This window comes from Carassius auratus, chromosome 37, assembly GCF_003368295.1.
Source record: "Carassius auratus strain Wakin chromosome 37, ASM336829v1, whole genome shotgun sequence".
Taxonomy (NCBI): domain Eukaryota; kingdom Metazoa; phylum Chordata; class Actinopteri; order Cypriniformes; family Cyprinidae; genus Carassius; species Carassius auratus.
In genome coordinates, this window is record NC_039279.1 from 12854402 (window position 1) to 12915349 (window position 60948).

At 38.8% G+C, this 60948-nt stretch overlaps 1 protein-coding gene across 2 annotated transcripts; it reads left to right on the plus strand.

The window, feature by feature from the left end:
• Positions 1-23467: 23467 nt before the first annotated feature.
• LOC113056259 (inactive rhomboid protein 1-like) lies at positions 23468-60004 on the plus strand. 2 transcript variants are annotated; one of them, XM_026222886.1, is made up of 19 exons: positions 23468-23499; positions 23623-23691; positions 39092-39225; positions 39336-39478; positions 46972-47185; positions 47421-47627; positions 48494-48616; positions 51235-51398; positions 51512-51763; positions 51894-52005; positions 52090-52164; positions 52631-52792; positions 52877-52977; positions 53063-53126; positions 53234-53328; positions 56622-56697; positions 56909-57009; positions 57161-57314; positions 58853-60003. In XM_026222886.1, the coding sequence occupies exons 3-19, from the start codon at positions 39106-39108 to the stop codon at positions 59270-59272; spliced, it is 2583 nt and encodes an 860-aa protein (XP_026078671.1). In that variant the 5' UTR covers positions 23468-23499; positions 23623-23691; positions 39092-39105; the 3' UTR covers positions 59273-60003. The 2 variants fall into 2 exon arrangements, with proteins under 2 accessions (XP_026078671.1, XP_026078672.1); XM_026222887.1 differs by lacking the exons at positions 23468-23499; positions 23623-23691; positions 39092-39225; positions 39336-39478 and adding an exon at positions 42967-43306 and having other exon boundaries at positions 58853-60004.
• Positions 60005-60948: the final 944 nt, after the last annotated feature.

Sequence of the window (60948 nt, forward strand, 5' to 3'; positions counted from 1 at the left end):
AAAATACAATGTTAAATATATACATAACAACGCATAAAAAAATACTAGTAAGAACTGTATCAAAAGTGATTCATACATTCTGTAAAAGTGTATTCAAGGGGGCCTTTTACCCCAATATGTGCTATAACAACTAGCAAATATGTATATTTATTTATATCTCATATCTAAACATGTTTTACTTTAAAATAAAATTCTCATCATTCTTAAGGGGGCATCTTTCCTTCTATAAGATGTATGTTGATAACATTGATTTGATATCAACGCAGACGATTATGAAAATGTATTTCTATTGAATAATTAGTGTTAGAGTTAGTGTTTTTTTTTTATCACAAACAGACTACTCAAATTAAATGAACAGTAAACAGTTTTCAAAAGAATATAAATATGTAGCAACATCTGCTGTCTCTGGGATTTTACCACACATAAATGCCAAATGTGTCACAAACGTAAAAAGAAAACGGCAATGTAAAACTGTGGAGTGCATACTTATTTATGATATTGAATGACATTGACTCTCATCTTTAATGGCTATGAGCCTGCACTTCTGTGATAGGGAGGGCTCAAGGCATTGAATGTGATAAAGCCTTATGGCTGTTCATATCAGTGGCTCAAGCTGGGGGCTGAAAGTGGGTGGAAGCTGAAGAGCAGCGTAATCACCCACCTCACTCCTGCCCTGCCCTCCTGTTGGGAACAAACCCTGGCAGCATGAACTACCCATGACTCAGCTAAACTGAATCTGCATCCTTTTGCATTTAGTGAAATGTGCAGTATGACAGGTAGTGCATGACGGTGCTCAGGTCTGTTCTTTGTTCTCTGTGTGTGGGTGTTTTTTGTTAAGCTGATGGAGAGTTAAAGCTTCATTGCATATTCTGTTTTCGTCTAATGGTTATATGTTTTGTTGTTGTTGTTGTTTTTATAATCATTTATTATGCTTCAAATCCTTTATGTGTTTAAATTTTGTGTCTGTTTCGATCGGAAACAACATATCCAAGTGACATATCATTATTATAGTTATATATGATAATGTAAAGTATTTTGTCAAATAAACACAAATCGACAAAAAGGTCTGGCCACTTTAAAACAAAAATAAAAGTTTGTATTACTTTTTGTGTACTTTGTTTGTACTTTATTTGCTTTATTATGAAAGTTTGAATAAGTCAAGACGAGAATATTGAATTATTAATATTTTAATATGACAAGGTTTCTTTATTATTTAAATATTCACCTGTAAAAAAAAAAAAAGAGGGAGAGAGAAAAGAGATAGTATTGTATTCAGCTGTAATACAGTCCCAAGAAGAGTAGAACAACAATGGATGTTTATGAAAAAATCATTAGTGGGAATTGATGAGGTTGACAGAAAAACAAAAACTCTTTTTAAATTTGAAAAACAGCTCTGCAGGATCTGAAAACACTGTCCCCTGGATAACCTTGTGTCCTGAAAAGCTCAAATGAAAGTGTAATCTCGAAAAATATTATTTGTAATTAATATTTCAAGAGTGTATAATTTCTTATTATTATTTTATATACAATGCAGTCTATAGATAAAAAAGGCATTAATACTTATATTTGTCAAGGATGCATTAAATTGATCAAAAGTGCCAGTAAAGACATGTACAACATTTTAAATTATATATATATAATTATATATATCTAAGCTTTATTCTTTACTTTCTATTCACCATAAAGAATTATCAGCAAGAAAAACAACAACAACAACGTAGCAAAACTATTTTCAGGAATGTTTATTGAGCAATCTTACCAACCTAAAATTTTGAATGGTTGTGCAATTGTTTGTTTTGTAACAAATATAGGTTCTTAAATTAAAACCCCTGCCTACCAATTGTTTAAAACTGTTGTTGATCTTACTGTCCACTAGGTGGCAACAACGCACCATAAGCAAATATATCGTATGAAAACAATAAACATACTTTTAAGGCTAGGCATTGGGAAAAATTGCATTTGTATGACATATATATACCATCCATTTTATTGAAAGCTCTGCTTTCCAAACAATTGCAATGAATACAACATGCAAATCAAAAGCATGTATTGAAGTATTTTGCATACTAGGTGAACAAAATTAATTTTGAATAAGTGCCAATTTAGCTAAATAAAGAAGCCCATGGTTCGCACAAGAGGGAAATGTCTGTCATCTTTTCAAAAGACACTAAATACAGCAAACAGGATCACATATGAATTATTTTCCTCTTCTTTAATCCTATGTATTGTTTGCTTGAGCACTCATTAGATCACACATGACATCCACACTGTCTAGTCTCAGCCTGCCAAATACTCAGGCTGCCAAATACTCAGATGTGTTATATTGTGACTGGATGGCACACTAATGGATTATAACTGCAGTTTACATTAGATTAGCGTATTTAGGAAGCCTTTGAGTTCTTATGAGGGCTGTAATAATGGTGAAAGGAGAGAGGAAAGTACTGCGAAACATCAATAGCTCATTTAATCTTGACTGTTCTGCACATGAAACAAAATATGTGAGTGGTTCTGTGAAATCTTGCCAAACAGAGGCCATAAATCATGTGCACATCTTTCAACATGACCATGTGCTCACCTCTTAGGCCATGTCATGTCTCCCCATCCTGTGAATGCCCCCATGAGGGCCTTTAAACATCTATCATTCCATAACAGTTAATCCTCCTTTCCAGGACAAAAAAGTCTCAAGCGTTTAAACAGTGCCACAGACAGCCATTGTGCTTTGGAGCTTGGTGGAGGATATCTGTAAGCTTATCTATGAGAAGCATGCATCTTGCTGATATGTGAAAAACATGAGCATGCATCTCGATCAAAACAAGAAGTGTGCAGAAAATATATCATATGCAAAAATTTATAAATGTAAATACTACAGTACATCTTTCTTTTTCTTTCTTTTTTTTTTTTTTTGAATAAAATATTCAGAACACTTTTATTCAGTAAGGAAGATTTAAACTGGTCAAACATAACAATACAAATATTTATGATCTTACAAAATATTTGAATAAATAACAATAACAATAAATGTTGTTCTTTTGAAGTTTCCATTCATAAAAGTATCCCGGGAAAAGTATCACCGTTTCCATAAAAACTTTAGGCAACTCTTTGAAACTGTGGAGTTCTCCTTCTCACAGTCACACTTGATCTTTGCATTCAAAAAGTTCAGTGTTCAATGAAAAGCCATTTGCTCTTAGCTACACAAAAGGGAGGAGGCTTTTGGATTTCCTGCACGTATTAGAAGCTGAAAAGGAAGGGGAAAAATGCACCTTTTCAATGAGAAAGTTAAATTGCAAACTTTTGAGGCACAAGTGAATTTTTCAATGGTTAAATTAAGTCCTCTGGGCTGGCAAGAACAAAGAGTGTCCACATATGCACTGAATTGCTCTTACTGTAATTTTTCTAATAGACATATATGCAGATGATGATTTGTTTGCTAAAGTGGGATGCATCGCTTCAATTCAGATTAGACTGCATTTTGTGACCACATACACATACTCTTATCCTCATGCTCCAGACTATCTAAAATGATGACGAACGACCTCAGCAATAAATACTGTAAGTCACCAGGGATCTTCCCTGAGCTATATGTCAATGTTTAGTTAAAGACAAGCAGTTGATTTACTGTCTGGCGCTGCTGTTTAGATAAAAACATCAGCAGCAGCCCTGTCTCTCTCAACCCGGAGGAAAAAGAAAGAGCTCTTGTTTCTGGCTGTTCATGTCTGTTCATGGTCAGTGATTTACAGGAGATCCTCCTGCCTTTGCTCTTAGTTGCAAATGAGTAATGGAATAACTGAGTGACTCACATGTTACTAAAAGGAACCAATTTGTGGTTGCTTTTTATATTATACTATTATACAAAGCCATATAGCTACTGTGTTGGAAACAAGCAGATCTCACAGTTAGGTTCTCGGAGGGAGTTTTGACATGTCGTAAAGTGGAGAACTAGTACTCCCTTCTGGCCCACATAAACTAGAAGGCCAAAGGGGAACAGAAGAGAGCAGAAGCAAACCTTCCAGTGCTCCTGTGAACAGCTGCCAGCTGCACTTCCTGCTCTGGGTCTCTACAGGGGGACAGAAACCTTTGAAGTGGTCATGGCATGTACAGTAGTGAGCCACAGGCAGGGTTAAGAAGCTGTAGAGAGGAAGTACTAGAGTGTGTGACAACAAGGTTCATACAGTGGTCTGCTCTCTAAACTAATTATAATGCAATTTAAGATGTGACATAATTTAGAAAACAGTTTGAAAGTATCAGTGAATCAGCTGTAGACATGAAGTTGCAAAATTGATATTTAGACATCATGAGTGTAATTATACAACATTTGTTAATATTTAGCAACTTACATTTTACAATATTGGCTATTAATTTGTATGTTTTTGCTTTGTCAGTGAAAACCGTTCCAAACAAAGTAAAAGAATATGCTGATTTTAGAGACACATACTAGCATCTCACTATTTCTGCCATATATTTAATTCAGTCATGGAACTCTACATGGCACAGGCTGACAGGTTCTTTACAAACAACCTGCTAGCAATCGCATAATATACTACATGGCACAAGCTGATCGGCAGCCAATGAGATTGTTTGATCAATATTTGAATAGTCTGGCTCAGTGTTCGCTGTAAGCAGGTCCTGAAGCATGCTATCAGAGTTCCTCTGAAACCCGCCACCTCCCCCAGCTCCACCTGTCCCCACCTCCACCTCCCCCAGCTCCATTTATGCATGCCTATTCATGCTACAGCAGTATCTTACATGCTCACTGCAGCATGTCTGTATATCACAATAATACTATAAAAAACATACTTAGATATTTATATATATACACATTTATATATATATATATATATATATATATATATATATATATATATATATATATATATATATATATATATATATATATATATATATATATATATATTTCACATTAATAATCTTTTAAAAAGCCAAACTTCAGGATGGAATATATCTATAATATATATATTTCTGTTATCTCTTTTTTTTTTTTTTTTTTTATCTCAATCCATTAAAGGGATAATTATAACCAAACACCACATAGTGTATCCGGGATTACACGGTCCACCCAAAGGAACCATGATATCTGAGGAAATAGAAAAGCTGGGATCTTGCTCACAGGCTCATGCTGTCACGACTGATCTGATGATGAAGATGAGGAGCAAGAGCATAAAGCAGATATTGCTCTAAAGAATTCCAGAGCAGGAACGAGCTTCAAAATCAAGGCGAAATATACATAATATACATTTATACATTTTTGTTCTTCTGTTTCCTGCTATATTGCAATATCTTATGATGATTTAACAATATCACCTTATACTAAACTAATATTACATTATAGAGAACATTTTATGAAAGGAAATATGGGTTTTGAGATCCAGTCAATAAGTGGGTCACAAGAGACCATGCCTTGTGTACCTAAGGCTTTTGTAGTGACTGTTCAGTTATATACATTGCACACAATTCACAATCTGTCTGTGAATTTGCAATGCAATAGCCCTGTCCATGCGTCATTATAATATACAATACAGTGTTTAAAAGGAATCTGCCATCAGCTGTGGTTAACTCTTGGGATTCCCCTCACCTCGACTTCCTAGTTCACAGGGTCAATTTCCAAGCATTAAATCTTGATAAACACTTCCTCTACTCAGCTTACACCAACTTTATCTTTGAGCACCTTTGAATTGCCAGAGGGATGATTCTGAAAAAAAAACCTTCCCATCCCATAGTCTGGAAACTCCCAGTGATCTAAGAGTTTTCCCAAATCAAGGGTTAGAATTAGTTAGTTGTATTTAATTGAATCTTTAATCAGTTAAACTCCAGTGAAGAACTTTAACAAAATAATGATTGTATTTTTATAGGATCAGTGTAAGATTATCATATCTTTGGTTGCACTTTATTTTACAGTACGTATACTAACATGTACTTATAGTGTACTTACAGTGTATTGATCTAAGAAAGTTCTGGTAACACAAGGTAACTATGGGGTAAGGTTAGGTTTAGGGGTAGGTTCAGGGTTAGTACCTAGTTATTACATATTACATATTACTAGTTATTTTAATTACTATAATAAGTACATAGTATGTACTTGAGGAACAGGACTGTAATACAAAGTGTTGCTTTTATCCCTCTGTAGCCTTCTGTGGAGTTTCACTTTCCAAAAGTGTCTCTGAACAGTTTATGGTCCCAATTAAGTTAATGAACGAGAGGTTTATGAAACATAATCTTGGTGCCCCTGAACTACTACGAGTTTAACAGCAGTGTTTAGGTCCCCAGCTGTCTTCATTTGCTGCTAATGAACAGAGTTTGTGGGGAGCTATGGAAGCATCTACTCATCTGAAGTGTAATTATTTCCATTCTCTTTTCTAATTTAGCCTGGAGAACTGATGCAGTATTGGTTAGTGGGGATGCAGACACAGAAACCACGAAAACAACATTTAACCTCAAATCCCTAATATACTGTGACAGGTGACTGATGATATAGGAACAGACTCAATGGCTTTTGTATAAGATTTTGAAGTGTCACATGAAGAACTGAGGCACATGTGCCTGATGAGTCAGTTCTGAAAACAAGTTTCACATTTACTCTGAGTATAGACACATTTGGAAGACACTAGATATCGTCATACAACAATTTATCCATTGTTTCTGTGCTTTCCAGTGTTGTTTTAATTTCCATTTGATACTATTTCTAAAAGTTCACAGAATATCTGCTGTCACTACATTTCTTTTATACCACAGACGTTGCATGTTATATCTAATATGAAATGAGTCAAATTAAAGCTTTTTTTAATGTGCCTCTGATATCTATGGTAAGATACAGATGACTAAATTCTGTTTAAGTCAGATTCACAAAATCTCAATTTAACTTAACTTTAACTTAACAATTGAAATGTTTCCTGATAAAGTAATGTTTTCTCTCAGTTGTTCGGGATCAGGACTAGCAATGACAGATTGCAAATCTCTCATTTGATCTAATTGTTCAGTTCAATTAATTCAAACATTTTCAACACTCAAGCATTGAATTGTTTCCAGCAGTTTCTCACAAAAAGAGCCCTTGAGGTGGATATTTACATACATTCCATTAAACAAAACCTGCAGATGTCTTCTATCATTTGTCAGGGAGGGTTGGGGGGATCTGTGCACCATTACTAAAGAAGGCTATAAATGACTCGGGTATGTTTCATTTGTAATGTCCATTTTGCTTACATCGTCTTGCATTAGAAATGTAAAGATAAAACTGTTCTTGCTGCTAATACTGTTACATAAATTTCACAGAACAGTGTTTCAGATCAAAAAAGTTAATTATGACTTATATACTATATATATATATATATATATATATATATATATATATATATATATATATATATATATATATATATATATATATATATATATTAGGACATAACACCACGTATCAGTGTGAACCATAAAGAAAGAAAGCACACAGGGTTCAGACAGGGTTAAATCTCAGGTCAGCACACAATGTCTTCCATATGTTGATAGAGTTAATGACATGTATGCACTCTCGTATTTCTACCTGCATTCCTCCATCAACACAGAACACTAAATCTCTGATAGCTCCCCCATGCAGGGGGTTGATTCATTGCAAGGGTGATCTTTTTTTAGATATTTGTGCCTTTTCTCTGCTTCCTTTGTGTAGCAAATGTGCCCTTATGTGGAGCAGCATATCTGATTTGTTCTGCTTTCAGTTGAGGGCTGAGTTTGTTGCCTAAGCAGTCAAATCAATGTGTGGAATCAAAGCTCTCCACACCTCATGACAAAAGTTTGAGATTGAGTGGAAAGGAGCAACTGCAGCACTCAATAACAGAACAGAGGTCTTCCATTGCACTTTAGAAGTGTGTATTTGCCATACACTAAACAAGCGTTTTGTCATTGTTCCAGAGTTCCTAATATTTTTGAGAAATCAGTAAGGAAAGGATGTGTAAGAAATTCAATAAACAGAAATAAAAAAATATAAGGCTAAAATGTAATGTTTCGGGCTCAAGCTAAGCACTGGAAAATCCCGGTCGGAAGTTTGTCCATCCTGCAGGAGGAATGCTGTTCATTTTCAGGAAGGGGAAGAGGATGCATCCACATGCAGATCCAATCAACACAGGGATTAGAATTGTCTGGTTCTTTAGGGACAATACTAGGGTCCTCTGTTTACTTTTGTTTCCTCTCATCAAATGTCTCATAGATGTTTTCTCTACCAGGAGGAACAGTATATCTTCAGGAATTAAAGACATGCACCACTGCCTGAAAATAAAAATCATATCTATCCTGATGTTATGTCCAAGAAACATGTGTTCACGTTTTCTTGCCAAATAAAGTTTGATCAATCAATCAATCAATCACCTTTATTTATATAGTGCTTTAAACAAAATACATTGCGCCAAAGCACTGAACAACATTCATTTGGAAAACAGTGTCTCAATAATGCAAAATGATAGTTAAAGGCAGTTCATCATTTAATTCATTGATGTCATCTCTGTTCAGTTGAAATAGTGTCTGTTTTAATTTGCAATCAAGTCAACGATATCGCTGTAGATGAAGTGACCCCAACTAAGCAAGCCAGAGGCGACAGCGGCAAGGAGCCGAAACTCCATCGGTGACAGAATGGAGAAAAAAACCTTGGGAGAAACCAGGCTCAGTTGGGGGGTCAGTTCTCCTCTGACCAGACGAAACCAGTAGTTCAATTCCAGGCTGCAGCAAAGTCAGATTGTGCAGAAGAATCATCTGTTTCCTGTGGTCTTGTCCTGGTGCTCCTCTGAGACAAGGTCTTTACAGGGGATCTGTATCTGGGGCTCTAGTTGTCCTGGTCTCCGCTGTCTTTCAGGTCAGTAGAGGTCCTTTCTAGGTACTGATCCACCATCTGGTCTGAATACGTACTGGATCTGGGTGACTGCAGTGACCCTCTGGTCTGGATACAGACTGGATCTGGTGGCCACGGTGACCTCGGAACAAGAGAGAAACAGACAAATATTAGCGTAGATGCCATTCTTCTAATGATGTAGAAAGTACGGTGTTATGTGAAGTGTTCCGGTTCCAGTTTACCTAATTAATGCAGCCTAAAAATCCTTTAACGGATTTGGATATTAAAAGCATATTAGTATGTTATGTGTATGCCAGGTTAAAGAGATGGGTCTTTAATCTAGATTTAAACTGCAAGAGTGTGTCTGCCTCCCGAACAATGTTAGGTAGGTTATTCCAGAGTTTAGGCGACAAATAGGAAAAGGATCTGCCGCCCGCAGTTGATTTTGATATTCTAGGTATTATCAAATTGCCTGAGTTTTGAGAACGTAGCGGACGTAGAGGAGTATAATGTAAAAGGAGCTCATTCAAATACTGAGGTGCTAAACCATTCAGGGCTTTATAAGTAATAAGCAATATTTTAAAATCTATACGATGTTTGATAGGGAGCCAGTGCAGTGTGGACAGGACCGGGCTAATATGGTCATACTTCCTGGTTCTAGTAAGAACTCTTGCTGCTGCATTTTGGACTAGCTGTAGTTTGTTTACCAAGCGTGCAGAACAACCACCCAATAAAGCATTACAGTAGTCTAACCTTGAAGTCATAAATGCATGGATTAACATTTCTGCATTTGACATTGAGAGCATAGGCCGTAATTTAGATATATTTTTGAGATGGAAAAATGCAGTTTTACAAATGCTAGAAACGTGGCTTTCTAAGGAAAGATTGCGATCAAGTAGCACACCTAGGTTCCTAACTGATGACAGAGAATTGACAGAGCAACCATCAAGTCTTAGACAGTGTTCTAGGTTATTACAAGTAGAGTTTTTAGGCCCTATGATTAACACCTCTGTTTTTTCTGAATTTAGCAGTAAGAAATTACTCGTCATCCAATTTTTTATATCGACTATGCATTCCATTAGTTTTTCAAATTGGTGTGTTTCACCGGGCTGTGAGGAAATATAGAGCTGCGTATCATCAGCATAACAGTGAAAGCTAACACCATGTTTCCTGATGATATCTCCCAAGGGTAACATATAAAGCGTGAAGAGTAGCGGCCCTAGAACTGAGCCTTGAGGTACTCCATACTGCACTTGTGATCGATATGATACATCTTCATTCACTGCTACGAACTGATGGCGGTCATATAAGTACGATTTAAACCATGCTAATGCACTTCCACTGATGCCAACAAAGTGTTCAAGTCTATGCAAAAGAATGTTGTGGTCAATTGTGTCAAACGCAGCACTAAGATCCAATAAAACTAATAGAGAGATACACCCACGATCAGATGATAAGAGCAGATCATTTGTAACTCTAAGGAGAGCAGTTTCAGTACTATGATACGGTCTAAATCCTGACTGGAAATCCTCACATATACCATTTTTCTCTAAGAAGGAATATAATTGTGAGGATACCACCTTTTCTAGTATCTTGGACAGAAAAGGGAGATTCGAGATTGGTCTATAATTAACTAGTTCTCTGGGGTCAAGTTGTGGCTTTTTTATGAGAGGCTTAATAACAGCCAGTTTGAAGGTTTTGGGGACATGTCCTAATAACAATGAGGAATTAATAATAGTCAGAAGAGGACCTATGACTTCTGGAAGCACCTCTTTTAAGAGCTTAGATGGTATAGGGTCTAACATACATGTTGTAAGTTTAGATGATTTAACAAGTTTATACAATTCTTCCTCTCCTATAGTAGAGAATGAGTGGAACTGTTCCTCAGGGGGTCTATAGTGCACTGTCTGATGCGAAACTGTAGCTGACGGCTGGTTGCAATTTTATCTCTAATAGTATCAATTTTAGAAGTAAAGTAGTTCATAAAGTCATTGCTGCTGTGGTGTTGGGAAATGTCAACACTTGTTGAGGCTTTATTTTTCGTTAATTTAGCCACTGTATTGAATAAATACCTGGGGTTATGTTTGTTTTCTTCTAAAAGAGAAGAAAAGTAATCAGATCTAGCAGTTTTTAATGCTTTTCGGTAGGATATGCTACTTTCCCGCCAAGCAATACGAAATACCTCTAGTTTTGTTTTCCTCCAGCTGCGCTCCATTTTTCGGGCTGCTCTCTTTAGGGTGCGAGTATGCTCATTATACCATGGTGTCAAACTGTTTTCCTTAACCTTTCTTAAGCGTAAAGGAGCAACTGTATTTAAAGTGCTAGAAAAGAGAGAGTCCATAGTTTCTGTTACATCATCAAGTTGTTCTGAGGTTTTGGATATGCTAAGGAATTCGGATACATCAGGAAGATAACTTAAAAAGCTGTCTTTTGTGGTAGAAGTGATGGTTCTTCGATACTTGTAACAAGAAGTAGAATTTACAATTTTGGCTATATGAAGTTTACACAGAACTAAATAATGATCTGAGATATCATCACTTGGCTGAATAATTTCAACACTATCAACATCAATTCCATGTGACAGTATTAAATCTAGAGTATGATTTCGACAATGAGTAGGTCCTGAAACGTGTTGTCTAACACCAATAGAGTTCAGAATGTCTATAAATGCTGATCCCAATACATCTTTTTCATTATCGACATGGATATTAAAATCACCAACTATTAAGACTTTATCTGCAGCCAGAACTAACTCGGATGTAAAATCACCAAACTCTTTAATAAAGTCTGTATGGTGCCCTGGTGGCCTGTATACAGTAGCCAGTACAAACATAACAGGGGATTTATCATTAACATTGGTTTCTCTGGATAATGTTATATGAAGCACCATTACTTCAAACGAGTTATACTTGAAGCCTGCCCTCTGAGAAATCCTGAAAACGTTATTATAAATTGAAGCAACACCTCCCCCTTTGCCTTTTAGACGCGGCTCGTGTTTATAACAATAATCTTGGGGGGTGGACTCATTTAAAATAATGTAATCATCAGGTTTTAGCCAGGTTTCTGTCAAGCAGAGCACATCTATATTATGATCAGTTATCATATTATTTACAAAAAGTGTTTTCGTAGAAATGGATCTGATATTCAATAAGCCAATCTTTATCATTTGTTTATCCATATTGCATTTGTTTTTTATTTGTTGAACCTCAATTAAATTGTTAACCTTAACTTGGTTTGGACGTTTTTTGTATTTTCTAGTTCGTGGAACAGACACAGTCTCTATAGTGTGATATCTAGGTGAAAGAGTCTCTATGTGCTGAGAATTAACTGACCTCTGTGACGGGAGGCAGCTAGCAGACGGTCGGTTTAGCCAGTCTGTCTGCTTCCTGACCTGGGCCCCAGTTAGTCAAGTATAAACACTAAGACTATTTGCCATATTTCTAGACAGAAGAGTGGCGCCACCCCAGGAGGGATGAAGACCATCTCTTTTAAACAGGTCAGGTCTGCCCCAAAAGCTCGTCCAATTGTCTATATAACCTATGTTATTCTGTGGGCACCACTTAGACATCCAGCCATTGAGTGATGACAATCTGCTATGCATCTCATCACCACGGTAAGCAGGGAGGGGACCAGAGCATATTACAGTGTCTGACATCGTGCTTGCAAGTTCACACACCTCTTTAAAGTTATTTTTAGTGATCTCCGACTGGCGAAGTCGAACATCATTAGCGCCGGCATGAATAACAATCTTACTGTATTTACGTTTAGCATTAGCCAGCACTTTTAAATTTGCCAAGATGTCAGGCGCTCTGGCTCCCGGTAAACATTTGACTATGGTGGCTGGTGTCTCTATATTCACGTTCCGTACAATAGAATCACCAATAACTAGAGCACTTTCATCAGGTTTCTCAGTGGGTGCATCACTGAGTGGGGAGAACCTGTTTAATGTTTTGATCGGAACAGAAGAGCGGTGTTTTGACCCACGACTACGCTGCCTCACCGTCACCCAGTTGACCTGCTGCAGGGGCTCTGCTGGAACCGGACAATGTACAGGAATCCCTGAGCTAGACGCATCCAAAGCCATATCTAGAGCCCTAACATTCTTACTGTCCTCAATTAAAGTTTGGATGCGTGTCTCTAATTCTGAAATCTTCTCTGTCAGCCTAACTGTTTCCCTGCATTTATCACATGTGAATCCCTCATCAGCGACAGAGATAGATAAACTGTACATGTGGCAAGAGGTGCAAATAACAATTGTAGGAGAAGCCATTACTCACCGTGCTTGATGAAATATTCTTACTGCGGTTGTTTGATGAACTTGTGGAAAACTGCAGCGTGAGAGAGGAGAGGAGAGGAGAAAAGAAAACGCTAATGACAAGCTAACGAGTGTTAACGCTTTGCAGGTGTGCAGCAGTCACGGAAGAGTGAACGATCAAAGTTAATCTGATAAGATTGATCGGTAATATCAGAAATATGGTGTGAATTAAGTTATATTTTACAAAAAAAACAAAACAAACAGACAGTGATAGTAAGAAAGATTATAGAGAAAAAATATAAAATAAAAACAGCTACATGGAGCTATGATTAGCTACAGAAGGCCAACAGGAAGTAGAGAAAACACTGTCCAACAGCGACACCAACAGCTGTTGGTGGTGTTGAAATTATGCAGCCAAGTGATGATATCTCATATCATTATTTAGTTTTGTGCAAACTTCATATAGCCAAAATTTTTAATTCTACTTCTTGTTACAAGTATGGTAGAACCATCACTTCTACCACAAAAGACTGCATTTTAAGTTATCTTCCTGATGTATCCAAATTCCTTTGCATATCCAAAACCCCAGAACAACTTGATTATGAAACAAAAACCATGGACTCTGCACCCTAAAAAGAGCAGCCCAAAAAATGGAGCGCACCTGGAGGAAAACAAAACTAGAGGTATTTCATTTTGCTTGGCGGGAAAGTAACCTATCCTACAGAAAAGCATTAAAAACTGCTAGATCTGATTACTTTTCTTTTCTTTTAGAAGAAAACAAACATAACCCCAGGTATTTATTCAATACAGTGGCTAAATTAACGAAAAATAAAGCCTCAACAAGTGTTGACATTTCCCAACATCACAGCAGTAATTACTTTATGAACTACTTTACTTCTAAAATAAATACTATAAGATATAAAATTGTAACCATTCAGCCGACAGCTACAGTATCGCATCAGACAGTGCACTATAGACCCCCTGAGGAACAGTTCCACTCATTCTCTAATATAGGAGAGGAAGAATTGTATAAACTTGTTAAATCATCTAAACCAACAACATGTATGTTAGACCCTATACCACCTAAGCTCCTAGAGGTGCTTCCAGAAGTCATAGATCCTCTTCTGACCATTATTAATTCCTCATTGTCATTAGAATATGCCCCAAAACCTTCAAACTGGCTGTTATTAAGCCTCTCACCAAAAAACCACAACTTGACCCCAAAGAACTAGTTCATTATAGACCGATCTCGAATCTCCCTTTTCTGTCCAAGATAATAGAAAAAGTAGTATCCTCACAATTATATTCCTTCTTCGAGAAAAAATTGTATCTGTGAGGATTTCCAGTCAGGATTTAGACCGTATCATAGTACTGAGACTACTCTCCTTAGAGTTACAAATGACCTGCACTTATCACCTGATCGTGCTTGTATGTATCTCTCTATTAATTCTATTGGATCTTAGTGCTGCATTTGACACTATTGAACACAACATTCTTTTGCATAGACTTGAACATTTTGTTGGCATTAATGGAAGTGCATTAGCATGGTTAAAATCGTACTTATATGGCCGCCATCAATTCGTAGCAGTGAATCATATCGATCACAAGTGCAGTATGGAGTACCTCAAGGCTCAGTACTAGGGCCGCTAATCTTTATGCATTATATGTTACCCTTGGGAGATATCGTCAGGAAACATGGTGTTAGCTTTCACTGTTATGCTGATGATACTCAGCTCTATAATTTTTTGCGGCCCGGTGAAACACACCAATTTGAAAAACTAATGGAATGCATAGTCGATATAAAAAACTGGATGACAAATAATTTCTTACTGCTAAATTCTGAAAAAAACAGGTGTTAATTATAGGACCTGAAAACTCTGCATGTATTAACATAGAACACTGTCTATGAGTTGATGGTTGAAAGCCATGTTTCTAGCATTTGTAAAACTGCATGTTTCCACCTCAAAAATATATCTAAATTACGGCCTATGCTCTCAATGTCAAATGCAGAAATGTAAATCCATGCATTTATGACCTCAAGGTTAGATTATTGTAATGCCTTATTGGGTGGTTGTTCTGCATGCTTAGTGAGCAAACTACAGCTAGTCCAAAATGCAGCAGCAAGAGTTCTTACTAGAACCAGGAAGTATGACCATATTAGCCCGGACCTGTTAACACTGCACTGGCTCATTATCAAACATTATATAGATTTTAAAATATTGCTTATTACCTATAAAACCCTGAATGGTTTAGCACCTCAGTATTTGAATGAGCTCCTGTTAGATTATAATCCTCCACGTCCGCTGTGTTCTCAAAACTCAGGTAATTAAAAGTCATATAAGAATATCAAAGTCAACTGCGGGAGGCAGATCCTTTTCCTATTTGGCGCCTAAACTCTGGAATAACCTACCTAACTGTGACGAGTGGGGCGGGGCAGAGAGCCGTGGGAACGAGTGAGGCCGGTGGAGTGATTGGAAATCAGCGACACCTGCAACACTCACCGGTCTCGTGTCCCACGGAGGAGATGGAAGGATATAAAACAGGAGCAATGTCAGGGAAGGACGAGAGAGGACCAGGCCTGGGTTTTAGTTGTGTTTGGTTTTTATTTGTGTTTTGTCTTTATTTTGATTATTAAAATATCATTTGATTGTCCACCGGTTCCCACCTCCTTCTTCCCACGAAAGAACTGTGTTACACTAACATTGTTTGGGAGGCAGACACACTCTTGCAGTTTAAATCTAGATTAAAGACCCATCTCTTTAACCTGGCTTACACATAACATACTAATATGCTTCTAATTTCCAAATACGTTTTTTAAGCAGCATTAATTAGGTAAACCAGAACCGGGAACACTTCCCATAACAACCAATGTACTTGCTACATCATTAGAAGAATGGCATCTACGCTAATATTAGTCTGTTTCGCTCTTATTCCACCAGATCCAGTCTGTATCCAGATCAGAGGGTCACTGCAGTCACCCGGATCCAGTACGTATCCAGACCAGATGGTGGATCAGCACCTAGAAAGGACATCTACAGCCCTGAAAGACAGCGGAGACCAGGACAACTAGAGCCCCAGATACAGATCCCCTGTAAAGACCTTGTCTCAGACGACCACCAGGACAAGACCACAGGAAACAGATGATTCTTCTGTAACATCTGACTTTGCTGCAGCCTGGAATTGGAGGAAAACTGGCCCCCCAACTGAGCCTGGCTTCTCCCAAGGTATTTTTCTCCATTCTGACACCGATGGAGTTTCGGTTCCTTGCCGCTGTCGCCTCTGACTTGCTTAGTTGGGGTCACTTCTTCTACAGCGATATCGTTCATTTTATTGCAAATGAATGCACAGACACTATTTAAACTGAACAGAGATGACATCACTGAATTCTGAATTCACTGAAATGTATTTTGTTTAAAGCGCTATACAAATAAAGGTGACTTGCCTAAAGATTGGCTCTGTCTTTCCTATAACAGTATCAGACTCTGAAGCTTCTGAATGTGTGTGAATTCCTGCTGGATAGCTGGCATTTTCTTTTTAGATTTCCACCACTATCCTCATTATCCTCTATGGCACAATCCTAATTAACGCTACTACTGTCATGATCTCAGTGGGGGCTGAGGCCTTTTCTGTCCTGGAGCACATGATTTGGGTTTTGCTGGCTCTCCAGGTGTTTCACTATTCCCGCTATGTTTTCTCCGCCCCTCTTGTTATCCCTGTTAACGTTTTCTCCCTCACCTGCACCCTGTCTTACTCTGATTATCTTCCCTTTATCTTACCCTTGTGTTTGCTATCTTGTGTCAGTCCGTAAGCGTTGCTAGAGTAAGCTTCTAGTTGCTTGTCTTAGTTTGCCTGACTTCGGTTTTTGTATCTTTTCTCTATCTAGTCGGCCTGCTGTTTTTTTGTTTCCCCCCCCCCCCCCCCGCTTGCCTTTCGTACTCAGTAGTCCTCATCAACCAGGCGGCTGTCTCGACTTACCTGTGCATTGCCTTCGGACGCTTCGGCTCTCCAGCGCTGATCTGCCACCTGTTCCTCCCTGCTGTGCGGCGGTCGCCGTAGGGATCTTCGAGCTGGCTGTACATGCAGAGCGCTGACTCTCTCATGCTCCAATGGATTAAGTCCTCTGAGTAACTCAATAAAACGCCTCATTCATTCTACCGCAGTTGGGTCCTGTTCCTTTCCCTGACAGTACGGACTGACCAGAAATGGACCCAGCGGGTGAAGAGTTCGTTCGATCGGCTATCGCTCATCAAGGCGCTCTCCTCGGCCACCAAGCCAGCCAGCTTTCGTCCACCGCTCAGGAGGTAGAGACACTCACTACCCAAATGGCCGAATTAAGTGATCGCTTCCGTGAACTACAAAGTGTTCTGTCATCCGCCGCCCCGATGGGTTCCCAGCCTCTCGCTCAGCTCGAGCCCGAGCCGCACGCTGATAATCCGCCCTTGTATGACGGAGATCCGAATTCATGTCGGGCTTTCCTGTCTCAATGCGCGTTGGTGTTCGCGCTGCAACCGCGCCGTTACGCTACAGAGCGTTTGAAGATCGCTTATGTCATCACACTGCTGACGGGAAAATCTCGCGACTGGGGAACGGCTGTTTGGGACGCGAGGGCCCATTTTTGTTCAAACTTTGAAGATTTTCGCTGTGAAATGATGAAGCTGTTTGATCGCTCCGTGAAGGGGGATGAGGCTGCTTCCCGACTCGCACGGCTCCGTCAAGGTGGGCGTTCTGTTATGGAGTACGCCATCCAGTTTAAGACTCTAGCGGCCTCTTGTGGTTGGAATGAGGAGGCGCTGCGGGCTATGTTTCGGGAGGGCCTGAGCTTTGACATTCAGGACGAGATAGCTACACACGAGCTGCCCAAGACCCTGGAGGGTTTTATTGACTTGGCCATTCGAGTCGAGAGTCGTCTTCATCTACGTCAACGATGTTTGACTTCCCGTCCATCTTGGGGGCTAGAAGATACCCAGCCATTCAAGCCCCAACAACCGCCTCTATCACCCCAGATGGATTCTGAACCCATGCAGCTGGGGCGACTGCATTTGTCGGCCCAGGAGAGACAACATCGGCTGGTGAAGGGCCTCTGCCTGTATTGTGGAGGGTCAGGTCATTTTGTTCAGTCATGTCCATTAAAAGCCAGAGCCCACTAGTCAACCGGGGAGTCCTAGTGGGCGTTTCTCCCCTCATCTCCCCTCAGTCACGTACCCAACTGTCTGCCACCATCAAGTACCAGGGCTCAGATCACTCCTGCAAGGCTCTTATTGATTCTGGCGCTGAAGCCAGTTTCCTGGACTATTGCACTGCAAAGAATTGGGGCATTCCAGCCGTCTCTCTTCCTTCTCCTATCACAGTCTGGGGTCTTTCTGGTCAGCCGGTCGCCACCATCACTCACACCACTCCTCGTGTAAGTCTTGTTGTTTCGGGCAATCACCATGAGTCCGTTGTGCTGTACCTTCTGAAGTACCCTCATGCCAGACTTGTTTTGGGACATCCTTGGTTGGCTCAGCACAGCCCTCATGTGGATTGGTCCCGCAGTCAAATTGTTTCATGGAGTCAGTCGTGTCATGCATGTTGCCTTGGTTCTGCCTCTCCTCCTGTGTCTGTGCCTCCTGTTTTTCAGGTGGAGCCTGCTGACCTCACTGGGGTACCGGCGGAGTACTTCGATCTGCGGCTGGTTTTCAGCAAGTCTCGAGCCACCTCGCTCCCTCCTCATCGACCGTTTGATTGTGCCATCGATCTCCTTCCAGGCACTTCTCCGCCCCGGGGGCGCCTTTTTTCCCTGTCAGGTCCTGAACGAGAGGCCATGGACTCATACATTCAGGAATCCTTAAGGGCCGGACTCATCCGCCACTCATCCTCCCCTGCTGGTGCTGGGTTCTTCTTCGTTAAGAAGAAGGATGGCTCTCTGCGACCTTGCATTGATTATCGAGGGTTAAATGACATAACTATAAAGAACCGGTACCCCTTGCCGTTAATGTCATCTGCCTTTGAACTTTTGCAGGGAGCCAAGGTCTTCACTAAATTAGACCTCCGCAACGCCTATCACCTCATCCGTATTCGTGAGGGCGATGAGTGGAAGACAGCCTTCAATACCCCCACGGGACACTATGAATACCTGGTCCTTCCGTTTGGGCTTACTAATGCTCCGGCTGTCTTCCAGGGCATGGTCAATAACGTGTTGGGAGACATGATTAATAGGTTTGTCTTTGTGTACCTTGATGATATTCTCATCTTTTCTCCCTCCCCTCAGGTACACACTCAGCATGTGCGCCAGGTCCTCCAACGGCTTCTTGAGAACCAGCTATATGTCAAAGCGGAAAAGTGCGAGTTCCACGCCAAGTCCGTTTCGTTCCTGGGGTTTATAGTCTCAGAAGGGGAGATCAAGCCTGATCAGGCCAAGGTCAAGGCTGTCGCCAAGTGGCCAGTCCCCAACTCCAGGAGGGCTCTGCAGCGGTTCTTGGGCTTTGCCAACTTTTATCGGCGATTCATCAGGAATTTTGGCCAGGTAGCTGCACCCCTAACGGCGCTCACCTCCATTAAGGTACCTTTTACCTGGAGTACTCAGGCTCAGGAGGCCTTTGATAATTTAAAGTCCCGGTTTATCTCTGCTCCTGTTCTCTCTGTTCCAGATCCTGAACGACAATTCATTGTTGAGGTGGACGCGTCGGAGGTTGGGGTAGGCGCGGTCTTGTCCCAGCGCTCCAGTAAGGATGGGAAGATGCACCCTTGTGCATATTTTTCCCATCGCCTTAACCCGGCTGAACGAAACTACGACATAGGTAATCGTGAGCTGCTGGCGGTGAGGTTGGCCTTGGGTGAGTGGCGCCACTGGTTGGAGGGGTCGGCGCTGCCCTTCTTGGTCTGGACGGATCATAAGAACCTAGAATACATCCGTTCGGCCAAGAGGTTGAGTCCGCGCCAGGCCCGCTGGGCACCCTTCTTTGACCGTTTTAACTTCACCCTTTCGTACTGGCCTGGGGCTAAGAACGTCAAACCTGATACTCTATCCCGTCAGTTCGAGCGCCCGGGGGAGGAGGTGCCTACCGAGACCATACTCCCGGATGGAGTGGTGGTGGGGGTGCTCTCCTGGGACGTCGAGCGGCGGGTGGAGGAGGCCGGACGAGGGGTGGAAGTACCAGTTGAGTGTCCAGGGGGTCGGTTGTTCGTGCCGGCAGTGTTACGCCCCGAGGTCCTTCAGTGGGGGCATGAATCTAAATCTCCTGCCATCCAGGAATCAGGAGGTCTCTGGCTGCCATCCGTCAGCGATTTTGGTGGCCCTCAATGGGCCAGGATGTCAGGCAGTTTGTATTGGCTTGTTCAGTTTGTGCCCAAAACAAGGTCTCTAACCGTCCCTACATTGGCCAACTTCAACCCTTGCCCATTCCTTCTCGCCCCTGGTCACACATTGCCTTAGATTTTGTCTCTGGCTTGCCTGTCTCAAATGGTAACACTGTTATTCTCACAGTGGTGGATCGCTTTTCTAAGGCGGTTCATTTTGTGCCCCTCCCCAAACTCCCCTCTGCCAAGGAGACCGCCCAACTGGTAATTGACCACGTCTTCCGTATCCATGGGCTTCCGGTGGACGTAGTCTCTGACAGGGGTCCCCAGTTTGTCTCCCGGTTTTGGCAAGAATTTTGTCGACAGATTGGGGCCTCTACAAGTCTGTCATCAGGATTTCACCCCCAGACCAACGGTCAGTGTGAACGAGCCAATCAGGATCTCGAGCGAGTTCTCCGCTGCCTGGCATTCCGTAACCCTGCCTCCTGGAGCCAACAGCTCACGTGGATTGAGTATTCCCATAATACTCTTCCAGTAGCATCCACAGGTATGTCACCCTTTGAATGTTCTGTTGGTTACTCCCCTCCCTTATTTCCCTCTCAGGAACCCGATGCTGCAGTTCCGTCTGCCCTAGCCTTTGTTCGAAGATGTCGCCGCATCTGGAGGAAGGCTAGGAAGGCCCTGGCCCAGGCCTCTAGGCGGACCAAGGCAGCGGCTGATCGCCACCGGACCCCAGCACCCCGTTATGTCTGTGGTCAGAAGGTATGGCTGTCTTCCAAGGACCTGCCTCTCAGGGCTGTCTCTCGCAAACTGGCACCCAGGTTCATTGGCCCATACCAGATCACCAAGGTCATTAATCCGGCTGCGATACGGCTCAAGTTGCCCTCCTCTCTTGGTCGGGTTCACCCTGTTTTCCATGTATCCAGGGTTAAACCAGTTTTAAGATCCCCTCTTAATACCAACAGTTTCTCCCCTGCCCCCCATCCCCCTCGTCTAGTGGATGGTTCTCCTGTCTATGCTGTTAGGAGATTACTAGATGTTCGTCGTCGTGGCAGGGGCTTTCAATACCTGGTGGACTGGGAGGGTTACGGCCCGGAGGAGAGGAGTTGGGTCCCAGCTCGGGACATTCTGGATCGGTCGCTGATCGACGACTTCCGCCGCAAACATGGTAAGCCCCTTCCTTAGGTCGCCTGGTGGCGTTCCTGGGGGAGGGGGTACTGTCATGATCTCAGTGGGGGCTGAGGCCTTTTCTGTCCTGGAGCACATGATTTGGGTTTTGCTGGCTCTCCAGGTGTTTCACTATTCCCGCTATGTTTTCTCCGCCCCTCTTGTTATCCCTGTTAACGTTTTCTCCCTCACCTGCACCCTGTCTTACTCTGATTATCTTCCCTTTATCTTACCCTTGTGTTTGCTATCTTGTGTCAGTCCGTAAGCGTTGCTAGAGTAAGCTTCTAGTTGCTTGTCTTAGTTTGCCTGACTTCGGTTTTTGTATCTTTTCTCTATCTAGTCGGCCTGCTGTTTTTTTGTTCCCCCCCCCCCCCTGCTTGCCTTTCGTACTCAGTAGTCCTCATCAACCAGGCGGCTGTCTCAACTCACCTGTGCATTGCCTTCGGACGCTTCGGCTCTCCAGCGCTGATCTGCCACCTGTTCCTCCCTGCTGTGCGGCGGTCGCCGTAGGGATCTTCGAGCTGGCTGTACATGCAGAGCGCTGACTCTCTCATGCTCCAATGGATTAAGTCCTCTGAGTAACTCAATAAAACGCCTCATTCATTCTACCGCAGTTGGGTCCTGTTCCTTTCCCTGACAACTACAGTATCTAAATTCAATAGAGAATACACCGAGCTTGGTCTCTATTCTGAAAAGCAATCATTGTAACTTTGAATTAAACAGTTTAGTTTGATGCACAGATGAGAGATCATATTGTATATATCATTACAGTATAATTTAGTCTATGGTGGCACAATAACACTAACATGAGTAGCTGTCAGTTTGAGTTATTTCACTTTCCCTCATGCGCGACTGCAAGTGCTATGATTTCTACATTAATATTTCCACACAGTAAGGCAAATGGGAAAATGTGTCCAGAGAAAGAGTGTGCAAGTCATATATATAATAACATAATTCTTTCTTTATGGCTGATGTCTTGCACAGCTCAATGCTTATATGTTTCCAAAATGTAGGCTAATACACAAGCATCAATGTAATTTCTAACAGATTATTTCCAGTGTATCTGTGGTACCACAGGACCCTTCAGTGCAAGCTGAACACTTTCAAAAATACATATTATGTTCAAGAATACATGGAGTAAGTGCATTAGCCGTTCAGGTCCTAAAACATAAAAGATTATTAGCTGGAGGTTTACAAATTACTTGATGATATTTCACATAAGTTATAGTCACACTTCAAATGTAAATTCTGATATATATATATATATATATATATATATATATATATATATATATATATATATATATATATATATATATATATATATATATACACACTGTTTTTTTTAACAGTGGCTTTAGAATTCATGTTTGATTTATAATTATTTATAAAGTATGGTGTAGAACATAGCTTCATTAAGTAATGTTAACCAGAGACCTTATTTTACTCTTAAACAAAACCACTATTTTAAAAACCCATTGGAAATGATCAAGGAAATTATTAATGACCCACAAACTGACATCATGACTGAATAGCTCTATTAAAAATCCATAAACAGTACACTTTGTTATAGATAAGATTATATTGTGGTTGAATTATATTAGAGGTTCAAATGAATACCCAGATTATATTACGAGCACATAATGAGTAAAATATGTTCTAAAATATAGGGATGTATCGTAATTTTATCTCGACAATATATGTTTGTTCTAATGGAGCTTAGTACTTGGTGTTTCTTGCCATAAATGACGCACAACAGCGGCTGCTGCATCCTTTTGCGGTTAAACGAGAAGACATCAGTAGTCTTCTGCGACACGCCCATAACTGGCGCTGATTGGTTAGTGACATCTGCACGTCTTTGAAGTCTCCGCCCACTCTGTTTCTTTCAGCGCGTGTGGGCGTATTTTCAGCTTGAAACTGAGCTACAGACTCAGTATCTCGCCACCCTGTGATGGGCTTCAGTGAGGGAAATCACGGGGTGAGCAGCATGATTTTAATCTGCAGCGTTGTCACAAACTTTGGATTTAGGATTTGACTATGTAAAAACACATTGCTTCCGTACTGTTTAGTTATGCATTGACATTATATTTCCTCTGCGAAGAAGGTGCATCACACTAAACGCCGTTTAATGAACAAACCCAGCTGCTAAGATCTGAAAGTCCATCAGAAGGTATGGCTTTATTTCAATGAGTCTCTTGACGTTTGAAGTTTTAAAGTTGTACCCATGGCAACAGAGGAAGCAACTTGTTTGTTTGAGAGTAGGATGTGTGTCAACTCACGTGCAGCTAAATTCTTTGTTTTCATAGGGAACAGCATATTGAGCGTGTGGCGTTATGTATATAAAAATAAATGCCACATTAATTTCTGAAATTCTGACTGTGTTTTAAAAACTAGTGAGCTGCCTACCTACCTAGACATAACACCACGTACGTGTGCTGACCCCGAAACGTACTGTGATGGTCAAAAAGTAGTCTAGGTAGGGAGCTCATGAGGTTTTTGTACACAGGCCATTAAATATGTGCTTGTGTTAAACGGTTTTGCAAAGCAATTGGATGAATCTGTAATCTGGCTGCATGATAATCTGCAGTTGGATTAAGTGTATGGAGCGTCACTGATTTAGCCCCTTAATGGACATGGATTCTCCTCAGTTAAGGGCTTTTCTCCACGTTTTAGAAGAATAGACTACAGAAGAACTTAATGTCAACCAATATGAACAATGTATGTTTTATATTTTTACATGTTTTATATTTTAAACAGTATTTTGTCATCTGTCATGATATGAAAAACAGGAATATTGCCCATAAAGGTGTGACTGGGGCAAGATGTCAAATGTTTTTTTTTTTTTTTTTAATGATAATAATACTAATTAAGTAAGTTGACAAATCAATGGTTTGATATTTTTACATTTGTGCTGTTTCATATTTATTTTTATGGTATGTCAGCAATCCTGTTTTTTTTTTCCCCCAGTTATTTTTAGCCGTTGAATTCCTCACCATGAACTATGAATTAACGTAGAACAGAAACTGTCTTCATGTTTATGAAAGTTGGATCAAATTTTTGTGGTTACAGCTGCAGGAATGTGCAAGGTGCACATGCAAAAGTCAATTGAAACATCTGACTTCCCTGAAGCTGATAGTTCTTTCATTTATTTTAGTGTCCACAAATCAAAAGCATACTTCTAAAAATAACATTGGACCAAAAAAAAAAAAAAAATCAGTGGACTTGGAATGCGTATTCCACATGAATTCATTCTCACTTCTATTTGACTGGCTTACCAGCAGCACTGAGTTTTTAGCCCCTATTAAAGTGGTCATGAAGGTGAAAGTGTAGCCCAGGGACTACAGAAACACTTTGCTGAGCCATTAGGACAGGTGCTAAGTTTCTGGTGAAAAGAACAGGTACAATGTCCTTCCCAGTGGACCGTGGTGAAGTTGCTTGCATTTACATTCAGTGTATCTGACTCTGACAATTAAAACGCCTAACAATTATTCAATAGTGGACACACAAAGACAGCATGCTGCGAGCAGATTTTTTGTGAAAGTGAAAGGCCAGCATTCAGCCATTTGGTGACTACAATGCTCACTGAATCTCATTTAATACATCATAGATTTGAATAAATATGGCCATTTACTATATTGAGCTTGGCCATTTTAGTGTTCATGTTCGGCAAAAAAAAAAAGATGGGTTGCTTTCCCATGCATGTTAACAGTTTATACATGTCAGTGGCACTTTTGGCTGCTAAAACATCTGGGGATGTTACCATGTGAGGTAAACTCATCTGTTCTGACCCGAGATAAGGCTGTTGTGTGTGCAATAGTAAGATCCCACTTGTGGATTTATCATAAGCTTGGCTGATTTGGATCCACACACTTTACCTTATCCTAGCATATCTCAATTTGGTAACAGCATTTCACCATCAGTAAACACAGCTATTAACTGTTTCTTGGAATAGGTGTTGTATTATGAAATCACAGCAGACTTTATATAGCTTTGCCCACTTCTTGACAGCATTGACAGAATGGCATCATATACTCTATCTTTCAGAGATTTGGGGTCAGTAAGATTAATTTTTTTAAAGTAATTAATACCTTTATTCAGCAAGGATGCATTATTATGAATGAAAGTGACAGATATATAATGTTATAAGATATTTCCATTTCAAATAAATGCTGTTCTTTTGAAGAAAATAAAAAAGAATCAAAAACCAACAAAAGTATAGTTTCAATTAAAATATTAAGATTAAAGGAAGATTAAAACTTCATTATTAGCGATTCATTTATTTTTAAAGACAGATGACAATTAAATTAATACCCCAAATAAAATAAATACTGTGTGGTTTGATATTTCATTTAATGCATTTGCATTCATACATTTTTAGGTGTACGTGAAGCGTTCAAATACTTTTTTCATGTGTGCAACATAATGTATACATACAAGTATATTGCAAGTTTTCTTGCAGGATTGCTTTCAGGAAGTATAGACTAGTTCAGACCTATCCCAAACTGTTAAAAAAAAAAAAGAGACAAAAGAGCTGTTAGATCACAGGGAGTGCATTCACGTTCAAATTCTTTTTGAGCAAACCATTCAGTAAATTAGATTATTTCTAAATTATATTATTACCAAATTCAGATTTTTACTTTGTCAGAATGAGACAATTTTCCTGTTAGTCAGCCATTTTCAGATATGATCCGTTCTTTTCTGTGAGGTTACGTGAGCACCAGGGTAATGTGTTTAGAAATTAAGAGATGAAAAAAGAGATCGGGGATTTGTTGGATGTTCACCAAAAAGCATTGCCAAGAGAGAATGCCATTCTGACAAAAAGTAATTAAAATAAAAGCAAATTAAATGAAAACTGATGATATAGCTCTGGTGGAGAATCAAATTACCATGATTCGTTATATTTTTTATCTTTATTCTTTCATTTTCTGTTTCCTGGCTGCTGATTTTGGAAGAAAGTGCAGACTGTGGCGAGTAAACCCCATGTGTGGATAACCAGCTCTTTCTCTGCTCCTGTGTGTCTCTTTCAATCCTGCTGGTTCTAGCAGAAAACCACAGACCCCATCCAGCCTCGGTCTGCTGTCATGTTATAGTCACTTTTGAAAGAATGTCACATTTGTATTAATTAGTGCATCTCAACACTTTTTTTTTTTTGCCATCAATACTTTGTTGCAAGTGTGAATGGTAAAGATGACCAGAAGTTCCTTCAAAAGGATGGATGTTTATGTGTTGTTGAGGCCTGAAATCTCACTTGTAAAAAAAAAAATTCTTTATTCAACCTCATGTTGTTCCAAACTTTTTTACTCCTGCGAAACACATGAGGAAATGTTTAGTAGGTTGTCTGAGCTGCTTTTTCCATACATTGAAACTGGATGGGAACCAGGGGCTGTCTTAAAAAGCATCATAATAGCCCTTAGTCACACTCTTAAGTCGTATTATAGCTTTATGTTATTAAGTTGTTATTCATTGTAACTCTTCAGTCTAATTTGAACTCCTCCTGCAGACTCTTTATTAAAAGTTGAAGGATGGATGCAGTTCCCTCAGAGACATTCACAGTGTCTTTTTCCATGAGCATTTGCGTTTTACCTGAGTGGTTGAACTGGAAATGTCTTTTGGAATTGATCTAGTTTTTCCCTCCATAAATATCGTGGTATTAATATTAACGTTTTTTGAAAGCATCCTTTTGGTGTTACTGCCAATAATAAGAATTCTTTGTAGTACGTAGACTTTGTAGGCTTAACAAATATATTCATAGAAAAATCTAATTCGTCTACTGTTTACTAGCAGTAAATATCCAAGAACAAGCAACTGCAATAACACACATAATCATCAAACAGGCTTTTTAGCTCGCTTATGAATGGATACATCAAACTTTAATAAGTTGGGGTCTAATAAATGGAGTCCAGTGTCATTTAAAGCTTTTGACAGCCTGCTGCTTCTTGACTTTCCTGTTCATATAAGGAAGAAATGCTTCAAATTCTTACAGAAATAATCACGTCTTTCTGTTAAAACCCTTGCAAAGTCTTTTGGGCTGAAAGGTTTGGCTTTCATGTGATTTGAGACCTTGTGCGTCTTTATTTGATCTGAACATTTTCATTTTATTGTCTATTTTCTTTTCTAACCCACACGCCATCTGCATACAGTTAACATTTTATTTTCATACAGTGGGATCCAACAGAGGAAGTGTTCATGTCAAATTCACAGCATGAAGATGCCTCATAATGAGCACTATTGTGAAAGCAGACCCTTCTTAGAGAAAGGCGACAAACCACCCGCAGTTCTCAAATAGCCCCTAATACAACACCATTTGCCCATCTGCAGTGCTACAGATTCTCATTAACATTCTTGTGCTTTCCTTTGAAAAGAAATGGTTTTCACTGTATGGTTAGATGTTTTTATATGATCACAAGTCATGTTCTGAAGTGTAATGCTGAAGCAAGGCTTAGCCTGTTTGTGTTACATGTTGTTACTTGTTAATGGAAGCTGCGATTGAGCAGTGTAAAGGAAAGCAACCGCTTAGTTGTCTATTAATTCAGTGTGCTGGACTCACAGGAACTGAAATGTGAACACAGATGGCATTCTTCAAATTATATCCCAAAGACAAGCTCTTGGCAGACAGGAGTTCAGTTAATGGAGCCCAGACAGGTTATTTTTAAGAAATGTAGAGAAGACTATTGCACATGGCATTTCTATGGTTTGTTATAGGTCAAAGACATGTCTAAAAATGTTTAAATAAATGCATTTCATACATGGCATGCCATGTGACCTTTCTTTACGTAGCACTTTATACATATCAGACTTTGTCAAAGCAGCTGTACAGTGTCAAACAGGAAAATAGTTAGTTAATAATACAAGAGTTAACAATAAAAAAAAAGTCAGTTTTTCAGTTAAAGTCAATTCATTGATAATTCAGTGATGTCATCATTTAGTTCAGCCAATTCAACAATATTGCCCAAACTAAGCAAGCCAAAGGTGACAGTGATGACAGAATGTTCCTTTTTGGGTGGGGTATCCCAACCTCTTCTATGATGAGCATGTTTTTAATTTCAGATTTAAAATGCTTATACTTGAAAATAAAACCTTAAGCAGTTTGGCAGTATACACTGGTTATTAATATTCAAAAAACTTTTGTACGCAAATCAAAATCATGATAAATTAAATTTGTAAAATGTCATGTGTTGCACCTCACCAAACCTTTATGATATAAATTAATCAATAACTCATGATACTTTCAATTTTATATTCAAGCTATTAGTAAGGAAGACATTTTATTTTTTGACTTGATGGTTACATCTCATGACATTTGAAGAGTCACTGGATGAAAACCTTTTATTAAAATAGAACATTTTCTAAACCATTTGAAACCAGCATGAATACAAAGAAGGCTTGGCACATGTTTTCTACATAGATTTTCTCTTTTATTTTTATGGACACTCTTGTTTTTGACCCATAAGTACTTGCAAATTAGTTAAAAAGGGAAATGTATATAAAGAATTACTAGGAATTAGAATTCATTACAATTAGGTACCTCAGATTGCAGTAATAACTGTATCAGAATTAATATTACAATCAACTAATCTGTTAATAATAACGTGGCCACAGAAAATAACTTTCTTACAGTAGTGCATTAGAGCATGTAGCTAAAGATCAGATTGTAATAGGAACACTATTCACAAGCGGTGACAGAACCAGAAACTCATGTAAATTGTGCACAACAGTTTTATTAACTAAACAGTAACACATAACTAATCTAGATAAAACAAACATGCAAATCACTCATTCATGTGGAGTGGAAGTGGATGACTGAAATCGTTAGAGAAACCAGAGAATGCAGTTATGGAAAATGAGTCAGTTAACCAACAGTGAAACCATCAGTGCCGTTTCATAATTGGGACTCATTTCATTTCGTTTAGTTAAATGCACTTTACTTGCATTGCCTTAGCCTTGAATGAGTGTCTGGATGCAGTCTCAGATGAAAGTCTTGATGGTCTGGAGGCGTGGTGGTGTATCACACTGCAATCACGTTCTTCCGGGTTTGAAGAGTGATGAACTCCAAAAAGATGTTTGAAGCAGGTCACACCTCAGGATTTCAGTGAGCCAATGAATAATGGTAACTTTGGAGGGAAATTGTATTAACTTTGTCTCTAGTATGGTGTTTTGCATATGAAACTCGATTGGGTGTTCAAGAGAATAATCTTCAGGATTCTTATAATGTGTTGCATAGGTATTAAAATATAATATATCATTTAGATCATGAAAATACACACTCTTAGATACCAAACATGGTATAGTTGAGGTTATATTAACTAGTGATCCATCATAACGCATGCATAAAACAGTATACATTATAAAATACAATATACAAGAACAGTAATGATATACACAATGACCTGAGGATGTGGGTGTTCTAGTGATGTGTCGTTCGTGAACGAATCATTATTTTTGAACTAATCTTTTAGGTGAACGAATCGTTCTCGTTCACGCAATCCACTGACTCATATTTCTCATTCAGTTTCTCATTCAGGAAGTTCCTTCCTCCACAGCAGCGTGGCGCTGTAAGCAGCACAGCTCAGTGAACCGGGTAACAGCCATTTCATCCTGTCAAAGAATTACTCAACCTCGAGCCAATAGCCTTCGAGTATGAGATGTAACTGGGAATGTGATTTGTTGAATGTAGTGAACAAATACGGCCTTCAATTAACGAGTTTCATATGAGTCTTGTTATCGTTCGTGAACAAAATGACAGAACTGGAACACATGTCGTTCTTGAACGAGTTGAATGAACGGATACATGTCGTTCGAAACGAAATGAATGAGAGTAAACTGGGTTAGTTTGCCATTTAGCATGTCAATCTCGCAAAATGCAAAGCGCAGTTACAGGTATTGTGCACAAATGCTTGTTTTGATATTTAGCATACAGAACTCCACGTTTAATCCCCGATTTATGAATGTGAATATATAATATACAAACTGACCAAACAATTAAAATGCTAACTAGGCATGAAAACCTCGTGAATGCGATTATGCACACATTTTAATAAAGCCAGATCAGTTTTTGTAACAAGTGAATGTTCATTGACTTAAGACACAACACATAATACACTCTTTTTTGCCACTTGCTGGCATATTTTGTGTAATATGAAGAAATGATCACTGAACGAATCGTTTTGGTGAACGAACTGAAAATGAGCTAATCTCTTGAAAGAATCATAATTTCCACCACTAGTGTGTTCATTCAAAGAAAGGTTTGTCTAGGTTTGAATTCTCTCAGATAATTACGTAAACAGTCCAATTTTATGGGCATTATGTGTCTTTTCTATGAGTAAAATGAGTGAGAGTTGCTTTGCCTGCATTGCTTTGAGCAATAAAACCAGTGTTATTAGATGATTTGTCTTTGGTTGCCATGGAACCAGAGGTCTGTTTTGCCATTTTGGGTCTATAGACCCTCCTAGTAAGCTTGTTGGTTGGGTGGTGTTAGGGATTATTTGTTGAATATTACAAATAATTATGTGTCTGATTAGTCCACATGCTACAAGTATGAAAGTCGACCAACTATAGTTAGTTTGGCCCTTTTGTGTCCATCTTATGGCTCATTTCCACTGAGCGGTACAGAACAGTACGGTTCAGTACTCTACGATTTGGAATGGGTAACCCTGATCAGGCTTGCGTTTCCATTGCAAATAGTTCCCTTACTTGGTAGGTGTGGTGTATGCCGGAAAGTAGTGATTGACAATGAACCGCGACAATAATCACAACTCTGCCTCTTTTTGTTAAATGACAGTTTTAATGAACAATAAGCAGCATGAGCAATGAGCACCCCATGATTGCCTGGAGCTCCGAAAACAGCATTGCAAATTTTCAAATCGGCGCAATCTTTATAAATAAACTGCATTTTTGACATTTTTTCTGCATTTAAACAATTACATTCTCACCTGAAAAACTCTTTAAACTACATTTTATTACACAATAACTAAATTACGTGGGTTTTTGGGCAATTAAGTTTCACAAGTCCACAAGAACAGACAAGAACGCATATTGAGAAACGACTATTGTCCGTGTGAAAATATGAAAAAAATGTGTGTTTGCGTACTCGGATGTAAATTAGCCCAACACTCATGGACAGCAGAGCAAATGAGTGGAGAAAATGTGTCCACTTTATATCATGCATCAAAAGTGACGGTTCCAGTCAACTAATCAATGTTCCGCGGTGAGATTAGCTCCAACCTTTTGGTACCCTTCACTGTGCTAGGTACCCCAACAGAAGGGTACCAAAAATGTGGGAAACGGGAAATAATTGGAAAATGGAAATAATTGCGTACTGTACTGTACCAAAACCATACTGCTCAGTGGAAACGAGCCATTACTGGTAGAGACTTGGATCCACATGGCTTACAGTATATGTAAATCAGGGACTGGTTTATGCCTGCACACTCTCTCTTACAGGTTTTTGACTGCTGTTTCCTGGCAGTTCCAGGCAAACTACTTTAGCATCAGGTTTTTGTTGTGTGCCATTCATGTGAGAGCCAAGTTTACTCATTTATGACAGTGAGTTTTGGCCTGTTTTAATTCATAGTCTGTTACAGTTGTGTCTACTGTGCCCTTGGAGAAAAACTTAACCCCTTAGATTAACAAAATATTTTGCTGGTTCTGTGAATATGGCTCAAAACTCCCCTACATTTTCAACCATTATTGTGCTGTCACAGCATATTAAGTATAAAATAGTCTGCCAGGCCAGCCACTCTGGTAAAGGTTTGTCTGTTTTTAGAGTCAAGACCTATATTATTCTCAGACAACTTCTGGCAGTTGCAAAGACTGATTCACTTGGGAGTTAAAGCATAATTGAGGGGATTTTCCAGAAGTTATAGAAGTATGGAGCCATTTTCTCCCTCTAAATTAATGACACAGAGCTGCTTTATTAGCACAGATTTGACATTTCCATCAAAAGCCAGCAAGGATTTTTAACAGCTCAAATCAATACAGACAGCCCACACAGCGAGTCCCCTCTAGTGGGAAATGCTCCAGGCGGCCATCACCCTGGAAAGTATTTAAATGGAGATCACATGTTGTTTAGGCATGCACTGCTGAAAGTCCTCTTGGCTGGCGACTGATGCAACGGAGACAAAAAGATGTTTGCTGGCAGGCTGGAAGATGGATCTGATGTCTCCTAGGAGGACCATTCAACACCTCTGCTTCTCCCAGCATGCATTCTGGGGTCAGCACTAGTGCCACTCTGTCAGCACATTGAAATCCAGGGACACTTATTGTGATGTTTCAAAACCGCATCAAGCTGAAGTAAAGCCATTGAGCTTTAATGGACCATTTTGTTAATTTACAGTCTTTAATGAGCCATATGTGTGTTAGTCATTAGCATGGAAAAACAGAGGAGCCCAATTGGCTCTGATTAGATTAGTTTTAATGAGTTTCTGACTGGTTTTGGCTGGATTAAATTTTATAGGTAATCTTACTGGTCCATCAACATAGGGCTTGATGATATGACTCTTTTTTTTTTTAGGGGTATATTCATTAATGAATGCCTTAAAAGCCTCTGTAAGATTTGTCATTTAAGATGTTTTCAAAATAACTGATTTAATTTGACAAAAAAAAAAACAGTACAACAGTAATATTGAGGAATGTTACTTAAAATAACCTTTTTTTTTGTATAATATTTTTTAATTGATCTGAATCCTTCAGAAATCATTTAAACATGCTGATTGTATTATTGACCTGCTATGACTGGCTAACAGTTTCGCTTATTAAAATAACAGATGGACGCTGCTGTGACATACTCTACAAACAACATTGGTCATTTGGTTTAAAAACCAGTAACTACTCGGTTACAGACAATGCAATAGTGGTAAAAGCACATTTGCTCACACTTCTGTGATGCGACATTACTGTTGGATCCACTCTAGATGATGCAGAAAGCACTGGATCATCGTTTACTTTCAGTCTCTGAAAAGCCTGCTTCATTCTGTCTTGTTTAAAAATGAATCCATAGTGAAGGAAAGCAATAAAACAAAATCAATATGGAGCTTTTTGCTAATCTTTGCAAATTTTATGGAACTAGTACATTGACCTGTTATATGTCAAAAATATCAAGGGAAATTTTATTTATCCGTTTATGATTCCTCTTCAATGATTCTTTGATGATTAGAAAGTTCAAAAGAACATCATTGTTCTCATTCCCCATGTGTTCTGTGTGACTTAATTTCTGAATCATGTTGATTGATTATGTTCAAGTGTGTTTTGTCAAATACCCTCATTAAGTTCCCCTTTATAAGTTGCATTCTGTTCAGTGTTTTGTTGTCTGGTCTTAGGGTTAGGGTTAGGATATGTGTTTCTGCCAGCCCTTTATAGAGTACCCCATGAGGATTATTAAAGACTTTGTATCATTATCTTTTACGTGCTTCTCTCCCGCACCCCACCGTGGCAATTTATTTAAAATAGAAATAATTTGTAATATTATAAATGAATGTAGTGTCACTTTTGATCAGTTTAAGGGATCATTGCTAAATAAAAGTGTTTTATCAGAAAAAAAAGCTTAATGACCCCAATTTTTAACAGTAGTGTATATTAAATAAAAATAAAATTCATACACACACTAACTTAAAAACCTATAATCTATAGGATGAGCATGTTTTTATTCATTCTTACATTAAACTAAATTCAATATTAATTTCAATATTTTTTGTCCTTAAATCATTTCCTGATATTTCTCAGGGAGGAAAAACTATGATATTTTAAGATTATTGTAGTTAAAATGCTTTATTGTACACGCCTGCTTTATTTGGTACACCTGTTTAGTTGCTTTGTTATGCAAATTGCTAATCAGCCAATCACATGGCAGCAACTCAATGCATTTAGGCATCTATATGTGGTGAAGACGACTCCCTGAAGTTCAAATCGAGCATCAGAATGGTGAAGAAAGGGGATTTAAGTGACTTTGATGGTTGAGTGGTTGTTGGTGCCAGATGGGATGTCTGAGTATTTCAAAACCTGCTAATCTACTGGGATTTTCACACACAACCATCTCTAGGGGATTACAGAAAATAGCACGAAAAAGAAAAATATCCAGTGAGCAGCAGTTGTGTGGATAAAATGCCTTGTTGATGTCAGAGGTCAGAGGAGAATGGGCAGACTGGTTAGAGATGACAGAAAGGCAACAGTAACTCAAATAACCACTCGTTACAACCGAGGTATACAGAAGACCACACCGTGTGCCGCTCCTGTCAGCTAAGAACAGGAAACGGAGGCTACAATTCGCACAGGTTCACCAAAATTTAACAATAGAAGATTGTAAAAACGTTACCTGGTTTGAGTCTCTGATTTCTGCTGTGACATTCATATGGTAGGGTCAGAATTTGGTGTAGAGAACTTGAAAGCATATTTTCTTGGCACACTTTGGGCCACTTAGTACCTATTGAGCATTTGTTATTGTGCCACAGCCTACTTGAGTATTGAAGCTGACCATGTCCATCCCTATATGACTACAGTGTACCAATCTTCTGATGGATACTTCCAGCAGGATAAAGCACCATTTCACAAAGCTCAAATTAACTCGGACTGGTTTCTTGAACGTGACAATGAGTTCACTTTACTCAAATTGCCTCCACAGTCACCAGATCTCAACCCAATAGAGCATCTTTGGGATGTGGTGGAACGGGAGATTCTCATCATGGATGTGCAGCTGACAAATCTGCAGCAACTGTGTGATGCTATCATGTCAATATGGACCAAGATTGCTGAAAAATGTTTCCAACACCTTGTTGAATCTAAGCCACTATAAATTAAGGCAGCTCTGAAGGCAAAAGGTGGTCTAACCTGGTACTAGCAAGGTGTACCTAATAAAGTGGCCAGTGAGTGTTTGCTTAATTGCCTAATATTTGTATTATATTCTCCATACAATAAGAAGAACTTCATATGATGAGACCTCAGACTCATCATATGATGACAACAACATACGCTGATGACTTTCTGAACAGGTTAACTCTAAAAACAGACTGACCCATCTTGCTGAGGTCAGCTGAGTCACTATAGTGGACTTTATCCAGTCCTAACCTCATTGGCCAACCAAAATAAATGCGATGAAATAGTGCAGAACGGCTCTAGCAGTCTAGTGGAATGTGCAGAATTTCCCAAAATGTGCAGGGAGCGCTCTGCCAGGCAGCATGCCCGGATCAGTGGGATTCATGCCCATCCGCTTGGTTCCTAAAGGCACAGGCAAGTTCTTCAGCATCAGCAGTTTACAGATGGGCCGTTAGAGCTGGGGAGCCATCATTCAGTGAGAACAAGTACATGAATGTTTCTTTACCTTTATTTGTTATCATTGGACATGACTTCAGATATTCAGTTATTAAGACTTTCTCGGTTTCAAATATGAATCTGGAGCACTAACTACAGTAAACATCACAGCAGGCTTTCAGTTATTGGAGTTGAATGAATGTGTCTATTTTGTGAAGGTTCCTATTGATGTCGAAAGGATGAAAAATCCAGATCAGATTCCTGTGGCTTCTGTGTGTCTTTGTCGATCTGTCTTTTCTGAGAGGAACTATTGTGTCTACTGTTGCTCATGAACTGAATTAGACTCAGTTGAGCCAGTGTTTTGAACAAGAACAACGTTTTTTATCTTTTGCAGAGAAATGTGTCCCATGAGTCAGTCAGCTATGGGTTATTGAGTTACTGTTACCATTTTGACCATCCAAATTCATAGATTTACGGTAATTATTCAAAGATTTGGTTGAATCAAAGCATAAGTGAAAATTACAGATAGCATCCACAAATTTGGACATAATGAAAGTTTTGTTGACTCTAGAGCACATCTTTGATAGAAGTGTGTATGTGAAAACAGAGGAAAAGCATCCCTGCTCAGGAAGGAAGTGCTCTCCAAATGAGGTCATTCATCACTGGCCGACAACACACGGACATCTGCCTTCCAGTCCTGTCCACTTCTCAGTGTCCCGCTGCAACATCTGGCCAAAATCAAAACATCACCCATGTCCTTTCCAGCACTGAGCACTGTAGGAGGACCTCAGGAAGGAGAACTACAGATTGTGAAGGGGGACAATTTTAATTGCAGCTTTTAATTATACATCAGAAAATATTCTGAGTTCATAACATGCAAAAAGTGAAAAAGATGAGTCGTTTACAATGGATGTAATTCAGGATAATTGTGAAGCTTTTAATTTATAGAAAGCACTTGAATTCTTCTCTGAAAACCAAAGTTCTCATTTTTGTGGTTGTTTTAAGGTTTATGGCATTATGTTATCATGGGAACCTGGATATAACTTTACACTGAAAAGGCTTCTCATTTGGGTTCTGGTGTACAATGTTTATTATTTCTAATCACATTCTACTCAGTTTTTTTTTCATAAGATTTCATGGTTTGTTTTATTTTTGTTAAAAGCATCTAACAGTGCGTTGTAAATTGTAAATCCAATATAAAACCTCTCATTTGTGGCTAGTTAAGGTGGATTGCGGGTGGCATATGAGTAAGATGCAAGGTTCTATGCTGAATCACCGCATGCTGAACTGTTTAGTCCATCTGAGTCTCAGATAATTAAAGATTTTTGAGGGCGCTGTTGTGTGCTTTTGATCTTATGTATGTTTCTATACACCACAGTTCTGTGGAAGAATTGGTTCATGATGTATTTTGTTGTAATAACAAACTTTACAAACACAACAGCCAACTCATGTGGTCTCCTTACATCACTTGCTCTGTATATGAGGAAAAACTGCACACTTTTGATGATTAAGTTGTTCTAAAGTGGTTCCTAAGTTTGAGTATCAACTATCACATCTGTGCGTAGGAGTCATTAAGAGAGGGAAAATATGCCCTTTATTGTAAGTATCACCATAGTAATTCATAGTTTACATAATTTCTTTCTGATAGTTATTAATATTAATATTATTATTATATATGATTAATATTGTATGTTTGCTGGGATAAGTGTATCAGGTCAGATTCATGCTAGAGCTAGAGTCTTGTTAATTGCAGTTTAACAGCTTTGAGCTGAAAGTCTTTATATGGTACTAGCAATTAGGTTTCTGCATTCAAGTGGATTTCTGGGAAATCTTGGTTCCTCTGATGTCCTGTTGTTGTGGTGGTTTTCAGTCAGTCGCTGTGGTTTTATCAGCTGTTTAGAATGATTTCAGAGCAAACGGCTACCATTTCTTGTTATAAGAGAAAATACAGTATAAATTGTATGAATAAAGAGCTGGTATTTAAAGGTAAAATAATCTGTTACCTAAAATAATAATTTGCCAATTGACACATACTTTGCTGTAGTCTGTGCTTCAAATACAAAATAACGTCTAGAGAAATACAGCGCATTTATGTGTAAGTATAAAGGAAAGCTTATATGTCATTTATAAGGGTCAGTGCTAACCTTTTGCCCAAACCTGAAATTTCTGTAACCACATTTTAATGTTTGTTTGGATAAAAATACAGTCTGCAGTAGGATGTGGCCGGATTTTTATTTATTCAATTTTTTCACCACAGGGTGTTATTTGAAGGATTATGTTTAACTTTCTGTAAAAGTAAGTACCCTTGTTTTCTTAAGCAATTCGTTCGCTGTGTTTCTGCCATGCTTCATGATCCAAGCTGTCTGTAGTCACTGCTGAGAGCGGCTTGTCAAGAGGGGTCAGATAGCACTTTTGGCGGATGTTTCAGGATTTTTGGAGCAAGTCATTTTAAATAAAGTCAGTGGGTTCAGTAATGGTATTACAGTCTTTCTACTTTATTCATCTGTGGACATTTACAAAAAAAAAATAAAAAAAAATTGAAAACTGAATCGAAAGAGGCTTTGTTTTGTCCTGAAAAGTTATATTGTCACTTACAACTGAGCAGTAACCGTTTTCAAATGCTCTAATGACTCTAATACTGTAACTCTGGTGTGCCTGCGGAGAACAAATTCTCTACTTCAGTCATTTGTTGAGAATTGTGCTTTATGTGAGTGAACCTAAATTTACACTGGCGTAATACAATATTGTAATATAAAATAAAAATACAAATACAAATAAAAAACAAAAAACAAATATTGCCCTGCTTTGAAGGGTAAAACATTTTTTTTTTTCATAATAAATGAGAAAGGGGAGTCCCTATAGCATACTACAAACCATTTAAAAAGATTAAACGGTGAAATAAAAGGAGAATTTGCATCCTCTGCTGGAGGAGTAGAGGCAGTGCACTTCTGTCCCAATTCATATTTTTAACTAAACTAAAGCATTCTGTGAGAAGCCACCATGAATTACTGAATGAATGAAAGGTGATTTTAATATCAGTAGCCTATGTGCAAAGAAATATATCCCTGCTGAGCATTAACGGTGTGATTGCCAAGAGCACAAAAGCAGCTGTAATTTTACACTGATGTGACTGATGTGCAGTGTGGATGGAGGACAGCATGCTGCAGTTTCTGCAGTGCACCATCATGTCCAAACAACCAGATGGAAATGCGGATTATCATGGCGTGTGTCTTTATGTAAGGCAGCGCTGTTGTGTGTGTGTGCACTGTTCACCCATATCTGTGTGTTTATGTGTGTTTGAGCTGTTTATTTGACCCTGTCTGATCTTACAGCTGGCTGGCAAGACATGGCCGAAGCTGAGGATGAGAGCAGGAACAGCAGCCTGCGGAGAAAGAAACCACCCTGGCTCAGACTGGACATCCCCATCGCCCCAAACCCTGTGGAGGAACGTAATAACATTCTCCAGGTGGATATTTGTTGATACATTTTTGCTCAAGATATCTTGCATTACTTTGAAACACTTGTGTTTCCATGAAATAAAAAAATATATTAAATAAATATTCACTATTCCTACAGCCCGTCATGCGTAACAGTTTGTACCTCCGGAGTGCCAGCGTCCCTACTGAAAACATGCAGCTCAGATGCCCCCCTGTCGATCCCAACGCCTGCCGCAGACCCTCAGTCCTGCGCAAACCCTCCATCTCCCAGACCATCAAGAGGTAAGAGTACACATCCACAAACACACACTTTGGACTGCCGTCCTTGTTTAGTTTTAAAGAAATTAATTTTTTTTTATTCCACAAGGATGCATAAAATGAGTCAAAAGTGACAGCAGTGATGTGCAGTATATGTTACAAAGGACTGTGAAAATGTATCACAGTTTACACAAAAATATTAAGCAGCACAGATGTTTTCAATGGCTTCTTGGGCAGCAAATCAAAATATGATATATTAAAATTGTTATTTTAAATTGTAATAATATTTCACAATATTACAGTTTTTACTGTATTTTTGATCAAATAATTGCAGCAATGGTGAGTATGAGAGACTATTTTCAAAAATATTAAATAATCTAACCAACCCCAAACTTTTGTACAGTAGTGTATATCTACGGTGAAGTGTATAATTTAACTCATGACACTGAACTATGGCTATGTTTTCACGACAATGATGCACTAAAAATGGAAAAATCTTTCCTTTGCATTTTGAAACCATAAACTGATGTAATTTGAGACAATGTTTTGGCAGCACTGCAAAGGCATAGCTTTTATGTTTTACTGGCTTACTCAAAGTTCGGTGTCGTGGCAGTAGAAAGGTGTTTTAACATAGAAACTTGCTTATTAAAAGTGTTCTTATATTCTTTTGTTTTGTATATGTAGTGTTTTGCATCGTTGTGTTTTGTGTAATGCTGTATTGCGTTGGGTCATTTCAGGGTCTGCTGTGTTCACAAGCTAATTTGCTTGGAGGGATGTAAATAGTTTTCTGAAAAGCCATTTATCTTGTCTCATTAGCAAACAAATACATACACCCATGCAAGTGCACGTATAATCCCAAAGATTTACATTATCATAATTCTAGGTGATCAAGTACAAATGCTGTCTTTAATAATTATTATTTTTGGCTTTTTGGCCTGAAAAATCCATCTTGAGATTGTAACTGTGTTTGTGTTGCAAAAACCTGACCACCTGAATCTGTTATGACTTATGCAGGATGGTCTATTAAGATAAATTACTATATTAGACCAGTGAAAAACTAGCTATCATGTTCTGAAACACTGGGGCCTGATTTTTCATCATATAATGAAATACTTTTATCCTGTGACTGAGCTTAAATGCTAATGCATTATTGACGATAGTATATGTACTTAATAAAAAATAAAGTCAAGAAGGTATTTTGTATCTGTTTTCTTTGCTTATTCTATTGAAATCTCTGACTGATCTCTAAACTCCTGGCCAAGCACTGTTTATCTTAATGGCTTCGGATGTTTTATCTTCCTGATATGGCTGAAGTCCTCCACTGTGAGGAGACACAGCAGTGAATCACGCTAATGTATTTATGTTTGTTTTGACTGTATGTGCGCAGATCTTTTTCAGCATCTGTTCTTGGGCTCATATTTTACAAAACCAGTATGATATAGAGTCTGTCCACTTTGTTAACCTCCTTTCTATTGCTTTTCTTTCACAATTAATATGATCCTGTAAACTTCTTAAAAACAACTTCTTTTTTTCCATCTCTGTTTTCTTCTGTAACTAAACTGGTTGCATTTCTATCCTTTCTCTTTTTCCCCTGTTTTCTCATCTGCCTCTCCTCATCCTCCTCACCTCGTCCCCCACCAGTCCCACTGGGAAGAGGGTACGCTTTGAGCAGATGAGCACAGTCCTGGTTAAAGGCCAGTGTTTCTCACGTCTGGAACCCCCCAGACGTCAGTCACTGCCCCAAATTGTCCTCAGGTACAGTGGAACCAATATACACTCACTGAAGTCAAAATTCATACAGTATGCAGTCAGATTAAACACTTGATTCTGAAGAGAGAATGTTTTCCATTTTAATTTCACACAAAACGCATTTTTATAAAACTGTTTCACCTATATTTTATATAAACAGCCACATCATGTTAAATGTTATTCCACTGTCTTCTTGTTAAGGATATAATGGCATGAAATACTCATAAATACATTGAGTATATATATATATGATGCTGACCCTTATGGCTACTACATCATATTTTACTTTATTAATTTACCTAATTTTTTTATTTAGTTTTAGGTAACAACACGGGTGAACATATTCTTATATATTTAGGCAACCTGTTTTTGCACATAGTTTAAATTAATTATCATTTTGGATGTAGTTTGAAGGCATTTGTTGTTGTTGTTGTCTTTTAACGAACTCTTTATTAAAAATAAAAAAGAATTGTGGTTTTCGTCAATATATGGAAACATTCAAAGACTTTTTAATCTGGCTGCCCACGTTTAGTTTAAGATGAATTATTCAAAATAACAGCTATTTGCTGCTCCCTGATCGTTCATAATACTTCATTTGGCTTAGAAAGAATGTCAGAACAAACACAGACTCCTACACAAACTTCAAAAAGAGCTCCTTTCTTCCTCTGCACAAAAACAGGAGTGCATCAAAGCCTCCACATCTGCGTCTATGGGTTTGGCTGTGTTTTAAGATAATCGACTGATAGCATATTGGCTCTCGAGTCCACCATTTGTCAAACCATCAAAGGAATATCTGAGCTGTGGGAGAAGATCATGTCACGGCAGAAAGTGTTATTCACAATGCTGAAGAAAACTGCTGTCTTGGCCTTTTTTGGCTATTTTCAATTCTGCCTCTGGTTGTGACTAATGCTTTATTAATGTAAACTTTGTTCTGCATAGGTTTGATGCAGTAAAAAAAAATAAACAAAAAAATGTTATGGTGAATGTTACTATTTAAATAACTTAATTGGTTCTTAAACAATTAGTATTATTCTCCATATTGTGAAACACAAAATCATAATACGTTTTTTTTTCTGAATTCTTTGATGAACGAAAAGTTCAAAAGAACAACTTTAATTTGGGATATAAGTCTTTGGTATCATTATAAATGTATTTACTGCCAGACATACTGTTAACAGTAAGCATACTTTTAGTAACTTTATAAATTCTTTAAAAACATTGCATGAAAACAGTTATGTAATTTAGAAAACATCTTATCTTTAGAAAATTATTCATTTTATCTAACACAGTTGGTCCTTGAACATGAAGATATATAGCTTCCTATATTTTATTAAGGGGGTTCATCGTTTTTAGGGGTCCTGGGTATCACCATCAAAAAAACCCTGCACATCTCCCCTTTTAAAAATCCAGGACTCCACCTTTCTGTCACTGACAAAACTATCCACAAGTTCAATGATTCACTGTCCAGACTAATAACTGTTAAAGACCACTGATGTGCACAGAGCTTGTTGGGAAATGCTTGTCAAATTGTGAAGGGTGCTGAATGATGTTTAATTTCCTGCACAAGGGTATTTGATAGACAGAAGAATTTGCAATGGACTGTTATAGAGGAGATTGTGTTATTGTTTGAGGTGTGTGACTGTATGTGTGAGCATGTGTGTTCTCGTTATTGAATTGTGCAAACTCAGTCCTCAAGTCCCAGTTCTCACACTTACCTCATGTTTCGGCACGTTTCCTACCCCCTCTCTATCTGTTTCTGTCTGTTCTCTGTTCCTCTCTTTTAGTCAGATGAGCTGGTATTTTACTGGGTGTTTACACACACTCCTCAAACACTGTTTGAGTGGGCAGAAAGAGTTAAATGGAGCTGTTGTCGGGATATGAATCACTGCTGTATGGTCTCAGACACATTAAGCATTACTTGGATTATAGCAGGTTTTCTGCCTGAACTCTGGCATCAGGGAAATGTCTTGTTTGCCTGTCTGACATTATGTGATGTAAGGGGTTGGAAGGAAGGGCAAGCTTATATTTCACCCGGTGTGAAGGCTTCGGTTCCCCCTCTCCCTCAGACATGACCTTCCATGCCTCCTGGGATGAGTTTGACAGGTAGGTCAGTGGAGTGTTTTAATGATTCACGGCATCTTTGTGAGTGAGGAGCATCTTATTGTGGATTTGATCATTTATTTATTTAGTTTTGTGAATGCATATACTTGATTTTGGAAACTGTGGAAAATGTTCATATTTTTTTTAGTAGGTTTGTGAATTGGTGTGGTTTATGGTCTTGTTTGGTTTACAGATTATCTCAATGCGTCTGGTTTATTGGTTGGTAAATTATTTGGGATTACACACCGATGTGGAAAACTTGATTTTGTTTGGTCAGTTGCTGGATGTTGTATATTTGATCACTGTCAGGATTAGGTTTGATAGTTTTCCCTTTATTAATTTATTATTATCAATATTATTCTCACTAAATTTTGTTCGCTTTTTCCAAAAACATATCATTATCATATGCCATTATTTATTTCATTTGACATCTAAAGTAAATAAATCTTGTTTAAGAATTTTCTTAATTATTTATTGAGTGGTAGTTCTATGCTTAGTAGTGGATGAGACTACTACTTTTTCCATCAGTATATTCAGTGTTTTCAGTTAAGGAGTTGTTTAGTTGTTCATTGGATAGCAGAACAGTTCATTGGATAGCAGAACAGTTTGAGTTATTTTCTTGGTTGATGTGACTGAAAATGTTCTTTCCAAAATCATTCCTCTAAAAAGAGAATGACATTAAGTTTGTGACTCCCCCTGTGCTGCCTTAAAAGGCCTCCCCTCCACTGGCCTCCTTTGTAATGATGCACAGACGTCTTTGTTATTACTATGTGTCCTTTACTCTAAACACTCACTGCACTACCAGCGTTTACTCACACTTCAAACACTTACAGAAAAAAGACTTACAGACTCTGTCCAGGATTGTGTTTTAGAGGAGGTACACACAATTGTATTTTTGCCTTATTTTCCAGCAAAGTATTTAAGCATCCTTAAAATAAGATGTGCATAAGATATTAAGAGGTCATTATATCCTCGAATGAACTGTGTTATTTTAACCCAGGGGCTTCCGAGCATTTTTGTCAGCTGAACCCCTTAAATTCTCAGTGGGAAATTTTACATTTTAGTCAATATTTCAGTCTTTTAAATATATTCTCATATGTTTTTTGTTTTTTTTTGTTTGGTGTTGGTTAATGCTCACATGACCTGCAAGTGAACAGATAAAATGTTTAATATTTATCATTGTTATTATTATTATACTCTGTTTTAACTCCAATTATCAAAATGAAGATGCAAATGTATTTGTATCCTGTTTTGGTGTGTTTTCCTTCCCCATGTGCTATCCATGACCCATTTTCTCCCTCTCGTTTTGGTTATTCTGCCCGTGTTCTAAGTTTGTTCATTAAACTAAGTGATGCACCTCCTTGCCTTCACCTTCCTTCCTGAATTACCATGACAGATGACCGGGCCGAATAATGCAAACTGGCCTGTGGCCGGGTGGTTGGCCTTTGGAGAGGTATGTAGAGGAATTCCTAGAGCTGTCTTACCAGTTGAGCTGGCAAGAAACTGCACTCAGTGCTTGTTTTCACTTGGGTCTGGATGAGGAAATGATCCGTTGTGATCTTTCTACGAATTATTTTCCCTTGGTCGAGTTGATTAATCTCATCCTTTATTCAAATGTTTGCAATTTTGAAGTAGAAGATATTAAGGGATTTGTGAACCGTCTTTATCCAGCCCCCACTGAAACACACAGTGCCTCTCATCTCACATCGGGACCCTCAACATGCCTAACCATTGGTTCTGGCCACCCATTTCCAAAGTTGCGGACCCTGCATTCTGATCTGTTTGATCAGCGATAAAATCTACATCCCTTCTGCTGTCTCCAGTTCCAAGAGCTGTTCCAGTCCTCAGGCCAGAAACGCCGGCTGCTCCCCTGTCAAGTTTGCCGGCCGCTCCACTGCCAAGCCCGCCATCCAGTTCACTCCCAAGCCCTATGATAACAGCAGCTATCTCCTTAACCCCAGCCCAAAAAAAGAGAATGAGGAGGAAAGGACTGTTGGCCCTAGCCCCTGTCCAGAGACGAGAGATCGCTCTAGCCCCTGACCCGAGTGGAAAGAGTCCACTCCAGGATGCTCTCCAGAGTCTGCTCCAAAATGCTCCCCAGAGCTCAACAGGAAGCCCACTCAATTCACAGAGCTCAACAAGACATCCAATCCTCCTTCATCTCCTGAGCCTCTGCTGTTCCCGTCCAGCCCTCCTTTGTCTCCTGTTCCCACGTCTAGTCCAAAGAGGCTCCTGTACCCATGTCCAGCCCAGGGAGGGCCTCAGATCCTGAGTCTAGCGCACAGAGGCTCCTGTTCCAACGTTCAGCCCAGAGAAGGCTCCTGTTCCTGAAAGCAGCCCGGAATGGACTTCTGAGCCCAGCCCAGAGCCGGTCCCAGCCAGGGGACCTGGAGTCTCCCCCAATACATTTTTTTGGGGGGGCTATATGTCTCCAGCTATTGTGGCCAAGCTGAGGCCCATGACCAAAGCCACAGAGGCCGTACAGCGATGGCCTCCTGGACTACCTGCTCCGCCATGGCCTCTTGAACTCTGTGCTTCGACATTGCCTCCTGGTCTGCCTGCTCCACTATGGTTCCCTGAACTGATACAACCCTAGATGCCTCCCATCCTGTACAATCCTGTCCCTTGAGGCCTCCAGAATGCCCCCCCCCCCCATCTGAAAGTTAAATGGCGTGAGGACACGCCCTCTGGGAGGGGGAGATAATGTTATAATTAATGTCATACTCGTGCTCCTGTTTTGTTTTTGTTTTCCTTCCCCATGTGCTCCCCATGACCCAGTTTTTTCCCTCTTGTTTTGATTAATCATTTGGTTCAGGTGTGTCCTGTTAATTACCCTTGTTTGTCTATGGATTTAAGCCCCAGCTTGTTCAGTCTTTGGTTGTCCAGTCACTGTTATATTATGCTGTGTTTTCCCTCACCATTCTGTCCATGTTCTAAGTTTGTTCTTTAAAGTTTAAAGTGAGTTTGAACTGCTCATTCTGTCTTCGCATTCCTTCTTTCATCACCGTGACAGTATTATTGTTTACACTTTTACACTTGTCTTGTAAAATAAAATAAATTAAAAAAATACTTATGATAACATAATTATGGACCCTAATTTAATAAAATTACTGCCCTGGAGTTGTTAAAAGTGCTAAGCTCTAAGTGCCAATCATGATTTCAGTTTTATTTTGATTAATTGTCCTGCCTCATTTTACTTATTTTAATTTTACACTCAATGGAATAACACTTTTCATACATTTTATTATTGCCGATTTGGAAAACCCTTAACCCATTGGTAAATAAATTTAGTGAGGGAAAAAGTTAATTAATTCAAAATATATTTTCTGTAAAAGAAACAATTGCATCAAAAGTGAATTTATTGTCTCTTGTTTTTATTGTACTTTAAAACAAAACAAAAATTAATAAAGCAAAAAAAAAATGTAGTATGATTTTATCATTTTTAAAAGTAGCTTTATCCATTAATGTTAGATATTTATGAATGCTTGCAGGACATTCACTCGAAAAGAGTGAATTCACTTGGTTGCAGTTGAACACGGATGTTTTGGAGATCTCATTAGCATGGTTTTGACTCTTGGATTTGACCATGTTTTTCCATTCTATCACTTTGTACACATGGTATGGTAAAACTGTTGTATTACTGCAATAAACACGAAATGTGACTGCAGGGGCACAGCAGACTGGTTTGGGGTCAGCAATGATGTGGATACCACCCAGAAATGGCAGCGGAAGAGTCTGCGGCACTGTACCCAGCGCTATGGCAAACTGAAGCCTCAAGTGATACGCGAAATGGACCTGCCTAGTCAAGACAATCTCTCCATGACCAGTACAGAGACCCCTCCTCCTCTATACCTCCCCCCGGCACAGCATGGCATGCAGAGGGTAAGCTGGACACACACAGATCCCTTTATAATGGTACGATCCAAGATGGCTCAAACTGTTCTATTTGAAACAAGAGAAACAACTTTGTTTCTATATAACACTGGACTTCCATTAATATTTCCCCTTAGCATTTGCTAAGCTGTTGCACACTATGAAGAGCTGATGGTTTATGATGCACACTATGAAGAGCTGACCATGACTCACTATTTAGGCTTTTTGTGGTTGGTTTCTGCAGATAGTAGACCCGCTGGCTCGGGGTCGAGCGTTTCGTAATGTAGAGGAAGTTGATGGTCTGAGTATACCTCAGACCCCCATCACCCCCTGCGCCGCTTCCCTGTGCTCCTTCACCAGTTCCCGCTCTGGCTTCAACCGACCTCCCCGCAGACGAAAGCGTGAGTCTGTTGCCAAAATGGGCTTCAGAGCGGCCGCTGCTCTGGTAAAGGTAAGAGCCGCTAGTTAGAATGCAATGTAAAGCATGTTCGTCAGCATTATGTTAGATTTATAACAGTGGTTCTCAATAAGGGAGCCTTGGCAAACTCCCAGTTGCTGCTAAAACAGATTTCCTTTCTGGGATTTCCAGGGAAATCATGCTTTGGTTTTATTATCATCCCCCAGACATGAACACAACAAGTTCCTTGAGAGGAGCAAACCACAGGATAAAGCGACAGAGTCCATTTCTGACATTTGCTAGAAAGAATAAAAATCACCTTTGGATTTGAGTCAGTAATCATTTCTTAATATTCGGAAATCTCCTTTGAGCTTGTGTGCCCCTAATGTCAAAGTGACGTGAATGCAAATAAACACCAAGCATTGGGCATCCAATAAACCCTGCTGTGCTGATTATCATAGATTACTGAAAAGATTGCAATAAACGAATATTATGCCCCCTCCCCCTTTCCCCCTAGTAATCAGTTATGTAAAAGTTGATCTCTGGCTTGACTTGTTGGCCCTGGATTTGGCCCAGTTCCATTTAGTGCCTGAGCCCAGATGACCAGGCTATAGGCCGGGAACAATGCTAACAGATGGCTATGAGAATTCCACTGGAATGTTCAGCTGTTAGTCTGATAGAATACTCTAGAACAGGTTGAGGTAATCCACTGCTTGCTTGGCTACAGAAACAGCGCAGCTGCATTGGAAAGAACATTTGATCTTACCCATCGTTTGTGATGAATATTATGATCTATAATTTCATTATGTTCATTTCTATTTATTATATGAACATTGAGCATAATAGGAAGCATGATGCTATTATTGACATGATGCTGTTAATGAGGATGATAGTGAAGATTATAATGACGGTGGTTTTAGGGACGTTCTCTGCGAGATGGGACTGTTCGGCAAGTACATCGGCGGAGTTTCGCCACAGCCAGCTTCCTGGATGAGGACACTGTGGATTTCCCAGATGAACTGGACACCTCCTTCTTTGCCAAGGTGAAAACCTGCAGTTTACAGCCACGACCATATCAGCGCTGCCACCTAAGTTATTGCAATTGATCTAATTAATCATAATTTAAAGTGTTGTTAAACGAAAACACTTTTTCCTTATATTTTTCTAACTATAAATGGAAGGCACAGTGTTAAAACTGTTAATCTCAGATTTTTTCTCTTCAAATGGTATATACAGTACAGACCAAAAGTTTGGACACACCTTCTCATTCAAAGAGTTTTCTTTATTTTCATGACTATGAAAATTATAGTCTCACACTGAAGGCATCAAAACTATGAATTAACACATGTGGAATTATATATGGAATTATATACATAACAAACAAGTGTGAAACAACTGAAAAGATGTCATATTGTAGGTTCTTCAAAGTAGCCACCTTTTGCTTTGATTACTGCTTTGCTCACTCTTGGCTTCTCTTGATGAGCTTCAAGAGGTAGTCACCTGAAATGGTCTTCCAACAGTCTTGAAGGAGTCCCCCGAGAGATGCTTAGCACTTGTTGGCCCTTCTGCCTTCAGTCTGTGGTCCAGCTCACCCCTAAACCATCTGGATTGGGTTCAGGTCCGGTGACTGTGGAGGCCAGGTCATCTGGCGCAGCACCCCATCACTCTCCTTCTTGGTCAAATAGCCCTTGATGCCTTCAGTGTGACTCTACAATTTTCATAGTCATGAAAATAAAGAAAACTCTTTGAATGAGAATGTGTGTCCAAACTTTTGGTCTGTACTGTATATATATATATATCCCTTTAAGAAAAAGCTATTAGATGAAGTTAAATGGGGGAAAAATGCTGTGAGTAAAACGGGGACGTCATGCAATGTGAAATTTGATGGAAATTGAAGAAATAGCTTTTTCTTAAAGGGATAGTTCACTCTCAAATTAAATTTTGGTATGTTTTAGCTTACCTCAAGGACATCAAAGATGTAGGTTTCTTTGTTTCCGCGGTATTTCCCATTTTGATATTTTTAGGTCCAACCGTTCTTGTCTGTGACTCACATAATGGAGGTCTATGCTCACCAGCTCAAAGAGCATGCACAGAGGAGTCCAAATTAAACAATTCCCCATCATAAGTACACACTGATGACCTAAGACACGAAACGATCGGTTTGTGTAAGAAAACAAACAGTATTTATATCATTTTTACCTCTTGTACACCACCACGTCCAACTGATCTGAGTGCGTGAAGGCTTCCTGATGTGACGTGCACGCGCGCTCTGAAAGCGCCGGAAGTGATCTCTCGCGCATGTACATCACTCATTGTTTACACTTACTGTCTACACTTACTGTCCTACATCTTGGATGTCCTTGAGGTAAGCTAAAACATACAAAAATTTGATTTGAGAGTGAACTATCCCTTTAAAGGGTTATTTCACCCAAAAATGAAAACTAGCCCATAAATTACTCAACTTGAAATCATCCTAGGTGTTTATGACTTTCTTCTTTCATACAAATCCAGTCAGAGTTATTCTAAAGATTGTCTTTGATCTTTCAAGCTGTTTGATGCCACTGATGGGGTGTTGCTCTGCATCAGTCCATGAGAAGTTTAATAAAAAGCACTGCACATGCGCTGGTGAATCTCATGAAAACCAAGGTTTGTTACGGGAGCAAAGGACGGAAAGTTTCCTTACTTTAGCAAAGGAAAACCAGTCTCACTTCTGAGCAGCGCATGCACAAAACTGACCTGTTACGGGGTCATTACCCAGGACATATGAGCACAAGCTAGATTAAAGTGATTTTTACCTTTTAAATATGTATATTTTTCTTACAAAATGCATAGATTCACTACAGGAGGCCTTTGTTCATCCCCCGGAGCCGTGTAAGACACTTTTTTCTAATGGATGAGTTTTTTATTAAACTTCTCATTGACTGATGCAGTGCAACACTCCCTGAGTGACATCAAACAGCTTGAAAGATCAAAGACGATTTTTTCAATAACTCCAACTGAATTCGTCTGAAAGAAGAAAGTCACATACACCTAGGATGACTTCAAGGTGAGTAATTCACGGCTTAATCAAATGTTTTGGGTGAACTAACCCTTTATGTGGGATCCATGTTGTTTTATTAATATTATTAGTAGTATTTATTCATATCTAATAATACTATAATAAGTGTTTCTTAATATTTTGAATGAGCTTTTTTATACTTGTATTTTTAGATTTTATATATTTAAATTTTCATTTAAGTTTTATACATTTTTATTAGTTTGTTATTATATATTTCTGTTTACTTTTAATTTAATTTTATTTAATTTTATTTTATTCCAGTTTTAGTTTAGGTAATTTCAGTACTTCAACTTAGATTAGATTTTTTGATTTCTTTCTAATTTTATTTCTAATGCTTTCTAAAATGTCTAATTTTTGTAATTTGTAATTTGTAATTATTTAGTTTTTCAGCTTATATTTATATATTACTATATGTTATCTTTATTTATATTTCCTAAATCTGTTTTTAATTGTTTCAGTGTACAAGAACAACACTGGCTTAGATAAAGAAAATAGCTATTTAACATTTGTAAAAATGACACACTTAAGTTATTAAGAAATTAGACACCAGTTATTTATGTTGTATACTTAAATGCATCTGATGTAGTCATTTTGTCCTTTTAGGATGGGTTTGTGCATGAAGAGCTGTCCACATACGCAGACGAGGTGTTTGAGTCGCCTTCTGAAGCTGCCATTAAAGAAACAGATGCGAGTAGAGCTGAAGACGAGAGTGAGTTAACAGGCAGTGCCCTAGAGAAGACAGAACTCGAGCGGAGCCATCTTTTGCTGTGAGTCACATTCACACATGACAAACAGTTTTTATTATTCTGAATGCTTTTTAGTGGAATTCTCAGTCGTTTTTTTTTCAAAACTAATTTCTATTTCTTGCCATCTCTCTTAGTCCTCTTGAGAGGGGATGGCGTAAGGGAAAGGATGGTGCTCTCATTCAGCCTAAAGTGCGATTACGGCAGGAAGTGGTGAGTGCGGGTGGTCAGCGGCGGGGACAGCGCATTACTGTGCCTGTTAAGAAACTATTTGCCAAGGAGAAGCGTCCTTATGGGCTTGGCATGGTGGGCCGACTGACCAACCGCACATACCGCAAACGCATTGACAGCTACGTGAAGAAACAAATAGAAGACATGAATGACCACAGGTATTAACAGCAGAGTCTTTTTGATGTTAACCATTGGGATATGCATGATATAGATGGTCTCTGGTTAGATGCACATTGTGCTTTTACAATAATTGCAAGTTTGAGATACTAATGTCTGTACATCCCACAGGCCTTTTTTTACTTACTGGATGACCTTTGTGCATTTATTGATTACCATCTTGGCAGTTTCCATCTATGGGATTGCACCTGTGGGCTATTCACAACATGAGACAGTTGATTCTGTAAGTAAAACAGTGTGTATTTGGGTTTGCCACACTGTGCTTTTGTGTAATATGGTGTGTAAGAGTTTACGTCATCTGTTGTAGGTCTTACGAAACAAAGGTGTTTATGAAAATGTCAAATTCATGCAGCAGGAAAATTTCTGGGTTGGTCCAAGCTCGGTAAATATATGCATTACTTTCATTGTATATACATAGTCACTAAAAGCAAAAAAAAAAGGAGGAGTTGTTAAAGAATACTATTATGAAATGGCAAAATAAATATTTTTAAAATTATTAACCTAAATATTATTTAAAAATGATATTGTTTTAAATGTATTTGCATATGCCATATTTTCAAATTAATTGTTTTTGTTACATATTCAAATAAAATAAACCATGTTTTTTTTATCATCACAAACGTAAAAAAAACACATTTTCCATAAAGCGTAAAATATAAATATTAGATTAAATTTAAGCTTCTAAAATTACTAAAATTACTCCAATTTTCATTTTATTTTAAAACATATAAAAAATATTAATAAATACTACAATAATAAATAAATCATCCTAAAATCAAATAGATTTGAGTTTAGCAAGTTACTATTATGCGCTTGCTTCATGTGCAGTTGTTGTTCATGGTCTGCAGGAGGCGCTGATTCACCTCGGGGCTAAGTTCTCACCCTGCATGCGTCAAGATCAGGACGTGCACCAGCTCATACAGGAGAAGAAGAACAGTGAGCGGCACTCGGCCTGCTGCGTCCGTAATGACAAGTCAGGCTGCGTGCAGACCTCTCAGGAGGAGTGCTCGGTCAGTTCCTGTTTGACCTCGCATATCCACATTAATGTGTGCACTCAACCTATTTTTACACAAATGGCCCTGTAATGTTCTCAGAGTACACTGGCATTATGGGTAAAGTGGCCTCAGCACCCAAGCGCTCCATATCTAGAGGGGAAAGTACGTCAGTATGGCTCTGTCTGCCATCAAGACCCCAGGTACATTTATAACCCTCTTAAATTTTTTACCTCTTCACATCGCCTGTGGATTTAATGATCTTATATAACTCATTTCTACTGTTAGGATTTGCCTGGAGCCTGCCTCAGTTACTCCTCATGAGTGGCCTGATGACATCTCTAAGTGGCCAGTGAGTTTGCTACAGTGATGGTTTCTCGACCATTGACCTACATAACCACACCATTTAATGTTCTTGCTTCATTTTATTACTGCTATACCATGTTTTACCTCTGTCAGGTATGCACCAGGTACAGCACAGGGAACCACACTAACCTGCCACACATTGATTGTGTCATCACTGGCAGACCCTGCTGCATCGGGACCAAAGGAAGGTGAGCAGAACCTGTGGGCACCCATTACATCATGAGATATTACCCAGTGATTCACAACAAAGACTGACCACAGGGGCAAATAAAAATACATACAATTATTTTAAGAGACTCAAAAAAAATAAAACATGATCTTAATGGTAAACATCTACTATAAGTATTAAATAAAAGCATTTAAACTACTGTAAAAAATTTTGGTGTGGTAAGATTAGAAAAGAGAAGTCTTTTACGCTCACCAAGGCTGCATTCATTTAATCAGAGACACAGTAAAAATAGTGATTTTGTGAAATATTATTACAATTTAAAATAACAGTTTTTTAATTTAATAGATTTTAGAATTTAATTTATTCCTGTGGTAGAACTGCTGAATTTTCAGCATCATTACTACTGTAATACTATTAAGTAATATATAATATATTTTATATTTTGCTCAGGCAGACAGCGGCATATAAGGTGCCAAAGCATACTGTGTCTTGTTACACAATTTTCTGTGGCACATGACAAGTTTTTTGTGACATATGTGAGATGCATGAGCCCTGTCAGCCCCTGCGAGCAGATGCTGTAATCATCTGCTGTCAAACAACATCTTTCTCATCCAAAATTATATTAGTCATGGTTTCAGATGGAATACAAGAAGAAACACACACTATCATTCAGAAGTGTGGGATCAGTAAGTTCTCTATTTTAAATTAATTAATACTTTAAGGACAAATGAATAGAATGTAGATCTATACTTGTATGTCTACATTTTTGAAAGTTGATTATTTAATTATTAGGCCTATATTGTTTTTATTATATCATATGGTTCATTATGATTTATTATTTGATACTATCTGTTATTTCTCAATCATGTTCAGCAGTTTCCAGGGGCACATGGCACAACCCACTGACACATGACTCAAATTTTTGTGACATATTCCACAAACCACTGGAAAGCGTATTTGTCATTAAAGGGGGGGTGAAATGCTATTTCATGCATACTGAGTTTTTTACACTGTTAAAGAGTTGGATTCCCATGCTAAACATGGACAAAGTTTCAAAAATTAAGTTGTACATTTGAAGGAGTATTTCTGTTCCAAAAATACTCCTTCCGGTTTGTCACAAGTTTCGGAAAGTTTTTTTTAGAGTATGGCTCTGTGTGACGTTAGATGGAGCGGAATTTCCTTATATGGGTCCTGAGGGCACGTCTGCCGGAAGAGCGCGCGCTCCCATATAGCAGAGCACTGAGAGCACAACAGACATTCACTGATCAGAGAGCGTCGCGAAATGTCACAAAATAAGTGTATTTTTGGTTGCCAGGGCAAGACAACCCTGCACAGATTACCAAAAAAACAGCATTAAGGGACCAGTGGATGGAGTTTATTTTTACAGAGCATCAACGGAGTTGTGCAAGTGTTTTTGTTTTTTCCCTGCATTTCGAAGATGCTTGTTTTACAAACAAGGCCCAGTTTGACGACGGATTTGCGTATCGTTTATTTCTTAAGGATGATGCAATCCCAAGGAAAAAGGGTCACGATCGTGTGTTGGAACCGCAGGCGGTGAGTAAAACTGCTTCAAATATCTCTGCCTCCTTGTTAGTGCGTCCCCTCCCATGCCGGAGACCCGGGTACGAGACCCGGGTTCGAGCCCCGCTCGGAGCGAGTCGTTGCTGCTGCTGCTCTCGTTCAGTTTCAGCCTCTGGATCTGATTCTGGATCATAAATAAACGGCTGAATCTGACTGTAAGCCATGGTTTGTTTTGGATGATGGTTTTTCCCTCACGGTAATGTCACAGCTTCCACATGCTCTCAACGCAAAAGCCTACTGGCGCTCGTGATTCTTTAGCTCCGCCCACACGTCACGCCTCCAGCAGGTCGTGTTTTTCCGGGAAAAATCGGTACAGACTATCTTTCTCTTATGAATATAATAAAACTAAAGACTTTTTGGAGTTATGAAGGATGCAGTACTACTCTATAGGTACTCAAGATTAACAGGATATTGAGTGAAAACGAGCATTTCACCCCCCCTTTAAACACAAAAATGTCTACTTTATTATGAGTTACAATGGGCCCTAACCGAGATTTACACGGTCTAAGCAGAACCCAGGAAAAAACAAGATGCTTCAGATTATACGGATAAACAGTAGATTCCTTAATTGTTCAGGATCAAACCAAACTGATAAAGGGTGGATGGAAAAGGCTTGAGCATACAGTTTATAGTTGGAAAAAAAGAAAGACCTCCATGTAATCTACTTCGTTGTAAGGTAGTCAGTTTAATACGAGGACGTTTCCCATCCCATATATACCGTGAAACACATGCATTTGTTCCAGTTGTTCCAGAGAGGAGTCAAAGAAGAAAAGAAATGAATACGTGGGAGGACATTCATTTTAATCACCGATATAAGAGCCTAAAGAGAAGTAGATACTTTGGCTAGAATTTTATTATAGTTTATTGAGAGAATTTCCTGCAGGGAAGGAAAAACATCTATATCGCTAAGTGCTTAAAGTTTTGAACCAATGGAATAGATAGAGAAAGGGCCATGCAACTTGTTAACTCCGCTTCTCAGGTCATGCTAGATGAATGTAAAAATGGAAAGTCTAGTTTGGGATGGTGTAAAAAATCAAAGCTCTAGCAGATGATTTAGGTATTAAGATCATGAGAAACAGTTGTAAACTTTGGACTGATGGTATATCTTATATGCAATATGTGTTGCATGTTTTGGGATTATTGTTTCATTTGAAAATCAAAGTCCTTAAAGGGACAGTACACCCAAAATTGAAAATTAGTTCATATTCGACTCACCCTCACATCATGGGCTTTGGTTAATCTTCGAAACACAAATTGAGATCTTTTTTAACCTGAGAAGTTTCTGTCAAGTCCAAATAACCAAAGATCAAAATGGTTAATAAAGGTGTCATTAAATTGATCTGTATAAATTGAAAGGTTAAATCAAAGAGATACAATCACTTGATATGAGAAACAGATTCAGTTTAAGCAGACATACATTCACAGTGGTAAACATAGATGGTCTGAAGTTATGCACAGACAAGCTTCAGTGTTTACCATATGTGATTTCCTCTGTGCATGTTTATGTGGGAATAAAAATTAAGTCTGTCCGTCATATAAAAAGGCATCTCTTCAGGAGACTTGGATCAAACCCCTCGATTCATATGGATTAATTTTACGATGCTTTTATAATCATTCCGGTCATTTGTTTAAGTCTTAAAGGTCTGGAATGACATGAGGGTTAGTAAATGAAAACAGAATTTTCAATTATGGCTGAACTATTCCTTAAAGTGTGAATTGTGATTTGCACAGGTGCGAGATTACATCAAGAGAGTACTGTAACTTTATGAAGGGATACTTCCACGAGGAGGCTACACTGTGTTCTCAGGTCAGTAAGCATTATGTGTAGCCATACAAGTATAGATCTACATTCTATTAATTTGTTATATAGAGAAGTAATGCAATTTTATGGATTGCCAGCAGGGGGTGTAAAGACCTTCAGCTGTGCCAGTGTCTGTAATAAGAGTGTACAGATCTTCAGCTATAAATTGTTATTTGTGTAATTAATATTATGGATGAGACTGATTATCTGCTCTCAGGTTCATTGCATGGATGATGTGTGTGGCCTCTTGCCTTTCCTGAACCCAGAGATCCCCGACCAGTTCTATCGGCTCTGGCTCTCTCTCTTCCTGCACGCTGGGTGAGTAGGAAGTGTGATCCGTTGCAGGGGGCCTATTGTGAATTTCACATTAAATGAAATGCAGTGTCAGGTTACTTATCCTGACTGCACTTTCTTGACAAAGGTAAAGCCGTGTTTGATTGGTTGAGTAAGTCTGTTCCCGTCTCTGCAGGATACTGCACTGCCTGGTGTCTGTGTGCTTCCAGATGACCATTCTGAGGGATTTGGAGAAGCTAGCGGGCTGGCTGAGAATCTCCATTATCTATATCCTCAGTGGGATTACTGGCAACCTGGCCAGTGCCATCTTCTTACCGTACAGAGCAGAGGTACAGGAAGACTACTGCCCACTGAGTCTTAAACTCCTCACATTCAGTTATGAGATCATTTAATACAGACCCACAAGTGTTAGCAGTTCAATCCAACCTGAAAATAATTTCTTACATTTTGCATTAGCCTTTAATGTTACCACATAATTATCTTAAAGATTTTTATATAACATGAGCACTAGCATCAATAATTGGGGGCTGTAAAGAAAGAAAGAAAGAAAGAAATACTTTTTTAAGGAAACTGAACAAAAGGGACATTTATTATATTATAATACAAATAGTTATAAATATAGCTGTAGTTATAAAAGATTTCAATTTGAAATAAATTCTGTATTTTTAAATGTTCTATGCATTAAGGAATCTTAAAAAAATTAAATGTATTACAATTTCCACGTAAACATTAAGCAACACATTTTCTTTCCAGCATCGATAGGAATAAAAATGTTTCTTCAGCATTAAATCAGCAAATTAAAATAGTTTCTGAAGGATCATGTGACACTGAGGGCTGAAGCAATGGCTGTTAATAGTGTTATTTAAAGCTGCAGTAGGTCACTTTTGTAAAAATATAGTTTTTACATATTTGTTAAACCTGTCATTATGTCCTGACAGTAGAACATGAGACAGATAATCTGTGAAAAAATCAATCTCTTTTGGCTCATCCCAGTGGTCCTATTGCAATTTGCAGAAACTCCATCGCTCCCGTTAAGAAACAACCAATCAGAGCTGCGGTCCGTAACTTTGTTTGTGTTCAAAATGTAGAAAAATGTATATAATAAGCGAGTACACCATGAATCCATTTTCCAAACCGTGTTTTTAGCTTGTCCTGAATCACTAGGGTGCACCTATAATAAGTGTTTATATTCAGACTATTTTAGATTGCTTCGGGGGTACCGCAGGGGAGTAACCCAGTACCTTTGTGATTCTTCATAGACATAAACAGAGAGAAGTAGCTCCGGCTACAATGTTCTTCCGCAAGACGCAAGCAGTTCTGTTTATTAACCGCTAGAGCGTCAAAAGTTACCTACCGAAGCTTTAAGTATTCAAGAATATAAATTAAATAAAATGTATGTATTTAGCAGATGCTTTTATCCAAAGCAACTTACAGTGCATTCAGGCTATACAATTTTTACCTAACGTGTTCCCTGGGAATCAAACCCGCAACCTTTTGCGCTGCTAATGCAATGCTACCACTGAGCCACAGGAACACAATGTATGTATATAATCCACCATGTTGGAATTGTCATGTGATATATGATGGTTGTTGAATCACTGGAGCTCATGGGATGGTTAAGTCTCCGTTGGATGCACATTTGGCAGACAAAGAAAGGTCACCCTGGCATTTTTCAGCTACTGCATGTAGCATTTGCTGACAAATTGCTAATTTAATCTAATGTTTTCATATACTATGTTGTAGGAAAGTAGACCTATTCGTATGGCTAATCATCTAGTATGCATCCCCCAGGTTATTAGAGTTTCAGATCCCTGGTCTGTGTGTATATAACATGCTAGTAACTGCCCCTCTATTCTCCTAATGCCAGGTGGGTCCGGCTGGTTCTCAATTTGGCATCTTGGCCTGTCTGTTTGTGGAGCTGTTCCAGAGCTGGCAGATCTTGGCACGGCCATGGAGGGCCTTCTTCAAGCTCTCATGCATAGTGCTGTTCCTCTTCGCCTTCGGCCTTCTGCCCTGGATAGATAATTTCGCCCACATCTGTGGCTTTGTCTCAGGCTTCTTCCTTTCCTTCGCCTTCCTGCCCTACATCAGCTTCGGCCAAGTGGACATGTACCGCAAACGTTTGCAGATCCTAGTTGCACTTGCTCTGTTCCTCGGCATCTTCTCCGGGTTTGTTGTACTCTTTTACATTTACCCCGTCAAGTGTGAGTGGTGTGAGCTTCTCACCTGCATCCCGCTGACAGACAAGTTCTGTGAGAAATACGACCTCAATGCTCACCTCCACTGAGGCCTTGCAGAAGAAGGGCTAGAACAGAGGGAAGCTGGATGCCAGCTTCATCTTTCTGGAGGCCTGAAATGATTTGATTACAGACTCTTTGGCTTAAAACATACAATATTTTTATATAATGTACTTTCTAAAGAAGGTTTTATTGTTGTTAATTTCTCCAGCTCAGAGAAGAGCCCGCCCCAGGAGGGAAAAATAATAATAATACTGCCAATCGTGCCTTTTCACTCCTGTGTGTAGTGCAACTAGAGTGGTAATGTTTGGTAGTGTTTTAGCTACCTGATCACATATAACAAAATACAATGTGACAAAATCACTAAGTCTGCCTTCATCTTTTTGTTCCTTAAAAAAATGGGATATTTTGAGTTTATTTCCCATAGGGACAATACAAAAAATCATAAAAATTTAAGTTAAAAAAAAAATAAAAAACGATGCTCATTTGCATCACAAAAAGTACTTTAAAGCACTGCACCCAACTCAAATAGGAAGCAGCATAATTATGCTTTTTTATAGGGGAGAATCACATGTGTACTTTGTGGAAAAAGCTATCCCATAGTGACTTGCAATAAGCTAATTTCTATGCTAAAATTAATTTGATACTAAAATGCTAAAAACCAAGTACAAAAAGTCAAACAAAAACAGTTAACTTTTTTTTTTTTACTATTATTTAATTTTATTTAACTATTATCTAATAGTTAAACCATGTAGGAGAGCGCATAAATAGAAAACATACATTTAAATGATAACTAAATGATAAAATATGAACTGAAATTTTTTTCAGTTTCATTAAAATGTTTTATAACACAACCATTTCAAACATTGATAATAATAATATTTGGCTGCTGAAAATTCCGATTTGCCATCACAGAAATAAATTACATTACATTAAAAAAAAATCATGTTGATCAAATAAATGCAGCATTGAGTTTTTTTTTTTTTTTTTTAACAAAACGAACAAACAAGAAAAATCTTAACAACCCCAAAATGTATGTAATAGTATAATGATAGTGATGATAATAGTAATAGTAATATTGATGATTTTATATGATAAGATCCTAATATTTGATGGTCATTGGCATCATAAGGTTAAAAAATCTCTTTATTATAGTGCTGCAGTTTCAAGTCTATTGAAATCTGTTGTAAGTCATGCCTCTGTTCACTTTGTGGAAGCAACGTCATTTGTAAGCAGACGCTCCCTTAGAAGGAAGCTGTCTGTGTGCACACTGGACAGCAATTCAGCTCACTGTTTTATAGCAGAGTCATAATGTATGTGACAATAATGATGCTATGAATGGAAGGTTAATGCCATAAAACTGTCCTTTTGTTGAATATCCTAATATTATAGAAGTATAATAAATTAATTTCCATTCCACTAGAAGCATTGTTTTAGGGACCAGAGGGCTGCGCGGTCTACTCTCACGTCTGTTCTTCAGACAGCTGCATGTGTTTGCATACTCATCTGTGACAGAGGATGATTGGCCCTGATCTCAGAGCAGCTCTTTGTGCCGTAAGTGTGTGGGGGAGGTTCACGGTTTGCACGCGTTGCGCTGCCTGCCATCATCCTGAAGGATCTACGCGAGTCTGGAGAGCGCATCACTGCATTAATGGAGCTCCATCTTCACGGTCCAACGTCTCTCCTCCACCTTCAGTAAAAAGAAAAAAAACAAGAGTAAAAGGCT

What these genes read in the sequence shown, in the direction of transcription:
- LOC113056259 (XM_026222886.1), top strand. Translation starts at nt 39,106, where the DNA reads ATGGCCGAAGCTGAGGATGAGAGCAGGAACAGCAGCCTGCGGAGAAAG. An exon ending in TCTGGGTTGGTCCAAGCTCG is followed by an intron (nt 52,165 to 52,630) that starts GTAAATATATGC and finishes CATGGTCTGCAG; the next exon opens with GAGGCGCTGATTCACCTCGG. An exon ending in AGGCTACACTGTGTTCTCAG is followed by an intron (nt 56,698 to 56,908) that starts GTCAGTAAGCAT and finishes ATCTGCTCTCAG; the next exon opens with GTTCATTGCATGGATGATGT.